The 72,089-nt window shown below is 47.3% G+C and overlaps 1 protein-coding gene across 1 annotated transcript; it reads left to right on the forward strand.

Annotated features, from left to right (window-relative positions):
* Window positions 1-34,395: 34,395 nt before the first annotated feature.
* LOC123132379 (cytochrome P450 734A1) lies at window positions 34,396-37,052 on the forward strand. Its single transcript, XM_044552155.1, has 4 exons — window positions 34,396-35,001; window positions 35,582-35,826; window positions 36,003-36,360; window positions 36,468-37,052. The coding sequence occupies exons 1-4, from the start codon at window positions 34,492-34,494 to the stop codon at window positions 36,882-36,884; spliced, it is 1,530 nt and encodes a 509-aa protein (XP_044408090.1). The 5' UTR covers window positions 34,396-34,491; the 3' UTR covers window positions 36,885-37,052.
* Window positions 37,053-72,089: the final 35,037 nt, after the last annotated feature.

Raw genomic sequence — 72,089 nt, forward strand, 5'->3', positions numbered from 1 at the left:
TATGCATGCGGTTGTGCCGTGCACGTTGCCACATGATGCAGTTACGTGCGGCACGATGGAGTTATGTGCTGCGAATTAGAACTGCCATCAGGGTGTGCCTATATTCCAGGCCGTCCGGCTTCCCCTTTAATTCCCGTGGCCATTATAACCTTAGTCTCTTCAACCTTTCGATCGCGCCCCACAACACAACAAGCACACCCACGACGACACATAGAGAGGGGATGTCTAGCGGCGCTTCAATGGAGTTCGGCGAGCATAAAGTGGAGACCCACGCGAGGAACATTGATCTCTCGGTGGTGTACACCATCGACCCGACCGTGGTGGACGACTAAATCAACACCATTGAGCAGTTGCTTGCTGGAGAAAAGTACAAGGTGGTCGGCATCGACCTCCAGTACATTGTTGGTCTTCTCGCCAAAGATGAGAAGGTTGCCATTGCCCAGTTGTGTGTGCACCATCATTTCCTCATCTACCACTACTACATGGCCACATAGCCTTGCGTCCGTTTCACCAGGTTTGTCAACAACACCGACTACAAGTTTGCTACGGTGGAAACTACCGACGATGTAAAAGCGCTTAGGGTTACGGACTTGGCCGCAAGAACCTTGTCGAAATCCGTGAGCACTACAGGGTCTGGGGCAGCATGAAGAAGGACTCGCTGGTTGAACTTGCTTTGGCCATCATCGACCCCTACTATGAAAAGATGAAGCATGATGCCCAGAGAACAAGTCCTGTATCCTGGCACAGGGCCTAGATGCAGCAACTGGATGAACCTCACCTCAGGTTTGCGGCCAAGAGTGTGTACACATGCTACGAGATGCACAGGCGGATCGTTGACATGAGGAAGTGCCTCGTTACCCAAATCGACGAGCCTAGATCGAGCCACAAGCAGAGCAAGCTTCACAAGAAGTAGATGATGATCAGATGATTGTTTATGCTAGTTAATTATGCATGTAATATATAGTTTACTTTGGTGTGTGGAAATGTCATGTGTGTAGTAACCACCTATGTAATTATGCATGTAATAGTTTACTTTGGTGTGTGCAAATGCCATGGTTGTAGTAGCCACCTATGTAAATGGATGTTTAATTTGGTTATGCAACCATGTCCTTGTAAGTGTGTGTGTGTGTGTGTGTGTGTGTGTATGTTGTTGTTCTGTATGCAATCCCATCGCACAACACACACGTCTTATTAGCAGCAATCGTCAGTGTTATTATCGGCCTTCGCACACATTTCTGATTATAGACCTATTTGTCACATACCAGACACATCCTGTTATATTGAACCGTTTATGTTCTCTGTCTCAAGGCAAACAGTTCATCCGACTGAACCGCATGTCGTATATCGCACACACCTTGATCTGGCTGGCCATTTCTTTTGTGTTGCCTAATCACAAATAGTTCATCCTAGTGAACAGTATGTTGTATATCACACACACCTTCATCTGGATGCCCGTTTCTTTTGTTGCTCCTCATCGCAAACAGTTAATTGGACTGAACCATATGCCCTGCATCACACACGGAACTAAAATTCGACCCGTGTTTGATGCATCCATCATCGCAAAATGTTTGCACCTTTTTTGATGGGTTTTTTACACCACCATTTGCGATTAATGCATCGCACACAGTTTCGTCAAAGGGTCTCTGATCATAGTGTCATGTTAGCAGCATCCTACAGTAGTGTAAACTCTATTGGGGAACGTTGCATAAAATAAAAAAATTCCTACGTTCACCAAGATCAATCTATGAGTTCATCTAGCAACAAGAGAGGGGAGTGCATCTACATACCCTTGTAGATCGCGAGCGAAAGCGTTCAAGAGAACGAGGTTGAGGGAGTCGTACTCGTTGTGATCCAAATCACCGGAGATCCTAGCGCCGAACGGACGGCACCTCCGCGTTCAACACACGTACGGTCAGCGTGACGTCTCCTCCTTCTTGATATAGCAAGGGGGAAGGAGAGGTTGATGAAGATCAAGCAGCACAATGGCGTGGTGGTGGATGCAGCAGGGATCCCGGCAGGGCTTCGCCAAGCGTCTGCGGGAGGGAGAGGTGTAGCAAGGGGGAAGGGAGGCGCCAAGTGCAAGGGTGCGGCTGCCCTCCCTCCCCCCTCTTTATATAGGCCCCCAGGAGGGGCACCGGCACTAGGAGATCCCATCTCCAAGGGGGGGCGGTGGCCAACGGGGTGGCTTGCCCCCCAAGGCAAGTGGAGGCGCCCCCCCCCCTAGGGTTCCAACCCTAGGCGCAGGGGGGGCAAGGGGGGCGCACCAGCCCACCAGGGGCTAGTTCCCCTCCCCACTTCAGCCCACGGGGCCCTCCGGGATAGGTGGCCCCACCCGGTGGACCCCCGGGACCCTTTCGGTGGTCCCGGTACAATACCGGTGACCCCCGAAACTTTCTCGATGGCCGAAACTCGACTTCCCATATATAATTCTTTACCTCCGGACCATTCCGGAACTCCTCGTGACGTCCGGGATCTCATCCGGGACTCCGAACAACTTTCGGTTTGCTGCATACTTATATCTCTACAACCCTAGCGTCACCGAACCTTAACTGTGTAGACCCTACGGGTTCGGGAGACACGTAGACATGACCGAGACGGCTCTCCGGGCAATAACCAACAGCTAGATCTGGATACCCATGTTGGCTCCCACATGCTCCTCGATGATCTCATTGGATGAACCACGATGTCGAGGATTCAAGCAACCCCGTATACAATTCCCTTTGCCAATCGGTATGTTACTTGCCCGAGATTCGATCGTGGGTATCCCAATACCTCGTTCAATCTCGTTACCAGCAAGTCACTTTACTCGTACCGTAATGCATGATCCCATGACCAAACACTTGGTCACTTTGAGCTCATTATGATGATGCATTACCGAGTGGGCCCAGAGATACCTCTCTGTCATACAGAGTGACAAATCCCAGTCTGATCCGTGTCAACCTAACAGACACTTTCGAAGATACCCGTAGTATACCTTTATAGTCACCCAGTTACGTTGTGACGTTTGGTACACCCAAAGCACTCCTACGGTATCCGGGAGTTACACGATCTCATGGTCTAAGGAAAAGATACTTGTCATTGGAAAAGCACTAGCAAACGAACTACACGATCTTGTGCTATGCTTAGGATTGGGTCTTGTCCATCACATCATTCTCCTAATGATGTGATCTCGTTATCAATGACATCCAATGTCCATAGTCAGGAAATCATGACTATCTATTGATTAACGAGCTAGTCAACTAGAGGCTCACTAGGGACATGTTGTGGTCTATGTATTCACATATGTATTACGATTTCCGGATAATACAATTATAGCATGAATAAAAGACAATTATCATGAACAAGGAAATAATAATAATAATCCTTTTATTATTGCCTCTAGGGCATATTTCCAACAGTCTCCCACTTGCACTAGAGTCAATAATCTAGTTACATTGTGATGAATCGAACACCCATAGAGTACTGTTGTTGATCATGTTTTACTCGCGGAAGAGGTTTAGTCAACGGATCTGCGACATTCAGATCCGTATGTACTTTGCAAATATCTATGTCTCCATCTTGAACATTTTCACGGATGGAGTTGAAACGACGCTTGATGTGCCTAGTCTTCTTGTGAAACCTGGGCTCCTTGGCAAGGGCAATAGCTCCAGTGTTGTCACAGAAGAGATTGATCAGCCCCGACGCATTGGGTATGACACCTAGGTTGGTGATGAACTCCTTCATCCATATTGCTTCATGCGCTGCCTCCGAGGCTGCCATGTACTCCGCTTCACATGTAGATCCCGCCACGACACTCTGCTTGCAACTGCACCAGCTTACTGCTCCACGATTCAACATATACATGTATCCGGTTTGTGACTTAGAGTCATCCAGATCTGTGTCGAAACTAGCATCGACGTAACCCTTTACGACGAGCTCTTCATCACCTCCATAGACGAGAAACATGTCCTTTGTCCTTTTCAGGTACTTCAGGATATTCTTGACCGCTGTCCAGTGTTCCTTGCTGGGATTACTTTGGTACCTTCCTACCAAACTTACGGCAAGGTTTACATCAGGTCTGGTACACATCATGGCATACATAATAGAACCTATGGCTGAGGCATAGGGGATGCCACTCATCTCTTCTTTATCTTCTGCCGTGGTCGGGCATTGAGCCGAGCTCAATCTCACACCTTGCAATACAGGTAAGAACCCTTTCTTGGACTGATCCATATTGAACTTCTTCAATATCTTATCAAGGTATGTGCTTTGTGAAAGACCTATGAGGCGTCTTGATCTATCCCTATAGATCTTGATGCCTAATATGTAAGAAGCTTCTCCAAGGTCCTTCATTGAAAAACACTTATTCAAGTAGGCCTTAATGCTGTCCAAAAGTTCTATATCATTTCCCATCAAAAGTATGTCATCTACATATAATATGAGAAATGCTACAGAGCTCCCACTCACTTTCTTGTAAACGCGGGCTTCTCCATAAGTCTGCATAAACCCAAACGCCTTGATCATCTCATCAAAGTGAATGTTCCAACTCCGAGATGCTTGCACCAGCCCATAAATGGATCGCTGGAGCTTGCACACCTTGTTAGCATTCTTAGGATCGACAAAACCTTCTGGCTGCATCATATACAGTTCTTCCTTAAGATGTCCATTAAGGAATGCCGTTTTGACGTCCATCTGCCATATCTCATAATCATAGTATGCGGCAATTGCTAACATGATTCGGACGGACTTTAGCTTCGCTACGGGAGAGAATGTCTCATCGTAGTCAACCCCTTGAACTTGTTGATAACCCTTAGCAACAAGTCGAGCTTTATAGATGGTAACATTACCATCGCGTCCGTCTTCTTCTTAAAGATCCATTTGTTTTCTATCGCTCGCCGATCATCGGGCAAGTCTGTCAAAGTCAATACTTCGTTTTCATACATGGATCCTATCTCGGATTGCATGGCTTCAAGCCATTTGTTGGAATCTGGGCTCGCCATTGCTTCTTCATAGTTCGAAGGTTCACCGTTGTCTAACAACATGATTTCCAGGACAGGGTTGCCATACCACTCTGGTGTGGAACGTGTCCTTGTGGACCTACGAAGTCCAGTAGCAACTTGATCTGAAGTACCTTGATCATCATCATTAATTTCCTCTCCAGTCGGTGTAGGCACCACAGGAACATTTTCCTGATCTGCACTACTTTCCTGTTCAAGAGGTAGTACTTCATCGAGTTCTACTTTCCTCCCACTTACTCCTTTCGAGAGAAACTCTTTTTCCAGAAAGGTTCCATTCTTGGCAACAAAGATCTTGCCTTCGGATCTAAGGTAGAAGGTATACCCAATGGTTTCCTTAGGGTATCCTATGAAGACGCATTTTTCCCGACTTGGGTTCGAGCTTTTCAGGTTGAAGTTTCTTGACATAAGCATCGCATCCCCAAACTTTTAGAAACGACAGCTTAGGTTTCTTCCCAAACCATAATTCATACGGTGTCGTCTCAATGGATTTAGACCGAGCCCTATTTAAAGTGAATGTAGCTGTCTCTAGAGCGTATCCCCAAAATGATAGCGGTAAATCGGTAAGAGACATCATAGATCGCACCATATCCAATAGAGTGCGATTACGACGTTCGAACACACCGTTACGCTGAGGTGTTCCAGGCGGCGTGAGTTGTGAAACGATTCCACATTTCCTTAAGTGTGTACCAAATTCGTGACTTAAATATTCTCCTCCATGATCTGATCGTAAGAACTTTATCTTTCGGTCACGTTGATTCTCTACCTCATTCTGAAATTCCTTGAACTTTTCAAAGGTCTCAGACTTGTGTTTCATCAAGTAGACATACCCATATCTACTCAAGTCATCAGTGAGTGTGAGAACATAACAATATCCTCCGCGAGCCTCAACGCTCATTGGACCGCACACATCGGTATGTATGATTTCCAATAAGTTGGTTGCTCGCTCCATTGTTCCGGAGAACGGAGTCTTGGTCATTTTGCCCATGAGGCATGGTTCGCATGTGTCAAATGATTCATAATCGAGAGACTCTAAAAGTCCATCAGCATGGAGCTTCTTCATGCGCTTGACACCAATGTGACCAAGGCGGCAGTGCCACAAGTATGTGGGACTATCGTTATCAACTTTACATCATATGTGTAACATTACGTTCGATATTCATCAAGAATAAACCATTGACCATCGGGGCATGATCATAAAACATATCTCTCATATAAATAGAACAACCATTATTCTCGGATTTAAATGAGTAGCCATCTCATATTAAATGAGATCCAGATACAATGTTCATGCTCAAACTTGGCACTAAATAACAATTATTAAGGTTTAAAACTAATCCCATAGGTAAATGTAGAGGTAGCATGCCGATGGCGATCACATCGACCTTGGAACCATTCCCGACACGCATCGTCACCTCGTCCTTCGCCAGTCTCCGCTTATTCCGTAGCTCCTGCTTTGAGTTACAAATATGAGCAACGACACCGGTATCAAATACCCAGGAGCTACTACGAGCACTGGTAAGGTACACATCAATTACATGTATATCACATATACCTTTAGTGTTGCCGGCCTTCTTGTCCGCTAAGTATTTGGGGCAGTTCCGCTTCAAGTGACCCTTCCCTTTGCAATAAAAGCACTCAGTTTCAGGCTTGTGTCCATTCTTTGACTTCTTCCCGGCAACTGGCTTACCAGGCGCGGCAACATCCTTGCCGTCCTTTTTGAAGTTCTTTTTACCCTTGCCTTTCTTGAACTTGGTGGTTTTATTGACCATCAACACTTGATGTTCCTTTCTAATTTCTACCTCTGCTGAGTTCAGAATTGAAAATACTTCAGGAATAGTTTTCACCACCCCATGCATATTGTAGTTCATCACAAAGCTCTTGTAGCTCGGTGGGAGCGACTGAAGGATTCTATCAATGACCGCCTCGTCCGAGAGGTTAATGTCCAGCTGGGACAGGCGGTTGTGCAACCCAGACATTTTGAGTATGTGCTCACTGATAGAACTATTTTCCTTCATCTTACAACTATAGAACTTGTCGGAGACTTCATATCTCTCGACCCGGGCGTGAGCCTGGAAAGCCATTTTCAGCTCCTCGAACATCTCATATGCTCCGTGTTGCTCAAAACGCTTTTGGAGCCCCGGTTCTAAGCTGTAAAGCATGTCGCACTGAACGAGGGAGTAATCATCAGCATGTGTCTGCCAAACGTTCAAATCGTCTTGTAGTGCTGGGAGAGCAGGTGGGTCACCTAATGGTGCTTCAAGGACATATGCTTTCTTGGCAGCTATGAGGATGATCCTCAGGTTCCGGACCCAGACCGTATAGTTGCTGCCATCATCTTTCAGCTTGGTTTTCTCTAGGAATGCGTTGAAGTTCATGTTGACATGAGCGTTGGCCATTTGATCTACAAGTCATTTTTGCAAAGATTTTAGACTAAGTTCATGATAATTAAGTTCATCTAATCAAATTATTTAATGAACTCCCACTCAGATTACACATCCCCCTAGTCATCTAAGTGCTACATGATCCGAGTCGACTAGGCCGTGTCCGATCATCACGTGATACGGACTAGTCATCATCGGTGAACATCTCCATGTTGATCGTATCTTTCATACGACTCATGTTCGACCTTTCGGTCTCTTGTGTTCCGAGGCCATATCTGTACATGCTAGGCTCGTCAAGTTAACCTAAGTGTTTTGCATGTGTAAATCTGTCTTACACCCGTTGTATGTGAACGTTAGAATCTATCACTCCCGTCTTCGAAACAACGAACTGTCGCAACGGCGCACAGTTAGGGGGAACACTTTCTTGAAATTATTATGAGGGATCATCTTATTTACTACCGTCGTTCTAAGTAAACAAGATGCAAAAACATGATAAACATCACATGCAATCAAATAGTAGTGACATGATATGGCCAATATCATATAGCTCCTTTGATCTCCATCTTCGGGGCTCCATGATCATCTTCGTCACCGGCATGACACCATGATCTTCATCATCATGATCTCCATCATCGTGTCTCCATGAAGTTGCTCGCCAACTATTACTTATACTACTATAGCTAACGGTTTAGCAATAAAGTAAAGTAATTACATGACGTTAAATCATTGACACGCAGGTCATACAATAATTAAGACAACTCCTATGGCTCCTGCCGGTTGTCATACTCATCGACATGCAAGTCGTGATTCCTATTACAAGAACATGATCTCATACATCACAATATATCATTCATCATTCATCACAACTTTTGGCCATATCACATCACAAAGCAATTGCTGCAAAAACAAATTAGACGTCCTCTAATTGTTGTTGCATCTTTTACGTGGCTGCAATAGGGTTCTAGCAAGAACATTTTCTTACCTATGAAAAAGCCACAACATGATTTTTCAACTTCTATTTACCCTTCATAAGGACCCTTTTGATTGAATCCGCTCCAACTAAAGTGGGAGAGACAGACACCCGCTAGCCACCTTATGCAACTAGTGCATGTCAGTCGGTGGAACCTGTCTCACGTAAGCGTACGTGTAAGGTCGGTCTGGGCCGCTTCATCCCACAATACCGCTGAAGAAAAATAAGACTAGTAGTGGCAAGAAATTTGACAACATCTACGCCCACAACAGATTTGTGTTCTACTCGTGCAAAGAGAACTACGCATAGGCCTAGCTCATGATGCCACTGTTGGGGAACGTTGCATAAAATAAAAAAATTCCTACGTTCACCAAGATCAATCTATGAGTTCATCTAGCAACGAGAGAGGGGAGTGCATCTACATACCCTTGTAGATCGCGAGCGAAAGCGTTCAAGAACGAGGTTGAGGGAGTCGTACTTGTCGTGATCCAAATCACCGGAGATCCTAGCGCCGAACGGACGGCACCTCCACGTTCAACACACCTACGGTCAGCGTGACGTCTCCTCCTTCTTGATCCAGTAAGGGGGAAGGAGAGGTTGATGAAGATCCAGCAGCACGACGGCGTGGTGGTGGATGCAGCAGGGATCCCGGCAGGGCTTCGCCAAGCGTCTGCGGGAGGGAGAGGTGTAGCAAGGGGGAAGGGAGGCGCCAAGTGAAAGGGTGCGGCTGCCCTCCCTCCCCCTCTTTATATAGGCCCCCAGGGGGGGCGCCGGCCGTAGGAGATCCCATCTCCAAGGGGGGGCGGCCAAGGGGGTGGCTTGCCCCCCAAGGCAAGTGGAGGCGCCCCCCCACCCTAGGGTTTCCAACCCTAGGCGCAGGGGGGCCAAGGGGGGGCGCACCAGCCCACCAGGGACTGGTTCCCGTCCCCACTTCAGCCCACGGGGCTGAAGGAAATATGCCCTAGAGGCAATAATAAAGTTATTATTTATTTCCTTATATCATGATAAATGTTTATTATTCATGCTAGAATTGTATTAACCAGAAACATAATACTTGTGTGAATACATAGACAAACAGAGTGTCACTAGTATGCCTCTACTTGACTAGCTCATTGATCAAAGATGGTTATGTTTCCTAGCCATAGACATGAGTTGTCATTTGATTAATGGGATCACATCATTAGGAGAATGATGTGATTGACTTGACCCATTCCGTTAGCCTAGCAGTTGATCGTTTAGTATGTTGCTATTGCTTTCTTCATGACTTATACATGTTCCTGTAACTATGAGATTATGCAACTCCCGTTTATCGGAGGAACACTTTGGGTGCTACCAAACATCACAACATAACTGGGTGATTATAAAGGAGTCCTACAGGTGTCTCCAAAGGAACATGTTGGGTTGGCGTATTTCGAGATTAGGTTTTGTCACTCCGATTGTCGGAGAGGTATCTTTGGGCCCTCTCGGTAATGCACATCACTATAAGCCTTGCAAGCAATGTAGCTAATGAGTTAGTTACGGAATGATGCATTACGTAACGAGTAAAGAGACTTGCCGGTAACGAGATTGAACTAGGTATTAGATACCGACGATCGAATCTCGTGCAAGTAACATGTCGATGACAAAGGGAACAATGTATGTTGTTATGCGGTTTGACCGATAAAGATCTTCGTAGAATATGTGGGAGCCAATATGAGCATCCAGGTTCCGCTATTGGTTATTGACCGAGAATAGTTCTAGGTCATGTCTACATAGTTCTCGAACCCGTAGGGTCCGCAAGCTTAACGTTACGATGACAATTATATTATGAGTTTATAAGTTTTGATGTACCGAAGGAGTTAGGAGTCCCGGATGAGATCGGGGACATGACGAGGAGTCTCGAAATGGTCGAGACATAAAGATCGATATATTGGACGACTATATTCGGAGTTCAGAAAGGTTCTGAGTGATTCGGGTATTTTTCGGAGTACCGGAGAGTTACGGGAATTTGCCGGGGAGTATATGGGCCTTATTGGGCTTTAGGGGAAAGAGAGAGGAGAGGTTGGGCGCCCCTCCCCCCCCCCCCCCAAGGCCTAGTCCGAATTGGACTAGGGGGAGGGGATGCGCCCCCTCCTTCCTTCTCTTCTCTTCCCCCTTTCCTTGACTCCTACTCCTACTACTTGGAAGGGGGGGGGGAATCCTACTCCCGGTGGGAGTAGGACTCCTCCTTGGCGCGCCCTCCTTGGCCGGCCGCCCCCTCCCCCTTGGCTCCTTTATATACGGGGGCAGGGGGCACCCCATGACACAAGTTGATCTACGTGATCGTTCCTTAGCCGTGTGCGGTGCCCCCTCCACCATATTCCACCTCGGTCATATCGTCACGGAGTTTAGGCGAAGCCCTGCGCCGTAGAACATCATCATCGTCACCACGCCGTCGTGCTGACGGAACTCATCCCCAACACTTTGCTGGATCGGAGTCCGGGGATCGTCATCGAGCTGAACGTGTGCTGAACTCGGAGGTGTCGTACGTTCGGTACTTGGATCGGTCGGATCGTTGAAGACGTATGACTACATCAACCGCGTTGTCATAACGCTTCTGCTTATGGTCTACGAGGGTACGTGGACATTACTCTCGCCTCTCGTTGCTATGCATCACCATGATCTTGCGTGTGTGTAGGAATTTTTTTTGAAATTACTACGTTCCCCAACAGTGGCATCCGAGCCTAGGTTTTATGTGTTGATGTTATTTGCACGAATAGAACACAAGTGAGTTGTGGGCGATACAAGTCATACTGCTTACCAGCATGTCATACTTTGGTTCAGCGGTATTGTTGGATGAAGCGGCCCGGACCGACATTACGCATACGCTTACGCGAGACTGGTTTTACCGCCGTGCTTTGCACACAGGTGACTAGCGGGTGTCTGTTTCTCCAACTTTAGTTGAACCGAGTGTGGCTACGCCTGGTCCTTGCGAAGGTTAAAACAGCGCCAACTTGACAAACTATCGTTGTGGTTTTGATGCGTAGGTAAGAACGGTTCTTGCTCAGCCCGTAGCAGCCACGTAAAATTTGCAACAACAAAATAGAGGACGTCTAACTTGTTTTTGCAGGGCATGTTGTGATGTGATATGGTCAAGACGTGATGCTATATTTTATTGTATGAGATGATCATGTTTTGTAACCGAAGTTATCGGCAACTGGCAGGAGCCATATGGTTGTCGCTTTATTGTATGAAATGCAAACGCCCTGTAATTGCTTTACTTTATCACTAAGCGGTAGCGATAGTCGTAGAAGCAATAGATGGCGTAACGACAACGATGCTACGATGGAGATCAAGGTGTCGCGCCGGTGACGATGGTGATCACGACGGTGCTTCGGAGATGGAGATCACAAGCACAAGATGATGATGGCCATATCATATCACTTATATTGATTGCATGTGATGTTTATCCTTTATGCATCTTATCTTGCTTTGATTGACGGTAGCATTTTAAGATGATCTCTCACTAAATTATCAAGAAGTGTTCTCCCTGAGTATGCACCGTTGTGAAAGTTCTTCGTGCTGAGACACCACGTGATGATCGGGTGTGATAGGCTCTACGTTCAAATACAACGGGTGCAAAACAGTTGCACACGCGGAATACTCAGGTTAAACTTGACGAGCCTAGCATATAACAGATATGGCCTCGGAACACGGAGACCGAAAGGTCGAGCGTGAATCATATAGTAGATATGATCAACATATTGATGTTCACCGTTGAAACTACTCCATCTCACGTGACGATCGGACATGGTGTAGTTGATATGGATCACGTAATCACTTAGAGGATTAGAGGGATGTCTATCTAAGTGGGAGTTCTTAAGTAATATGATTAATTGAACTTAAATTTATCATGAACTTAGTCCTGGTAGTATTTTGCAAATTATGTTGTAGATCAATAGCTTGCGTTGTTGCTTTCATATGTTTATTTTGATATGTTCCTAGAGAAAATTGTGTTGAAAGATGTTAGTAGCAATGATGCGGATTGGATCCGTGATCTGAGGTTTATCCTCATTGCTGCACAGAAGAATTATGTCCTTAATGCACCGCTAGGTGACAGACCTATTGCAGGAGCAGATGCAGACGTTATGAACGTTTGGCTAGCTCAATATGATGACTACTTGATAGTTTAGTGCACCATGCTTAACGGCTTAGAATCGGGACTTCAAAGACGTTTTGAACGTCATGGACCATATGAGATGTTCCAGGAGTTGAAGTTAATATTTCAAGCAAATACCCGAGTTGAGAGATATGAAGTCTCCAACAAGTTCTATGGCTAAAAGATGGAGGAGAATCGCTCAACTAGTGAGCATGTGCTCAGATTGTCTGGGTACTACAATCGCTTGAATCAAGTGGGAGTTAATCTTCCAGATAAGATAGTGATTGACAGAGTTCTCTAGTCACCATCACCAAGTTAGTAGAACTTTGTGATGAACTATAGTATGCAAGGGATGACGAAAACGATTCCCGAGCTCTTCGTGATGTTGAAATCGACGAAGGTAGAAATCAAGAAAGAGCATCAAGTGTTGATGGTTGACAAGATCACTAGTTTCAAGTAAAGGGCAAAGGGAAAGAAAGGGAACTTCAAGTAGAATGACAAGCAAGTTGTCACTCCCACGAAGAAGCCCAAAGCTGAACCAAAGCCTGAAACTGAGTGCTTACACTGCAAAGGAAATGGTCACTGGAAACGGAAATACCCTGAATATTTGGTGGGTAAGAAGGATGGCAGAGTGAACAAGGGTATATTTGATATACAGGTTATTGATGTGTACCTTACTAGTGTTTATAGTAGCCCCTGAGTATTTGATACTTGTTCGGTTGCTAAAATTAGTAACTCGAAACAGGAGTTACAGAATAAACAGAGACTAGTTGAGGGTGAAGTGACGATGTGTGTTGGAAGTGGTTCCAAGATTGATATGATCATCATCGCACACTCCCTATACTTTCGGGATTAGTGTTAAACCTAAATAAATGTTATTTGGCGTTTGCGTTGAACATGAATATGATTTGATCATGTTTATTGCGATACAGTTATTCATTTAAAGTCAAAGAATAATTGTTGTTCTGTTTACATGAATAAAACCTTCGATGGTCATACACCCAATGAAAATAGTTTGTTGGATCTCGATCGTAGTGATACACATATTCATAATATTGATGCCAAAAGATGCAAAGTTAATAATGATAGTGCAACTTATTTGTGGCACTGCCGTTTGGGTCATATCGGTGTAAAGCGCATGAAGAAACTCCATAAAGATGGATTTTCGGAATCACTTGGTTATGAATCATTTGATGCTTGCGAACCGTGCCTTTTGGGCAAGATGACTAAAACTCCGTTCTCCGGAACAATGGAACGAGCTACTGACTTATTGGAAATAATACATACCGATGTATGCGATCCGATGAGTGTTAAGGCTCGTGGCAAGTATCGTTATTTTCTAACCTTCACAGATGATTTGAGCAGATATGGGTATATCTACTTGATGAAACATAAGTCTGAAATAGTTGAAAAGTTCAAAGAATTTCAGAGTGAAGTGGAAAAATCATCGTAACAAGAAAAATAAAGTTTCTACGATCTGATCGTGGAGACGAATATTTGAGTTATGAGTTTGGTCTTCATTTGAAACAATGTGAAATAGTTTCGCAACTCACGCCATCTGGAACACCACAATGTAATGGTGTGTCCGAACGTCGTAATCGTACTTTACTAGATATGGTGCGATCTATGATGTCTCTTATCGGTTTACCACTATCGTTTTGGGGTTATGCATTAGAGACAGCTGCATTCACGTTTAATAGGGCACCATCTAAATCCGTTGAGACGACACCGTATGAACTATGGTTTAGCAGTAAACCTAAGCTGTCGTTTCTTAAAGCTTGGAGTTGCGATGCTTATATGAAAAAGGTTTTCAACCTGATAAGCTCGAACCCAAATCGGAGAAGTGCGTCTTCATAGAATACCCAAAGGTAACTATTGGGTACACCTTCTATCACAGATCCGAAGGCAAGTTATTCGTTGCTAAGATGGATCCTTTCTAGAGAAGAAGTTTCTCTCGAAAGAAGTGAGTGGGAGGAAAGTAGAACTTGATGAGGTAATTGTACCTTCTCCCTTATTGGAAAGTAGTTCATCACAGAAATCAGTTCCAGTGATTCCTACACCAATTAGTGAGGAAGTTAATGATGATGATCATGAAACTTCAGATCAAGTTGCTACCAAACCTCGTAGGTCTTCCAGAGTAAGATCCGCACCAGAGTGGTACGGTAATCATGTTCTGGAAGTCATGTTACTAGACCATGATGAACCTACGAACTATGAGGAAGCGATGATGAGCCCAGATTCCACGAAATGGCTTGAGGCCATAAAATCTGAGATATGATCCATGTATGAGAACAAAGTATGGACTTTGATTGACTTGCTCGATGATCAGCAAGCCATGTTAAATAAATGGATCTTCAAGAGGAAGACGGACACTGATAGTAGTGTTACTATCTACTAAGCTCGACTTGTTGCGAAAGGTTTTCAACAAGTTCAAGGTGTTGAATACGATGAGATTTTCTCACTCGTATCGAAGCTTAAGTCTGTCTGAATCATGTTAGCAATTGCCACATTTTATGAAATCTGGCAAATGGATGTCAAAACTGCATTCCTTAATGGATTTATTAAAGAAGAGTTGTATATGATGCAACCAGAAAGTTTTTGTCAATCCTAAAGATGCTAACAAAGTGTGCAAGCTCCAGCAATCCATCAATGGACTGGTGCAAGCATCTCGGAGTTGGAATATACGCTTTGATGAGTTGATCAAAGCATATGGTTTTATACGGACTTTTGGAAAGACCTGTATTTACAAGAAAGTGAGTGGGAGCACTACAACATTTCTGATAAGTATATGTGAATGACATATTATTAATTGGAAATGATGTAGAATTTTCTGGAAAGCATAAAGGAGTGTTTGAAAGAAGTTTTTCAAAGAAAGACCTCGGTGAAGCTGCTTACACATTGAGCATCAAGATCTATATAGATAGATCAAGACGCTTGATAAGTTTTTCAATGAGTACATACCTTGATAAATTTTTGAAGTAGTTCAAAATGGAACAGTCAAAGAAAGAGTTCTTGCCTGTGTTGCAAGGTGTGAAGTTGAGTAAGACTCAAAACCCGACTATGGCAGAAAATAGAAAGAGAATGAAAAGTCATTCCCTATGCCTCAGTCATAGGTTCTATAAAGTATGCTATGCTGTGAACCAGACCTATTGTATACCTTGCTCTGTGTTTGGCAAAGGAATACAATTTTGATCTAATAGTAGATCACTGGACAGCGGTCAAGAATATCCTTAGTGAGGACCAAGGAAATACTTCTCGATTATGGAGGTGATAAAAGAGCCCGTCGTAAAAAGTTACATCGGTGCAAGCTTTTACACCGATCCAGATGACTCTAAGTCTCAATCTGGATACATATTGAAAGTGGGAGCAATTAGCTAGAGTAGCTCCATGCAGAGCATTGTAGACATAGAATATTTGCAAAATACATACGGCTCTGAATGTGACAGACCCGTAGACTAAACTTCTCTCACGAGCAAAACATGATCATACCTTAGTACTCTTTGGGTGTTAATCACATAGCGATGTGAACTAGATTATTGACTCTAGTAAACCCTTTGGGTGTTGATCACATGACGATGTGAACTATGGGTGTTAATCATATACAGATATGAATATTGGTGTTAAATCACATGATGATGTGAACTAGATTATTGACTCTAGTGCAAGTGGGAGACTGAAGGAAATATGCCCTAGAGGCAATAATAAAGTTATTATTTATTTCCTTATATCATGATAAATGTTTATTATTCATGCTAGAATTGTATTAACCGGAAACATAATACATGTGTGAATACATAGACAAACATAGTGTCACTAGTATGCCTCTACTTGACTAGCTCATTATCAAAGATGGTTATGTTTCCTAGCCATAGACAATGAGTTGTCATTTGATTAACGGGATCACATCATTAGGAGAATGATGTGATTGACTTGACCCATTCCGTTAGCCTAGCACTTGATCGTTTAGTATGTTGCTATTGCTTTCTTCATGACTTATACATGTTCCTGTAACTATGAGATTATGCAACTCCCGTTTACCGGAGGAACACTTTGGGTGCTACCAAACGTCACAACGTAACTGGGTGATTATAAAGGAGTACTACAGGTGTCTCCAAAGGTACATGTTGGGTTGGCGTATTTCGAGATTAGGTTTTGTCACTCCGATTGTCGGAGAGGTATCTCTGGGCCCTCTCGGTAATGCACATCACTATAAGCCTTGCAAGCAATGTAGCTAATGAGTTAGTTACGGAATGATGCATTACGTAACGAGTAAAGAGTCTTGCCGGTAACGAGATTGAACTAGGTATTAGATACCGACGATCGAATCTCGGGCAAGTAACATGCCGATGACAAAGGGAACAACGTATGTTGTTATGCGGTTTGACCGATAAAGATCTTCGTAGAATATGTGGGAGCCAATATGAGCATCCAGGTTCCGCTATTGGTTATTGACCGAGAATAGTTCTAGGTCATGTCTACATAGTTCTCGAACCCGTAGGGTCCGCACGCTTAATGTTACGATGACAATTATATTATGAGTTTATAAGTTTTGATGTACCGAAGGAGTTAGGAGTCCCGGATGAGATCGGGGACATGACGAGGAGTCTCGAAATAGTCGAGACGTAAAGATCGATATATTGGACGACTATATTCGGAGTTTAGAAAGGTTCCAGGTGATTCGGGTATTTTTCGGAGTACCGGAGAGTTACGGGAATTCGCCGGGGAGTATATGGGCCTTATTGGGCTTTAGGGAAAGAGAGAGGAGAGGTTGGGCGCCCCCCCCCCAAGGCCTAGTCCGAATTGGACTAGGGGGAGGGGCTGCGCCCCCTCCTTCCTTCTCTTCTCTTCCCCCTTTCCTTGACTCCTACTACTACTACTTGGAAGGGGGGAATCCTACTCCCGGTGGGAGTAGGACTCCTCCTTGGTGCGCCCTCCTTGGCCGGCCGCACCCTCCCCCTTGGCTCCTTTATGTACGGGGGCAGGGGGGCACCCCATGACACAAGTTGATCTACGTGATCGTTCCTTAGCCGTGTGCGGTGCCCCCTCCACCATATTCCACCTCGGTCATATCGTCGCGGAGTTTAGGCGAAGCCCTGCGCCGGTAGAACATCATCATCGTCACCACGCCGTCGTGCTGACGGAACTCATCCCCGACACTTTGCTGGATCGGAGTCCAGGGATCGTCATCGAGCTGAACGTGTGCTGAACTCGGAGGTGCCATACGTTCGGTACTTGGATCGGTCGGATCGTGAAGACGTACGACTACATCAAGCGCGTTGTCATAACGCCTCCGCTTACGGTCTACGAGGGTACGTGGACATTACTCTCCCCTCTCGTTGCTATGCATCACCATGATCTTGCGTGTAAGTATGATTTTTTTTGAAATTACTATGTTCCCCAACAGGGGCCCTCCGGGATAGGTGGCCCCACCTGATGGACCCCCGGGACCCTTCCGGTGGTCCCGGTACAATACCGGTGACCCCCGAAACTTTCTCGATGGCCGAAACTCGACTTCCCATATATAATTCTTTACCTCTGGACCATTCCGGAACTCCTCGTGACGTTCGGGATCTCATCTGGGACTCCGAACAACTTTCGGTTTGTTGCATACTTATATCTCTACAACCCTAGCATCACCGAACCTTAAGTGTGTAGACCCTACGGGTTCGGGAGACACGTAGACATGACCGACACGACTCTCCGGCCAATAACCAACAGCGGGATCTGGATACCCATGTTGGCTCCAACATGCTCCTCGATGATCTCATCGGATGAACCACGATGTCGAGGATTCAAGCAACCCCGTATACAATTCCCTTTGTCAATCGGTATGTTACTTGCCCTAGATTCGATCGTCGGTATCCCAATACCTTGTTCAATCTCGTTACCGGCAAGTCACTTTACTCGTACCGTAATGCATGATCCCGTGACCAGACACTTGGTCACTTTGAGCTCATTATGATGATGCATTACCGAGTGGGCCCAGAGATACCTCTCCGTCATACGGAGTGACAAATCCCAGTCTCGATCCGTGTCAACCCAACAAACACTTTCGGAGATACCCGTAGTATACCTTTATAGTCACCCAGTTACGTTGTGACGTTTGGTACACCCAAAGCACTCCTACGGTATCTGGGAGTTACACGATCTCATGGTCTAAGGAAAAGATACTTGACATTGGAAAAGCTCTAGCAAACAAACTACATGATCTGTGCCCGGGTTGGGCCTTGTCCTCATATTCTCCGAATGAGTGATCTGTTATCAATGACATCATGTCATAGTCGGAAACATACTATTGTGAAACGAGCAGTCACTAGAGGCTCATAGGGACATGTTTGGTCTAGTATCAATGTAACGATTTCCATTACGAGAAATCAATATGCATGTAGACATACATGACAAGGATAATCATTATTGCTCTGGCTATTTCCAACAAACTCTATACAGTTTGTTTTATGCAGTGGACTACATGGGATCACTTTGTGTGTACCGGTCTAGGCTAATGTTGGGGAGCATAGGTCATGACTCAATTTCGGTGGGTGGCGCTTTTATCCGGCGGTATGATTTGGTCCCCTTCCTGCAGTAAACTTCGGGAACGTTGCAGAAAATTAAAATTTTTCCTACGGTTTCACCAAGATCCATCTATGAGTTCATCTAAGCAACGAGTCATGGGAGCGAGATTTCATCTACATACCACTTGTAGATCGCGTGCGGAAGCGTTCAAGGGAACGGTGATGATGGAATCGTACTCGCCGTGATTCAAATCACCGATGACCAAGTGCTGAACGGATAGCACCTCCGCATTCAACACACGTACGGTACGGACGACGTCTCCTCCTTCTTGATCCAACAAGGGGGAAGGAGAGGTTGAGGAAGAAGGCTCCAGCAGCAGCACGACGGTGTGATGATGGTGGAGAGGCAGTACTCCGACAGGGCTTCGCCAAGCGCTCAACGGAGGAGGAGAGGTGTTAAGGAGGGGAGGGGCTGCACCTTGGATCAGGTGTTCAGCCCTCCCCTCGCCCCTCTATTTATAGGGGAAGGGGGAAGGGGGGCGGCCCCCTCTAGATGAGATCTAGAGGGGGGCAGCGGCCAGGGAGGGGGCTTGCCCCCCCAAGGAAGGGGGTGCGCCTCCCTTAGGGTTTCCCCCAACCCTAGGCGCATGGGCCCAAGGGGGGGTGCCCATCCCTCCAGGGGCTGGTTCCCTGCCCCTTGTGGCCCATGTGGCCCTCCGAGAGGGGTGGCCCCTCCCGGTGGACCCCCGGAAACCCTCCGGTGGCCCCGGTACAATACCGATATGCCCCCGAAACTTTCCGGTGTCCGTATGACAACTTCCCATATATAAATCTTCACCTCCGGACCATTACGGAACTCCTCGTGACGTCCGGGTCTCATCCGGGACTCCGAACAACATTCGGTAATCACATACAAGTCTTCCTAATAACCCTAGTGTCACCAAACCTTAAGTGTGTAGACCCTGCGGGTTCGGGAGACACGCAGACATGACCGAGACGGCTCGCCGGTCAATAACCAACAGCGGGATCTGGATACCCATGTTGGCTCCCACATGCTCCTCGATGATGTCATGGGATGAACCACAATGTCGAGGATTCAAGCAATCTCATATACTATTCCCTTTGTTAGTCGGTATGTTACTTGCCCGAGACTCGATCGTCGGTATCCCAATACCTCGTTCAGTCTCGTTACCGGCAAGTCACTTTACTCGTACCGTAATGCAAGATCCCGTGACCAAACACTTGGTCACTTTGAGCTCATTATGATGATGCATTACCGAGTGGGCCCAGAGATACCTCTCCGTCATATGGAGTGACAAATCCCAGTCTCAATCCGTGTCAACCCAGCAGACACTTTCGGAGATACCTGTAGTGCACCTTTATAGTCACCCAGTTATGTTGTGACATTTGGTACACCCAAAGCACTCCTGCGGTATCCGGGAGTTACACGATCTCATGGTCTAAGGAAGAGATACTTGACATTGGAAAAGCTCTAGCAAAACGAACTACACGATCTTGTGCTATGCTTAGGATTGGGTCTTGTCCATCACATCATTCTCCTAATGATGTGATCCCGTTATCAATGACATCCAAATTTCCATAGTCAGGAAACCATGACTATCTGTTGATCAACGAGCTAGTCAACTAGAGGCTTACTAGGGACGTATGGTGGTCTATGTATTCACACGTGTATTACGATTTCCGGATAATACAATTATAGCATGAATAAAAGACAATTATCATGAGCAAGGAAATATAATAATAATCCTTTTATTATTGCCTCTAGGGCATATTTCCAACAGTCTCCCACTTGCACTAGAGTCAATAATCTAGTTACATTGTGATGAATTGAACACCCATAGAGTTCTGGTGTTGATCATGTTTTGCTCGCGAGAGAGGTTTAGTCAACGTATCTGCGACATTCAGATCCGTATGTACTTTGCAAATACCTATGTCTCCATCTTGAACATTTTCACAGATGGAGTTGAAGCGACGCTTGATGTGCCTGGTCTTCTTGTGAAACCTGGGCTCCTTGGCAAGGGCAATAGCTCCAGTGTTGTCACAGAAGAGTTTGATCGGCCCCGACGCATTGGGTATGACTCCTAGGTCGGTGATGAACTCCTTCACCCAAATTGCTTCATGCGCTGCCTCCGAGGCTGCCATGTACTCCGCTTCACATGTAGATCCCGCCACGACGCTCTGCTTGCAGCTGCACCAGCTTACTGCTCCACCATTCAACATATACACGTATCCGGTTTGTGACTTAGAGTCATCCAGATCTGTGTCGAAGCTAGCGTCGACGTAACCCTTTACGACGAGCTCTTCGTCACCTCCATAAACGAGAAACATGTCCTTTGTCCTTTTCAGGTACTTCAGGATATTCTTGACCGCTGTCCAGTGTTCCTTGCCGGGATTACTTTGGTACCTTCCTACCAAACTTACGACAAGGTTTACATCAGGTCTGGTACACAGCATGGCATACATAATAGATCCTATGGCTGAGGCATAGGGGATGACGCTCATCTCTTCTTTATCTTTTGCCATGGTCGGGCATTGAGCCGAGCTCAATCTCACACCTTGCAGTACAGGCAAGAACCCTTTCTTGGACTGATCCATTTTGAACTTCTTCAAAATCTTATCAAGGTATGTGCTTTGTGAAAGACCTATGAGGTGTCTCGATCTATCCCTATAGATCTTGATGCCTAATATATATGCTGCTTCTCCAAGGTCCTTCATTGAAAACACTTATTCAAGTAGGCCTTAATGCTGTCCAAGAATTCTATATCATTTCCCATCAAAAGTATGTCATCTACATATAATATGAGAAATGCTACAGAGCTCCCACTCACTTTCTTGTAAACGCAGGCTTCTCCATAAGTCTTCATAAACCCAAACGCTTTGATCATCTCATCAAAGCGAATGTTCCAACTCCGAGATGCTTGCACCAGCCCATAAATGGATCGCTGGAGCTTGCACACTTTGTTAGCATTCTTAGGATCGAAAAAACCCTCCAGCTGCATCATATACAGTTCTTCCTTAAGATGCCTGTTAAGGAATGCCGTTTTGACGTACATCTGCCATATCTCATAATCATAGTATGCGGCAATTGCTAACATGATTCAGACGGATTTAAGCTTCGCTACGGGAGAGAAAGTCTCATCGTAGTCAATCCCTTGAACTTGCCGATAACCCTTAGCGACAAGTCGAGCTTTATAGATGGTGACATTACCATCCGCGTCCGTCTTCTTCTTAAAGATCCATTTGTTTTCTATCGCTCGCCGATCATCGGGCAAGTCTGTCAAAGTCCATACTTTGTTTTCATACATGGATTCTATCTCGGATTTCATGGCTTCTAGCCATTTGTTGGAATCTGGGCCCGCCATCGCTTCTTGATAGTTCGAAGGTTCACCGTTCTCTAACAACATGATTTCCAGGACAGGATTGCCATACCACTCTGGTGTGGAACGTGTCCTTGTGGACCTCCGAAGTTCAGTAGCAACTTGATCAGAAGTACCTTGATCATCATCATTAATTTCCTCTCCAGTCGGTGTAGGCACCACAGGAACGTTTTCCTGAGCTGCACTACTTTCCGGTTCAAGAGGTAGTACTTCGTCGAGTTCTACTTTCCTCCCACTTACTCCTTTCGAGAGAAACTCTTTTTCCAGAAAGGATCCGTTCTTGGCAACAAAGATCTTGCCCTAGGATCTTAAGTAGAAGGTATACCCAATGGTTTCCTTAGGGTATCCTATGAAGACGCATTTTTCCGACTTGGGTTCAAGCTTTTCAGGTTGAAGTTTCTTGACATAAGCATCGCATCCCCAAACTTTTAGAAACGACAGCTTAGGTTTCTTCCCAAACCATAATTCATACGGTGTCGTCTCAACGGATTTAGACGGTGCCCTATTTAAAGTGAATGTAGCTGTCTCTAGAGCGTATCCCCAAAATGATAGCGGTAAATCGGTAAGAGACATCATAGATCGCACCATATCTAATAGAGTGCGATTACGATGTTCGGACACACCGTTACGCTGAGGTGTTCCAGGCGGCGTGAGTTGTGAAACGATTCCACATTTTCTTAAGTGTGTACCAAATTCGTGACTTAAATATTCTCCTCCACGATCCGATCGTAAGAACTTTATCTTTCGGTCACGTTGATTCTCTACTTCATTCTGAAATTCCTTGAACTTTTCAAAGGTCTCAGACTTGTGTTTCATCAAGTAGACATACCCATATCTACTCAAGTCATCAGTCAGAGTGAGAACATAACGATATCCTCCGCGAGCCTCAACGCACATTGGACCACACACATCAGTATGTATGATTTCCAATAAGTTATTTTCTCGCTCCATTGTTCCGGAGAACGGGGTCTTGGTCATTTTGCCCATGAGGCATGGTTCGCATGTGTCAAATGATTCATAATCTAGAGACTCTAAAAGTCCATCAGCATGGAGCTTCTTCATGCGCTTGACACCAATGTTACCAAGGCGGCAGTGCCACAAGTATGTGGGACTATCGTTATCAACTTCACATATTTTGGTATTCACGCTATGAATATGTGTAACATTACGTTCGAGATTCATTAAGAATAAACCATTGACCATCGGGGCATGACCATAAAACATATCTCTCATATAAATAGAACAACCATTATTCTCGGATTTAAATGAGTAGCCATCTCGTATCAAACGAGATCCAGATAAAATGTTCATGCTCAAACTTGGCACTAAATAACAATTATTGAGGTTTAAAACTAATCCCGTAGGTAAAAGTAGAGGTAGCGTGCCGACGGCGATCACATCGACCTTGGAACCATTCCCGACGCGCATCGTCACCTCGTCCTTCGCCAGTCTCCGCTTATTCCGCAGCTCCTGTTGTGAGTTACAAATGTGAGCAACGGCACCGGTATCAAATACCCAGGAGTTACTACGAGTACTGGTAAGGTACACATCAATTACATGGATATCAAATATACCTTTAGTGTTGCCGGCCTTCTTGTCCGCTAAGTATTTGGGGCAATTCCGCTTCCAGTGACCCTTCCCCTTGCAATAAAAGCCCTCAGTCTCAGGCTTGGGTCCATTCTTTTACTTCTTCCCGGCAACTGGCTTACCGGGCGCGGCAACATCTTTGTCGTCCTTCTAGAAGTTCTTCTTACCCTTGCCCTTCTTGAACTTAGTGGTCTTATTGACCATCAACACTTGATGTTCTTTCTTGATTTCATCCTCTGCTGACTTCAGCATTAAGAATACTTCAGGAATGGTCTTCACCATCCCCTGCATATTTTAGTTCAACACAAAGCTCTTGTAGCTCGGTGGGAGCGACTGAAGGATTCTGTCAATGACCGCCTCTTCCGGGAGATTGATCTCCAACTGGGACAGGCGATTGTGCAACCCAGACATTTTGAGTATGTGCTCACTGACAGAACTGTTTTCCTCCATCTTACAACTATAGAACTTGTCGGAGACTTCATATCTCTCGACCCGGGCATGAGCTTGGAAAACCATTTTCAGCTCCTCGAACATCTCATATGCTCCGTGCTTCTCAAAACGCTTTTGGAGCCCCGGTTCTAAGCTGTAAAGCATGCCGCACTGAACGAGGGAGTAATCATCAGTGCGTGATTGCCAAGTGTTCATAACGTCTTGGTTCTCTGGGATAGGTGCTTCACCTAGCGGTGCATCTAGGACATAATCTTTCTTGGCTGCTATGAGGATGATCCTTAGGTTCCGGACCCAGTCCGAATAGTTGCTGCCATCATCTTTCAGCTTGGTTTTCTCTAGGAACGCGCTGAAGTTCATGTTCACATGAGCGTTGGCCATTTGATCTACAAGACATATTTTGCAAAAGTTTTAGACTAAGTTCATGATAATTAAGTTCATCTAATCAAATTATTTAATGAACTCCCACTCAGATTAGACATCCCTCTAGTCATCTAAGTGCTACACGATCCGAGTCGACTAGGCCGTGTCCGATCATCACGTGAGACGGACTAGTCATCATCGATGAACATCTCCATGTTGATCGTATCTTCCATACGACTCATGTTCGACATTTCGGTCTCTGTGTTTCGAGGCCATGTCTGTACATGCTAGGCTCGTCAAGTTAACCCTAAGTGTTCTGCATGTGTAAATCTGTCTTACACCCGTTGTATGTGAACGTAAGGATCTATCACACCCGATCATCACGTGGTGCTTCGAAACGACGAACTTTAGCAACGGTGCACAGTTAGGGGGAACACTTTCTTGAAATTATTATAAGGGATCATCTTATTTACTACCGCCGTTCTAAGTAAACAAGATGCATAAAACATAATAAACATCACATGCAATTATATAGTAGTGACATGATATGGCCAATATCATATAGCTCCTTCGATCTCCATCTTCGGGGCTCCATGATCATCTTCGTCACCGGCATGACACCATGATCTCCATCATCATGATCTCCATCGTTGTGTCTTCATGAAGTTGTCACGCCAATCGACTACTTCTACTTCTATGGCTAACGCGTTTAGCAATAAAGTAAAGTAATTTACATGGCGTTCTTCAATGACACACATGTCATACAAAAAAATAAAGACAACTCCTATGGCTCCTGCCGATTGTCATACTCATCGACATGCAAGTCGTGATTCCTATTACAAGAACATGATCTCATACATCACAATATATCATTCATCATTCATCACAACTTCTGGCCATATCACATCACATGACAATTGCTGCAAAAACAAGTTAGACGTCCTCTAATTGTTGTTGCATCTTTTACGTGGCTGCAATTGGGTTCTAGCAAGAACGTTTTCTTACCTACGAATAACCACAACGTGATTTTGTCAACTTCTATTTACCCTTCATAAGGACCCTTTTCATCTAATCCGCTCCAACTAAAGTAGGAGAGACAGACACCTGCTAGCCACCTTATGCAACTAGTGCATGTCAGTCGGTGGAACCTGTCTCACGTAAGCGTACGTGTAAGGTCGGTCCGGGCCGCTTCATCCCACAATACCTCTGAAGCAAGAAAAGACTAGTAGCGGCAAGCAAGTTGACAAGATCTACGCCCACAACAAAATTGTGTTCTACTCGTGCAATAGAGAACTACGCATAGACCTAGCTCATGATGCCACTGTTGGGGAACGTTGCAGAAAATTAAATTTTTTCCTATGGTTTCACCAAGATCCATCTATGAGTTCATCTAAGCAACGAGTCATGGGAGCGAGATTGCATCTACATACCACTTGTAGATCGCGTGCGGAAGCGTTCAAGGGAACGGTGATGATGGAGTCGTACTCGCCGTGATTCAAATCACCGATGACCAAGTGCTGAACGGACAGCACCTCCGCGTTCAACACACGTACGGTACGGACGACGTCTCCTCCTTCTTGATCCAGCAAGGGGGAAGGAGAGGTTGAGGAAGAAGGCTCCAGCAGCAGCACGACGGCGTGATGATGGTGGAGAGGCGGTACTCCGACAGGGCTTCGCCAAGCGCTCAACGGAGGAGGAGAGGTGTTAGGGAGGGGAGGGACTGCGCCTTGGATCAGGTGTTCAGCCCTCCCCTCGCCCCTCTATTTATAGGGGAAGGGGGAAGGGGGGCGGCCCCCTCTAGATGAGATCTAGAGGGGGGCGGCGGCCAGGGAGGGGGCTTGCCCCCCCAAGCAAGGGGGTGCGCCCCCCTTAGGGTTCCCCCCCCCAACCCTAGGCGCATGGGCCCAGGGGGGGGCGCGCCCAGCCCTCCAGGGGCTGGTTCCCTACCCCTTGCGGCCCATGTGGCCCTCCGAGAGGGGTGGCCCCTCCCGGTGGACCCCTGGAACCCCTCCGGTGGCCCCGGTACAATACCGATATGCCCCCGAAACTTTCCGGTGTCCGTATGACAACTTCCCGTATATAAATCTTCACCTCTGGACCATTCCGGAACTCCTCGTGACGTCCGGGATCTCATACGGGACTCCGAACAACATTCGGTAATCACATACAAGTCTTCCTAATAACCCTAGCGTCACCGAACCTTAAGTGTGTAGACCCTACGGGTTCGGGAGACACGCAGACATGACCGAGACGGCTCTCCGGTCAATAACCAATAGCGGGATCTGGATACCCATGTTGGCTCCCACATGCTCCTCGATGATGTCATCGGATGAACCACGATGTCGAGGATTCAAGCAATCCCGTATACTATTCCCTTTGTCAGTCGGTATATTACTTGCCCGAGACTCGATCGTCTGTATCCCAATACCTCGTTCAGTCTCGTTACCGGCAAGTCACTTTACTCGTACAGTAATGCATGATCCCGTGACCAAACACTTGGTCACTTTGAGCTCATTATGATGATGCATTACCGAGTGGGCCCAGAGATACCTCTCCGTCATACGAAGTGACAAATCCCAGTCTCGATCCGAGTCAACCCAGCAGACACTTTCGGAGATACCTGTAGTGCACCTTTATTGTCACCCAGTTACGTTGTGACGTTTGGTACACCCAAAGCACTCCTACGGTATCCGGGAGTTACACGATCTCATGGTCTAAGGAAGAGATACTTGACATTGGAAAAACTCTAGCAAAACGAACTACACGATCTTGTGCTATGCTTAGGATTGGGTCTTGTCCATCACATCATTCTCCTAATGATGTGATCGCGTTATCAACGACATCCAAATGTCCATAGTCAGGAAACCATGACTATCTGTTGATCAACGAGCTAGTCAACTAGAGGCTTACTAGGGACGTATGGTGGTCTATGTATTCACACGTGTATTACGTTTTCCGGATAATACAATTATAGCATGAATAAAAGACAATTATCATGAACAAGGAAATATAATAATAATCCTTTTATTATTGCCTCTAGGGCATATTTCCAACAGTGACATGGTAGCTGCCTTGGACACCTGATTGTCTTTAATATGTGGTCGACGGGCATGGATCCTCACCTACCTGCGTATTTTTCTCGTTGTTCATGTTATCCCCTTCTTTGCGGCTGCTCCCGGTGGCTTCCGGCTGCACTCGGGTGGCCTCGGCCTACGATGTTGTGGGCGGTAGTCTTGCTCTACGGCTGCTCTGGGCCAACCCTTTAGCTCTTGGTGAGCACCTCCCATGGCGGAAGAGTTGGGGCCCTCTTCGGCATGTGAGGAGGGTGGTACTGGGTTCCTCGTGTCTAGTGATGAAACTTTGTTCAAAACCCCGATTATGTTAGCAAGCTTCTCCTCGTTGTGCTTCTCTCACTCATTGTCATGGTGTTCGAGTGTTGCGGTCTTTGGCATTTGCTAGCTTGCTCATCTTTTATTTTCCCCCGGTGTTAGTTTATGTGTTGTGTTGTAAGCTATCCAATGTGTTCCCTTATATTGTTTGGCCCATGTGTACTATTTTTATTGTGATACTGCTAGTTAAGTCTTAATTAGTAGGCTTCTAAAAATATAAATTTGATTGGGCTTCTAAAATAAGGTGGGTAGGGGACAGCTTATTCCAGTTTATTCTAGAAGCCAGCAAAAGAACTGGCCCATCGTTACCATAACCCATTTCTCAAACTGAAAAGTTTTTGTAACCGTGAGAAGATTTTCATCTATACATAACCAATGTATCCACTATATACAGTATTTCCAAAAATATATAGAAAATATCATCTAATACACTATACTCTGTAATTTTAGAGCTCTCATTAAATTGAGTATTGCATTGGAATTTGGTTCATGATTTTTGACCGGTAAATGATTTCTCAGAGAACTCTCTAATTCAATTAAGATAATCAATTTTGGATTTGATTCACGATTTTGATTGTGTCAATGAGTTCTTAAATTAATCAACCACTACTCTTCCTAATTTTAGAGCCCTCCCATTCACCTAAGGTATTACAGTTGAATTTGGTTCACAATTTTGACCGGGTCAACGATTTAACAATGAGCTCCTCGGTCAGTTAAGAACGATTTCTCAGAATAATCACAACCAGCCTAAAAACACATCGGTCCCGCACATCTTCTCACCATCTAAAAAGAAGCGTCAGTATGTGATATCATAACACTAATATAATACATGCAGTCATCGGCACAAGAAACTTCTGTGTTGATTAGCAAATAACATGTGATCACACTGGCAAGAAAGCCAAATAACACCGCGTTATAGAAGGAAACACATAGACACCATCTTCCTCACTCGACAAACCAAATAGGAAATGAAAATTATAAAATCTCCACAACACCAACAGCACGACGAAGCGGATTTAACTCTTCTGATTACTTTCCGTTTCTTGATTTAACAAATCCCTACTCCTAATGTCTCAGTTGGTAGGTCGCGTTCTGAGTTTTATTTTCGTCCCACCTCAACTGGTCTTTTTTGGTACTTCTATGGTACTTGCTCCCACCTCCCGCTCAGCCGAGGCGGTTTATTTTCGTACTCCCTCCCACCTCCCAGGTAGTTCCCTCCACGCAAAAAAAAAATCGAACCAACCAATCTCTATTCCTAATGGAGCAGTTGGTAGTCTTCACCGGTCAATTTTCGTCCCACCATTTTTGTCCGGTTTTTTTTCGTAGGTTAACTGTCGTAGATTTTTTTCGTCGCCTCCCCCACTTCATCGGTTTATTTTCTTTCACCCTCTCACACAACGAAAAAATCTCTACTCCTAATGTCTCAGTTGGTAGGTCGCGTTCCGGGTTTTATTTTCGTCCCACCTCAACCGGTCTTTTTTGGTACTTCTTTGGTACTTGCTCCCACCTCCCGCTCAGCCGAGGCGGTTTATTTTCGTACTCCCTCCCACCTCCTAGGTAGTTCCCTCCACGCAAAAAAAATCGAACCAACCAATCTCTACTCCTAATGGAGCAGTTGGTAGTCTTCGCCGGTCAATTTTCGTCCCACCACTTTCGTCCGGTTTTTTTTCATAGGTTAACTGTCGTAGATTTTTTTCGTCGCCTCCCCCACTTCATCGGTTTATTTTCACTTCACCCTCTCACACAACGAAAAAACTGAACGGATCAGAACTTTCCATACTGACGCAAATTATTTAGTAATGTCTTTATGTAAAAGAATCAATCACAATCAATCTCTAAAGATCAAATCTAAATTAATTAATCTTCATAATGTTTGTTTCCTTTCGAATCACGTCCATAACTTTCCTTCCTTGTTTGGGCAGAAACTGTTTGGTAGCAGAGATTAGGAAGCTTCCTATGAGTGTAGTAATAGGAAGTATTCTTTTTCTTGATGATTCGTTTCCATGCATGATGATAGTAAATTATGCCAACATTCACCACTATTTATCAATGTCATCAATCGTATCCATTTCTACCAGTTTTAAGGGAATCTGCTCGCTATGTCTTTTTTTAAGGGGATCCGCTCGCTAAGTCGTCGTCGCATGTTATTTTCACAAACAATCTCTACTCCTAATGGAGCAGTTGGTAGCCTCGTACGGTTTATTTTTGTCCTCCTCCCACCTCCCCTGATTTTTTTCATCCTCTCTCCCACCTCCCAATTTCGTTGGTTTTTTTCGTCGGTTTTTACTCGCCCCCTCCCACCTCCCAATTTCATCCGGTTTTTATTCGTCCCACCTCCCACCACCCCCTCGTACTGGTTCTTTTTCTCTCCACTCTTTCCTTGCAAACCAATAATTTCCTAACATACAAAAGATCACGAATCTATCTTTCCTTACCCGAACCAATCGCGCCCTACATCAGTGCATTTCTTTATTAAGAAAACTAGCACGTAAATCTTAACGCATTGCAAACAAATTCCGTTATGGACCTAATTAATTTATTATGGAATCTACACGTGGACGCATTGGTTCTTTTTTTCTCCACTCTTTCCTTGCAAACCACTAATTTCCTAACATACAAAAGATCACGAATCTATCTTTCCTTATCCGAATCAATCGATCCCTACATCAGTGCATTTCTTTATTAAGAAAACTAACACGTAAATCTTAACGCATTGTAAAGAAATCCCGTTATGGACCTAATTAATTTATTATGGAATCTGTACGTGGTCGCATCTCTCCCCTCGTAAAAAAATCGCATCCATCTCCCGTTAAAAAGGAAAAGAGAACATGAACGATCAATCCCCCACCCTGCATCTCACTAGCAAAAAATCGCCCCCGCCTCTGCTACTGCGCCTCGCCGTGTGCCCGGCTCGACCCATGCCTCGCCTGCATGGCTGGCCGCCGCCGTCTCCACCGCCACGTACAAGAAAATGGTGGGCAGAACCATCCATTCAAATCGCACACCCCCACCCTCCTCCGCAATCCCTAGCCCCGCATCACCCTATCGCTTTCTCGCCTCTTTTTCCCTCCGATGTAGATGGTGCCGAGCGGCGGCCTCGAGCACCGGCAGTGCCGCCCTCTCTATCTTCGCTGCGTCGAGAGATGGGCCGAGGCTATCATCGGTTCGCCGCCCACGATTGGGCCGCCTCCGGTTGTCGCGCACCACCGGCTCCACCTAACGTGCCCGACCCTCTCCACTTTCGACCTTCCGGTGACCACATCACTCCGCGCCTCCATCCATCATCCACAAGGCCACTCCCTGCACCCACCCTCCTAAATTCTCCATACCGGCGGACAATCACCAAAGATCCAAGTTGGCCCGATATCAATTTTCTTACATGCTTTCTTTATAGTTGGTGATGGGAATGGGTTCCAATTTCTCTCTCTGACTGTGGATTCGCAGGCAAGAAGCGCTTCTACATGCATCCTCCTGTCGGTCCCTAAAGTACCAAGGTAAATGGTTGATGTTGCGTTTGTCTAGGATGATATATGTTGGCTCTGTTCCGGTTCATCCGAGCAGTTTGGTGACTAATTTACTGATAATTTAATTATATTAATTAAATGAGTCGGGTGTATCGTCGTGCATTTATCTTGCCAGTAATGTTCTGTGATGCTCTGATGCACTTTGACAATTGGTTATCTTGTCTTCAGTGCAGAACATTTGTTTATTAATGCATGAGAAGAATCCTTGTTACTACCTTGAACCTATTTTATAATCCATATTGTTATGCACTAGCGCGTGTGCGTGTGAAATAGATGGATTATGGTCCCGTACCCAATAAGATGGATATGTGTGTGTGTTAGAGAGAGAGAGAGGGAGAGAGAGAGTGAGGAGGGAGGGAGGGAGAGAGTGTGTGTGAGAATTTGATGGTAAAAAGGTCGTCAATGTCACTTGATATGTATGAGAATATTAAATGTAATATTAACATAATTGATATTGAACTCTTAAAGTTAATGTGGCCCCGTTGCAACGCACGGGTGTTCTTCTAGTCTCTACTAGATGGTGTGATGCCTCAAACATGTGACCATGCTAAATCCGGGGAATCCGGCTCCTCCCCAGTTTGTGGCAGTCACCATCTGGGCTTTCGAGGTCCACAGACCCTAAATTGGTGTTTGTTTGTTAATAACAATGATGGGGCAGATTAAGGCTAACATCATTTCTCAAAAAAAGAAGATTAGGCTAACATGGCCTACGGTTGGTTGCCATCGTGCAACTTGCGGGCAATTCTCAATCGCTCGCTTGTATGGCCTCCCACGTCAAGCTTGGGTGTCACGGCTGTTCGGTAGGGGGGGTCTCCCACGTCAAGCCAAGCGCACGACACCTCGTGATTCCAGGCCGCGAGCGGTGCGTCGGGGCGGCCGGGATTGGGATTGGACACCGCGCCGCGCGACGCGGAACGACACGGGGAGCACGACGTTTCGCTGCCTGTGGGCCGGCGAGTTTAATGGCGTTTAGCCGGCTGGATTATATATCCGCCGCAATGTGGTTTGAATTGGTCGGCACGGTTGGCTAGGGCCTATGGCCGTGGATTTTGTTCCTTCCATACACGACATCCCTTGATCATCTTCACAATTGCATTTGAGCCTTTGACCAATCAGAGTGATTTCGTCACGGAAGGCTGATCATTCAGCAGAATCCCATAATAATGTACTCCCTCCGTTCCAAAATAGATGACTCAACTTTGTAGTAACTTTAGTACAAAGTTGGGTCATCTATTTTGGAACGGAGGGAGTAAATATTTGGATGTTGAATCTTTCTCACGGCTCGATATAGAATTTGTTAAGCCAAAGATTTTTTTTCCCGTCTTGAGTAACCGCCAAACCTAAGTATCCAACCATGTCTGAGAAAGACGAGAGTTATATCATAAATATCTTTTTCAAATAACTAGTACTCCGGTTTTCAGTTCCGTTATATCGGCTTTTTCTCGAGGATAGGAACTCTCATGATCCAGGTCTTGGTGATTAGATTTGGGTGAGATGGTGGAGCATGGGGTTTTTCCTCGAACCAAGGGTTTTGGGTGATGGTGATCTCAGTGACATGCTAAAGCATCTCGATTAGAAGGACCAGGAGTTGGATGACGTGTTTCAGTGCAACGTAGATAAAGCAAAACAAACAGATGACACAATGAATTGCGATTGGGGGCTTGATTATGTAGGACAAGGAGACCTGCTAGGAGTATATGATTTCTCTCTTTATTCATCAAAACTAAGTATTTTAGAGTTTTCATAGAAATCATATTTTTTTTATAGCTTTGATGTGTTTGGCATCAACAAATACCATAAACCTCACAGTACTTTAAAACCTGAAGTACTCATGAACCGAATTCAGAAAACCCTGGTTTCCAAAAATTTGAAGTATACTTTTGGTTCTCTATTACAATGTTCAAACCTAGAAACAGAAAAATCACATACAAGATGATAACAGTCGTAAAAAATCGCCGTCGCTGCATCCGTAGAACATCCTTCACCGTTCATGGTATCAATGACCTCTAAATTGTCGGAGTTAATAATGAGACAATTGCATCCCATCCTCTGCGCAAGGGACAACTCGTATTGGAGTGCCAAGGCTTCCGCCATTAGGACATCTGCGCATGAGTCTATCTTTCCATTTTCTCTTCAATAAAATTTCCTCTATCATCCCTGAGGACCGCGCCGACAATGCCCTGAGCACATCATAAAAAAACTGAAGTATTCATTGCCAAGGCATCGGACTACTTGAGTTTTAACTACAACAGTTTTAAAAATGGCCACCAAACTGGGCCCAAGTGTTTCATCTTCTATACACCACTGAAGCGCATTACTGCGAACCAACGTGTAATTGGATGGTTGAGAGAATAGTGGTATCTTCAATCCATCGTGGTTCAAATTTTAGACTTTACATTGATGCTCATATTATTCTGGATTTGTTTCAGACTTCCGACGATATTCGTTCGGTGGGAGGAGAAGTTTCCGTCGACTGCGAGGTGTTTGTGGTGACTTCCTAAAATCTTAAGATGTTACGTCGGCCGAGTCTCTCGGAGGTGCACACATGGTAGAGCGTACATGCATGCATTCATGGAGGTGAGTGTGTGCTTGCGACTTCGATTGTCCTGTGTTAAAAAAAATACCAAGGGGCGCCACTTGCAAAACAAAAATTGTGTTTTCAGATCCAATAGGAATCATGTGTTTCTTTGGCATTCATTGTGTTTCCTACTCTTGCTACCTGCTACTGTACCAGAGAGTCAACTCCTTTGGTTCTTCTACCTCGGAGGGGAGCCAAACTCCATTCAGAATCGCCAAGCCGTAAGCAATGGGCGCCGTCGCTGCTCTCCTCCTAGCCGGTCTACTCGCCGCGCTCACGTACGTGCTTCGCGCGCTCCACTCCATCGTATGGGTCCCGCACCGCCTGGAGCGCCGTCTGCGCCGTCAGGGCATCCGGGGCCCTCCGCGCAGCCTGCTCTCCGGGAACGCGGCCGAATACGTCGCCATGACCAAAGCCGCCCAGTCCAAGCCGCTCGCCTCCTTCCACCACGCCTTCATCGGCCGCGCCGCGCCGCAGTACCGCGAGTGGGCGGCGCGGTACGGCTGCCCGTTCGTGTTCTGGTTCGGGCCCCGGCCGCGGTTGGTGGTCTCCGGCCCGGAGGTCGCGAAGGCCGTGCTGACCGACTCCACGGGGGCCTTCGAGAAGGGTACCACCGGCAGCGGCAACAACCCGCAAGCTCGGCAGCTCATCGGCGAGGGGCTGGTGGGGCTCACCGGGGAGAAGTGGGCGCACCACCGCCGTGTGACCTCGCCCGCCTTCAACATGGAGAGAGTCAAGGTGAGGAGGCGTTTCCTGAATTCGGATTGAAACATAAAATTGACCACTTGTCTTTACAGAACTAGTACAAATTTCCCCATTGCTTTACAGTTTGTAGACTAAAGTCTTGCTAAAATCTTGGTTGCTACGATACAGGCGTAGGGTGTGACATCTCTTTACAGAACTGGAGTACAATTTTTTCCATTGCTTTGAACTTGGTGCTGTTATTGAATAGGCCAGTATGCACGCTTATTTCAAGCAATTCCTTTTTTCTTAAATGCTACTCTTTCTGCTAACTTTGATTTCAACTTCTAGCAATATGTATATGAATGTTTGGAATGAACTTATCTGGATAGTTTAACAAGCATCAAATGGTTGCCTATTGATTGGTAACATTTGTTACTGAAATTCAACCTTTTTGCATGACTGGTTATTTCCCTCACAGTTCGTAGCTGGCAGGAGCTATCAGAATAGTTCGTGACCTGCGGTGTCCATGTTTCTTCTTTCAATTAAAACATGTTGATGTGCAAAAAGCAGTTGTGATGTACATAATGCACTTAATCAGATATGGTATACCACTAAACTCGTTTGGATTTGGTAGGGTTGGATACCAGAAATATCAGCTATCACTTTATCCATGCTGGATAAATGGGAAGTCCAAGGAGAAACTCGAGCAGAGTTTGAGATCGATGTAAATAAAGAATTCCACACTTTGAGTGCGGATGTCATTTCTTGCGTGGCATTTGGAAGTAGCTACGAGGAAGGAAAGCGAATTTTTCAATTGCAAGATGAACAGATACAACTTGTCATACTTGCTATGAGAACCTTCTACTTTCCTGGCTTCAGGTGAGATTGACTCATAGACTTGAAGTTGGGTCACCATTTATTCTCTATCACTTCAGGCAAGATGAACATATTTCTACATTTTTACATCAGAAAATAAAATGTTTGCATCTCTCTCTTGCTACTCATGCTCTTCATTCACAGCTAGGGAAAAAGAATATGACCTCTTTCTCTCTTAGGTATGTGCCGACAAAGAAGAACCGAAGAAGGCATAGCCTAAACAAGGAAATCCGAAATTCCCTGCGCAGATTGATTGAGATAAATCGAAACAAGTGTGAAGATTCCAAAAATTTGCTTGGCTTAATGCTATCAGCCAGCAAAGCTGACAATGAGTTTAAAATGGGAATCGAAGAAATCATTGATGAGTGCAAGACATTTTACTTTGCCGGCAAGGAAACAACTGCAAATTTGTTGACTTGGGCAACGCTTCTGCTGGCATTGAATCAAGAATGGCAACACAAGGCCCGAGATGAAGTCCTTCAAGTGTGTGGCAAGAACGAGCACCCAAACGCGGAAACTCTGAGCAGTCTGAAAATTGTGAGCCTTATTTACTTGAATCAATACTACAGCTTTTCTTATTCTTGACGATATCACCTTACTGGAACATTGTGAATAACACTCTAGCGATGTTGTCATGATATCAGGTTAATATGGTGTTGAAAGAGACCCTCAGGCTGTATCCTCCAGCTCTGTTCGTCAACAGGACAGTCACTAGGGATGTGAAGCTGGGCAAACTTGACATCCCTGCGGGTACGCAGGTCAATCTTCCTATTGTTGACACTCACCATGATGTCGGCATATGGGGAGTTAATGCGGAGGAGTTCGATCCATCGAGGTTTGCAGATGGCAAGAGCTATCACCTTGGTGCATACTTCCCCTTTGGGATTGGCCCTGCCATCTGTGTTGGCCAGAATCTCGCGATGGTCGAGGCAAAGTTGGTGCTTGCAATAGTGCTCCAGCGGTTTGCGTTTGATGTCTCGCCATCCTATGTTCATGCACCAATGATGGTGATGACCCTCCAACCCCAGTATGGTGCTCAACTTCGTATCCGCAAGATCTGAGCCCTCCGTGGCGTTGTATATGTGCCATGTATTTATACCTCCTGTATCAGTGTGGATTGTGATCAACTTGGAAGAGGAGGCTCTGAACTTGTGTGAACTTTGTAATGAAAGTGTGTATGAGTGTGTACGCACGCCGCGCTGATAAAAGGTATATGTTTTTCTCTTGAACTAGCATATATGCCCGTGCATTGCAAAGGGAAGATAACTTTTTTGCAACAAGCAGTGGGAGAGATAATTGGTGTGTTCATCAAAAACAATCTCCACGATGATGGGCGACAGAGTGAGGAGCTACAGTCTTCTCACGGGTCATGTTCGGCCCGTGAGATCTTGATAGTGGCGTGGTTGGTCGGCGTGGCGGCGACCACCCAACGGGTACCTTTTTTTTCCCTTCCGGGTCCACCTCTGTCTCAGAGTTCTGGTGTGTTCTCATTTGGTTGCTGCGCGCGACCTTCGAGGCACGGTTGCTTCGATCATTTTCTCCCACAACAACGTAATCAGATGGATTGCTAATTGCAGCGCATAAATTATGTTGCATTAGCATAATTAGCGCGTAACCTGAATGTCCCTTCATTATCAGGGTTTATTCTCTTCAATTATTTTCACGCTCATGTGCCCATAAATTTTATTAATTAGAGAAAAACCAATATATTCTATTTTATTAGCATGTGCCCACAATTTCTTTCCATTATAGCCAACCAACATATTGTCTTTTATTGGCACGTGCAAGTTACCTCCAGCAATAATTTGTGGAGTTCCTCGTTCTGCTCATAATTCTCGAGGCAACTTCCTTATTCTCACACAATCTCCTTATTTCCAGACAACTTAGAGACATATAAAAACTGGTGTGATTTACTATAAAATTCCAAGATGGGATTGTTCCTATCATAATTGCAAGCTAGCTGAGTTGGTTTTATCCATCGACACAATAGGGAAGGTCCATAGTTCAATCCCCTCGTGCCCTTTATTTTTTGCTGCTCGTCCGTCCGACAGAAAAAGAAATACGTGATAGGTCCAGTTTGGCCCACCCAAGGGATAACCGAAAAAACTGGGGAGCTACGTGTGGAATGGGCGGAACAAAATCTAAACGTATATGTTTTCTTTTCTTAGGGCAACTGCGTGGGAGCTACTATATGACGCTGGTTGCATCAAATAGCGCATGAGACGCACAACAGTGCGCGTCTGGGCACCCCCACTGGCATGCACCGAAATCCTGTCTTTGCAAGGCACAAGTAATAATCCAAAAAATGACGTGTCGAACGATCGAACACAAGACCTTAAAAACCCGACCACGTGCCGCTAGCCACGGCAACAAACGCCTACTGCTAACCGATGACCAGCGCGAATATTTAAAAACATAATGCACCATCGGATTTAAAATATTTTTTAACTATTTAAAAAAATATGAATTACCAAATATTCTTGAACACATGAACATTTTTTGAAATTACGAACATTGTTTTTAATATTCCGTTCATTTTGGAAAGAACATGAACAAAATTTGAAACAACATCATTTTTTAAAGACATGAAACTTTTATCAATAACCAAACAATTTTTGAATTTGTGACCGACTTTTGAAAACGGAACATGTTTTGAACATTCAGAACAATTATATAAAATGTGTTTTTAACCGTGGACACTATTTTGAATCTGTGAACATTTTACTAAAACAGGAATACATTACAAAATTCTAATAATTTTTAAATACATGTTTTTTAAATGGCAACAATTTTGGAATATTTTAGAATTTAAAAAAATCAAAACGAGAAAATAGATTAATGTTCCAAACATTTTTGAAGAGGAGAAGACAATATTGTAACTCAAACATTTTTCGAAAATTTGACAAAAATTAAAATTCTGAACTTTAAAAAAATTGAATTATGAAATAAGGTAAAAAATAAATATAAAATTGGATGAAAAGTAAAACGGGTCGGCCCAGTCTTGGGCGCCATGTGCGAGCTCTGACTGTTTACCGCAGTGAGCGAGATATAGGATTTTTGCCGCTACATGAACAGGCAAATGAGTGGGCTGGCTTCGCTGGGCCACAATGTGTGCGGGCCGAGTACAAACTTCTGTATTACTAAAAAATCAGTCGGACACACCAAAATTTAGTACCACCTCGGATAGAAAAATAAATTCCGACAATGAAAAAAATCAAGAAACGCACCTTGCTTTATTAGTAGGTGTAGATTTTTGTTTGTTTCTAGGATATGTTAGGTTATAAATTTGCACACATTGAGCATAATTGGTTCGATGCCAAAAGTTGGCATGCCAAATTTTGGCAACTGCCAAATATTGGTTGCTTGCCAATTCTCGTTGCCAATATCACAAAAAGTTGCCAAATGTTGGCAACTTTTAACTTTGCCAAATGTTGGCTTGCCAAATATTGGCAATGCCAAATGTTGGTAGCAAACCAATTATGCTCATTGTTGTTACTGAAGTCCCTCTTAGAGCATCTCCAACAGATAATGCAAAATAGGGCACCTAAAAAAAGTTTTAGGGCAGAAGAGAGAAGGTTTAGGTCACCAGAACATGATGTAATATAGGGCACCCAAATATGTCCTTCTCCACAATTTCGTACATATTGAAACAATACATGAGCTATGGATAGAATTTAAACTTTACAGGATCACCACGCATAACCAACAACATATCAAATTGAACTTTAAATCCACATATCAAATTAAAATTCAAACCATAAGCATAGTGCAACACAAACAAAAGCATAGTGCATTTCAAACACAAATACATCACAACCATAAGCGTAGGACATAAATCATAGCCACTCAAATATCATTGCCTCCATTGCCATCACGTGTGCTTGCATGATCTCCATGGTTTGCTTCCATGCCTCCTCCCATGGCACCCATGAATCCTCCCATTGCACCCTCCCATGGCACCGATGTAAAATAGACCATCGATGGCCGACCGAAGCTTGTGATCGGTCATCGCCACTAATATTATGTGCATCGAAGAACTCTTTGATACACTTCCAATAAGTGTTCATTGGTTCTTGGCACCGATGACCGCATCAAGACCAATTTCCTTTCATCATAATAACTTGTCTTCGTCGACATGCCAGTTTCCCGTTTTTCCCTTTGGAGTTGCATAAAAAAACCTTCCTCGTCCATGTCAAGATGGGGCTCCTTATATTGTGTTTCAATGGGCCTTAATGATGGCGCCCGACAAGCAATGCTGCACAGACCAGTGCAATTGGGAGCTTGGCAACTCGTCATTTGGAGAACGGAGTCCACGAGTTCTCCTCGCTAAGTGCTTCACGGGGCGTCAAACCCCGACAAGCATTTCCCAAATCCGCCCAGGAAGCACTGCACCCTACGGCTTCCTTCTCCGTGAAGGAAGCAGAGAATCTCCATGTAAGAGACATTAAATGCGCACCATCCCAACACTGCGACTATCGTCAGCCGCATGGATGAGACGCAGCAGGCCCGTCCTTTGGACTTTGGGCGCCGATGAGGCGCGCCATCCCCAAAGACCGTCAACAGTGGCAGCTGAAGATTCACCTACCCGGTGTGCTTCTATAGGGGCGTCCTATAGCTACCAACTCGGTACGCCCCGTCGTGTCGGGTCGGTATAGGCGACCCTCACTTCTTCCCTTTGTTTATACTGAACCTATGGCAACTCCTCGTTGTGATAAGGGGAGGACCAAAGTAGTATAAATAGAAAAAGACTACAGCCTAGTAGGTCGACTCATTTGTTGGAAATATGCCCTAGAGGCAATAATAAAATGGTTATTATTATATTTCTTTGTTCATAATAATTGTCTGTTATTCATGCTATAATTGTGTTATCCGGAAATCATAATACACGTGTGAATACATAGACCACAACGTGTCCCTAGTGAGCCTCTAGTTGACTAGCTCGTTGATCAACAGATAGTCATGGTTTCCTGACTATGGGCATAGGATGTCATTGATAACGGGATCACATCATTAGGAGAATGATGTGATGGACAAGACCCAATCCTAAGCATAGCTCAAAGATCGTGTAGTTCGTTTAGCTAGAGCTTTTCCAAATGTCAAGTATCATTTCCTTAGACCATAAGATTGTGCAACTCCCGGATACCGTAGGAGTGCTTTGGGTGTGCCAAACGTCACAACATAACTAGGTGACTATAAAGGTACTCTACGGGTATCTCCGAAAGTGTCTGTTGGGTTGGCACGAATCGAGGCTGGGATTTGTCACTCCGTATGACGGAGAGGTATCTCTGGGCCCACTCGGTAATGCATCATCATAATGAGCTCAATGTGACCAAGTGTCTGGCCACGGGATCATGCATTACGGTACGAGTAAAGTGACTTGCTAGTAACAAGATTAAACGAGGTATTGGGATACCGACGATCGAATCTCGGGCATGTAACGTATCGATTGACAAAGGGAATTGTATACGGGATTGCTTGAGTCCTAGACATCGTGGTTCATCCGATGAGATCATTGAGGAGCATGTGGGAGCCAACATGGGTATCCAGATCCCGTTGTTGGTTATTGACCAGAGAGGTGTCTCAGTCATGTTTGCATGTCTCCCGAACCCGTAGGGTCTACACACTTAAGGTTTGGTGACGCTAGGGTTGTAGAGATATGAGTATGCAGTAAACCGAAAGTTGTTCGGAGTCCCGGATGAGATCCCGGAAGTCACGAGGAGTTCCGGAATGGTCCGGAGGTAAAGAATTATATATAGGAAGTCAGGTTTCGGCCATCGGGAAAGTTTCGAGGGTCACTGGTATTGTACCGGGACCACTGGAAGGGTCTCGGGGGTCCACCGGGTGGGGCCACCTATCCCGGAGGGCCCCATGGGCTGAAGTGGGAGGGGAACCAGCCCCTGGTGGGCTGGTGCGCCCCCCTTGGGCCCCATCCTGCGCCCAGGGTTGGAAACCCTAGGGGTGGGGGGCGCCTCCACTTGCCTTGGGGGGCAAGCCACCCCCATGGCCGCCGCCCCCCTAGGAGATTGCATCTCCTAGGGCCGGCGCCTCCCCAGGCGCCCTATATAAAGAGGGGGGAGGGAGGGCAGCCGCACCCATGCTCTTGGCGCCTCCCTTTCCCCTTGCTACACCTCTTCCTCTCGCAGACGCTTGACGAAGCCCTGCCGAGATCGCTGCTGCATCCACCACCACGCCGTCGTGCTGCTGTATCTTCATCAACCTCTCCTTCCCCCTTGCTGGATCAAGAAGGAGGAGACGTCTCCCTGACCGTACGTGTGTTGAACGCGGAGGTGCCGTCTGTTCGGCGCTAGGATCTCTGGTGATTTGGATCACGACGAGTACGACTCCCTCAACCCCATTCTCTTGAACGCTTCCGCTCGATCTACAAGGGTATGTAGATGCACTCCTCACTCTCGTTGCTAGATGAACTCATAGATTGATCTTTGTGAAACCGTAGGAAATTTTTTATTTTCTGCAACGTTCCCCAACAGTGGCATCATGAGCTAGGTCTATGCGTAGTTCTCTTTGCACAAGTAGAACACAAATTTGTTGTGGGCGTAGATGTTGTCAACTTTGTTGCCACTACTAGTCTTATTTTGCTTCAGCGGTATTGTGGGATGAAGCGGCCCGGACCGACCTTACACGTACGCTTACGTGAGACAGGTTCCACCAATGGACATGCACTAGTTGCATAAGGTGGCTAGCGGGTGTGTGTCTCTCCCACTTTAGTTGGAGCGGATTCGATGAAAAGGGTCCTTACGAAGGGTAAATAGAAGTTGGCAAATCACGTTGTGGCTTTACCGTAGGTAAGAAAACGTTCTTGCTAGAACCCTATTGTAGCCACGTAAAACATGCAACAACAATTAGAGGATGTCTAACTTGTTTTTGCAGCATATGATTTGTGATGTGATATGGCCAAAAGTTGTGATGAATGATGAATGATATATATGTGATGTATGAGATCATGTTCTTGTGATAGGAATCACGACTTGCATGTCGATGAGTATTATAACCGGCAGGAGCCATAGGAGTTGTCTTAATTATTGTATGACCTGCGTGTCAATGATTTAACGTCATGTAATTACTTTACTTTATTGCTAAACCGTTAGCCATAGTAGTAGAAGTAATAGTTGGCGAGCAACTTCATGGAGATACGATGATGGAGATCATGGTGTCTTGCCGGTGACGAAGATGATCATGGAGCCCCGAAGATGGAGATCAAAGGAGCAATATGATATTGGCCATATCATGTCACTGTTTGATTGCATGTGATGTTTATCATGTTTTTGCATCTTATTTACTTAGAACGATGGTAGTAAATAAGATGATCCCTCATAATAATTCAAGAAAGTGTTCCCCCTAACTGTGTGCCGTTGCGAAAGTTCGTTGTTTCGAAGCACCACGTGATGATCGGGTGTGATAGATTCTAACGTTCACATACAACGGGTGTAAGACAGATTTACACATGCATAAACACTTAGGTTAACTTGACGAGCCTAGCATGTACAGACATGGCCTCGGAACACAAGAGACCGAAAGGTCGAACATGAGTCGTATGGAAGATACGATCAACATGGAGATGTTCACCGATGATGACTAGTCCGTCTCACGTGATGATCGGACACGGCCTAGTCGACTCGGATCACGTATCACTTAGATGAATAGAGGGATGTCTAATCTGAGTGGGAGTTCATTAAATAATTTGATTAGATGAACTTAATTATCATGAACTTAGTCTAAAATCTTTACAATATGTCTTGTAGATCAAATGGCCCACGTTACCCTCAACTTCAACGCGTTCCTAGAGAAAACCAAGCTGAAAGATGATGGCAGCAACTATACGGACTGGGTCCGGAACCTGAGGATCATCCTCATAGCTGCCAAGAAAGATTATGTCCTAGAAGCACCGCTAGGTGAAGCACCCATCCCAGAGAACCAAGACGTTATGAACGCTTGGCAGTCTCGTGCTGATGATTACTCCCTCGTTCAGTGCGGCATGCTTTACAGCTTAGAACCGGGGCTCCAAAAGCGTTTTGAGCAACACGGAGCATATGAGATGTTCGAAGAGCTGAAAATGGTTTTCCAAGCTCATGCCCGGGTCGAGAGATATGAAGTCTCCGACAAGTTCTTCAACTGTAAGATGGAGGAAAATAGTTATGTTAGTGAGCACATACTCAAGATGTCTGGGTTGCAAAACCGCTTGACTAAGCTGGGAGTTAATCTCCCGGATGACGCGGTTATTGACAGAATCCTCCAGTCGCTTCCACCGAGCTACAAGAGCTTTGTGATGAACTTCAGTATGCAGGGGATGGAAAAGACCATTCCTGAGGTATATTCAATGCTAAAATCAGCGGAGGTAGAGATCAAGAAAGAACATCAAGTGTTGATGGTGAATAAAACCACTAAGTTCAAGAAAGGCAAGGGTAAGAAGAACTTCAAGAAGGACAGCAAGGGAGTTGCCGCGCCAGGTAAGCCAGTTGCCGGGAAGATGTCAAAGAATGGACCCAAGCCTGAAACAAAGTGCTTTTATTGCAAGGGAAGTGGTCACTGGAAGCGAAACTACCCCAAGTACTTAGCGGACAAGAAGGCTAGCAACACTAAAGGTATATGTGATATACATGTAATTGATGTGTACCTTACCAATACTCGTAGTAGCTCCTGGGTATTTGATACCGGTGCGGTTGCTCATATTTGTAACTCAAAGCAGGAAATGCGGAATAAACGGAGACTGGCGAAGGACGAGGTGACGATGCACGTCGGGAATGGTTCCAAGGTCGATGTGATCGCCGTCGGCACGCTACCTCTACATTTACCTACGGGATTAGTTTTAAACCTCAACAATTGTTATTTAGTGCCAAGTTTGAGCATGAACATTGTATCTGGATCTTGTTTAATACGAGATGGCTAGTCATTTAAATCCGAGAATAATGGTTGTTCTATTTATATGAGAGATATGTTTTATGGTCATGCCCCGATGGTCAATGGTTTATTCTTAATGAATCTCGAACGTGATGTTACACATATTCATAGTGTGAATACCAAAAGATGTGAAGTTGATAACGATAGTCCCACATACTTGTGGCACTTCCGCCTTGGTCACATTGGTGTCAAGCGCATGAAGAAGCTCCATGCTGATGGACTTCTAGAGTCTCTCGATTATGAATCATTTGACACATGCGAACCATGCCTCATGGGCAAAATGACCAAGACTCCGTTCTCCGGAACAATGGAGCGAGCAACCAACTTATTGGAAATCATACATACTGATGTGTGCGGTCCAATGAGCGTTGAGGCTCGCGGAGGATATCGTTATGTTCTCACTCTCACTGACGACTTGAGTAGATATGGGTATGTCTACTTGATGAAACACAAGTCTGAGACCTTTGAAAAGTTCAAGGAATTTCAGAATGAGGTAGAGAATCAACGTGACCGAAAGATAAAGTTCCTACGATCAGATCGTGGAGGAGAATATTTAAGTCACGAATTTGGTACGCACTTAAGGAAATGTGGAATCGTTTCACAACTCACGCCGCCTGGAACACCTCAGCGTAACGGTGTGTCCGAACGTCGTAATCGCACTTTATTGGATATGGTGCGATCTATGATGTCTCTTACCGATTTACCGCTATCTTTTGGGGATACGCTCTAGAGACAGCTACATTCACTTTAAATAGGGCACCGTCTAAATCCGTTGAGACGACACCGTATGAATTATGGTTTGGGAAGAAACCTAAGCTGTCGTTTCTAAAAGTTTGGGGATGCGATGCTTATGTCAAGAAACTTCAACCTGAAAAGCTCGAACCCAAGTCGGAAAAATGCGTCTTCATAGGATACCCTAAGGAAACCATTGGGTATACCTTCTACCTCAGATCCGAAGGCAAGATCTTTGTTGCCAAGAACGGGTCCTTTCTGGAGAAAGAGTTTCTCTCGAGAGAAGTAAGTGGGAGGAAAGTGGAACTTGATGAAGTACTACCTCTTGAACCGGTGAGTAGCGCAGCTCAGGAAGATGTTCCTGTGGTGCCAGCACCAACTGAAGAGGAAGTTAATGATGATGATCAAGGTACTTCGGATCAAGTTACTACTGAACTTCGTAGGTCCACGAGGACACGTTCCACACCAGAGTGGTATGGCAACCCTGTCCTGGAAATCATGTTGTTAGACAACGGTGAACCTTCGAACTATGAAGAAGCGATGGCGGGCCCAGATTCCAACAAATGGCTTGAAGCCATGCAATCCGAGATAGGATCCATGTATGAAAACGAAGTATGGACTTTGACAGACTTGCCCGATGATCGGCGAGCGATAGAAAACAAATGGATCTTTAAGAAGAAGACGGACGCGGATGGTAATGTTACCATCTATAAAGCTCGACTTGTCGCTAAGGGTTATCAGCAAGTTCAAGGGGTTGACTACGATGAGACATTCTCTCCCGTAGCGAAGCTAAAGTCCGTCCGAATCATGTTAGCAATTGCCGCATACTATGATTATGAGATATGGCAAATGGACGTCAAAACGGCATTCCTTAACGGTCATCTTAAGGAAGAACTGTATATGATGCAGCCGGAAGGTTTTGTCGACCCTGAGAATGCTAACAAGGTATGCAAGCTCCAGCGATCCATTTATGGGCTGGTGCAAGCATCTCGGAGTTGGAACATTTGCTTTGATGAGATGATCAAAGCGTTTGGGTTTGTGCAGACTTATGGAGAAGCCTGCGTTTACAAGAAAGTGAGTGGGAGCTCTGTAGCATTTCTCATATTATATGTAGATGACATGCTTTTGATGGGAAATGATATAGAACTCTTGGACAGCATTAAGGCCTACTTGAATAAGTGTTTTTCAATGAAGGACCTTGGAGAAGCAGCATATATATTAGGCATCAAGATCTATAGGGATAGATCGAGACACCTCATAGGTCTTTCACAAAGCACGTACCTTGATAAGATTTTGAAGAAGTTCAATATGGATCAGTCTAAGAAGGGGTTCTTGCCTATGTTACAAGGTGTGAAATTGAGCTCAGCTCAATGCCCGACCACGGCAGAAGATAGAGAAAAGATGAGTGTCATCCCCTATGCCTCAGCTATAGGGTCTATTATGTATGCCATGTTGTGTACCAGACCTGATGTAAACCTTGCCGTAAGTTTGGTAGGAAGGTACCAAAGTAATCCCGGCATGGAACACTGGACAGCGGTCAAGAACATCCTAAAGCACCTAAAAAGGACTAAGGATATGTTTCTCGTTTATGGAGGTGACGAAGAGCTCGTCGTAAAGGGTTACGTCGATGCTAGCTTCGACACAGATCTGGATGACTCTAAGTCACAAACCGGATACATATATATTTTGAACGGTGGGGCAGTAAGCTGGTGCAGTTGCAAGCAAAGCGTCGTGGTGGGATCTACATGTGAAGCAGAGTACATGGCAGCCTCGGAGGCAGCGCATGAAGCAATCTGGGCGAAGGAGTTCATCACCGACGAGTCATACCCAATGCATCGGGGCCAATCACACTCTTCTATGACAACACTGGAGCTTTTGCACTTGCCAAGGAGCCCAGGTTTCACAAGAAGACCAGGCACATCAAGCGTCGCTTCAACTCCATTCATGAAAATGTTCAAGATGGAGACATAGATATTTGTAAAGTACATACGGACCTGAATGTAGCAGATCCGTTGACTAAACCTCTCCCTAGGGCAAAACATGATCAACACCAGAATTCCATGGGTGTTCGATTCATCACAATGTAACTAGATGATTGACTCTCGTGCAAGTGGGAGACTGTTGGAAATATGCCCTAGAGGCAATAATAAAATGGTTATTATTATATTTCTTTGTTCATAATAATTGTCTGTTATTCATGCTATAATTGTGTTATCCGGAAATCGTAATACACGTGTGAATACATAGACCACAACGTGTCCCTAGTGAGCCTCTAGTTGACTAGCTCATTGATCAACAGATAATCATGGTTTCCTGACTATGGGCATAGGATGTCATTGATAACAGGATCACATCATTAGGAGAATGATGTGATGGACAAGACCCAATCCTAAGCATAGCTCAAAGATTGTGTAGTTCATTTAGCTAGAGCTTTTCCAAATGTCAAGTATCATTTTCTTAGACCATGAGATTGTGCAACTCCCGGATACCGTAGGAGTGCTTTGGGTGTGCCAAACGTCACAACGTAACTGGGTGACTATAAAGGTACACTACGGGTATCTCCGAAAGTGTCTGTTGGGTTGGCACGAATCGAGACTGGGATTTGTCACTCCGTATGACGGAGAGGTATCTCTGGGCCCACTCGGTAATGCATCATCATAATGAGCTCAATGTGACCAAGTGTCTGGTCATGGGATCATGCATTACGGTACGAGTAAAGTGACTTGCCGGTAACGAGATTAAACGAGGTATTGGGATACCGACGATCGAATCTCGGGCATGTAACGTACCGATTGACAAAGGGAATTGTATACGAGATTGCTTGAGTCCTCGACATTGTGGTTCATCCGATGAGATCATCGAGGAGCATGTGGGAGCCAACATGGGTATCCAGATCCCGCTGTTGGTTATTGACCAGAGAGGTGTCTCGGTCATGTTTGCATGTCTCCCGAACCCGTAGGGTCGACACACTTAAGGTTCGGTGACGCTAGGGTTGTAGAGATATGAGTATGCAGTAAACCGAAACTTGTTCGGAGTCCGGATGAGATCTCGGATGTCACGAGGAGTTCCGGAATGGTCTGGAGGTAAAGAATTATATATAGGAAGCGAGGTTTCGGCCATCGGGAAAGTTTTGGGGGTCACCGGTATTATACCGGGACCACCGGAAGGGTCCCGGGGTCCACTGGGTGGGTCCACCTACCCCGGAGGGCCCCATGGGCTGAAGTGGGAGGGGAACCAGCCCCTGGTGGGCTGGTGCGCCCCCCCTTGGGCCCCCCTGCGCCCAGGGTTGGAAACCCTAGGGGTGGGGGGTGCCTCCACTTGCCTTGGGGGGCAAGCTACCCCCTTGGCCGCCGCCCCCCTAGGAGATTGCATCTCCTAGGGCTGGAGCCCACCCCTAGGGGCCCTATATAAAGAGGGGGGAGGGAGGGCAGCCACACCCATGTTCTTGGCGCCTCCCTCTCCCCTTGCTACACCTCTCCCTCTCGCAGACGCTTGGCGAAGCCCTGCCGAGATCGCTGCTGCATCCACCACCACGCTGTTGTGCTGCTGGATCTTCATCAACCTCTCCTTCCCCTTTGCTGGATCAAGAAGGAGGAGACGTCTCCTTGACCGTATGTGTGTTGAACGCGGAGGTGCCGTCCGTTCGGCGCTAGGATCTCCTGTGATTTGGATCACGACGACTACGACTCTCTCAACCCCGTTCTCTTGAACTCTTCCGCTCGATCTACAAGGGTATGTAGATGCACTCCTCACTCTCGTTGCTAGATGAACTCATAGATTGATCTTGGTGAAACGTAGGAAATTTTTTATTTTCTGCAACGTTCCCCAACATCATTCTCAACATAACACACATTGTAACTAGTTCGTAGTGAACACAACAATATCATCCTTGGGCAGTAGTAGGGTATTACACCTCTACGGTGGACTGAACCTGGGTTTCTCCGGTGTGCTGTACCTTCTGCCATCTCTTCTCCAGCAAACAATGCCCTTGTTCACGTAGCGTGTTCAGCCCTCGAACGAACTCACAGAGGGTTCTTGCAACAACCCAATGTCTGGTTCCTAGATGTCGACAGGTGTATATAGACACATTTTTTTCAAATTTATGATTTTTTTTAAAATCCAAGAACCTTTCCGTGTGGGAAACTTTTTCAAATTCATGAACCTTTTCAACTTCATGAACTTATTGTTCAAATTCTTGTTTTTTTAATTCACAAACTTTCTTCAAATTGGTGAACATTTTTTAATTATTGCAAGTTTTTCAAACTTTCAAACTTTTCATAATTCGTGAACTTTTTTGGAGTTAATGAACTTTGTAAATTAGTAGAAAAATCGTAATCAAAATTTTAAACCAGTAGTGTTTTTTCATAGTACATTTTTTTGAGAATCTTTTTCATAGTACATGCTCACAAGGAAAAAAAACACTAGCGAGCATCCTTGGTTGGTCAATAGAGAGAGCAATATATCGGCCACGGCCCGCTAGGGGCCTATGTGACCGCCAACTAAGTAGGGCCTCGTTGGCGTCTTATGAGCCAGTTTTAGTTATTTTCACGGGGTCCTCATGGAGTCCTCCTCTCGACGCTTGATTCGGGCCGACAAAGGGGTGATCTCAGTATCACCGCCCGGCCTTGGTTAGGATGACTCAGGAGTGGACGTCGGTCTACGGTTCCTTGCAACACCCGGTTTTTTATCAATCGGGCTAGGGTTCAAGATGATGGCAGAAATAGCTGGTGGATTGGCTTCGGCCGGTGGTGCAGCGTTTGCTAGCAAAGTTGAGAGATTGATGGCAGAGCTTGGACTCCGTGAGGAGGATCTAGAGGATGTGGTATTCGACAAGAAATCAGCGCCAACAAGGGCTACACGTTGGATGTGGCTGGCCAGGTTGTATATTGAAAAACTATACAGTCAAGTTTGTTTTTTCAAAGCAGGAGGAGATTGGGAAAACATGAACACTGGACATGACGCGTTTGGGGATGGGGCCCTGGCTGCTGCATCAGCTGATACTGAGTTGGATGATTCAAATAGTGAAGGAAATATGCCCTAGAGGCAATAATAAAGTTATTATTTGTTTCCTTATTTCATGATAATTGTTTATTATTCATGCTAAAATTGTATTAACTGGAAACTTAGTACATGTGTGAATACATAGACAAAACGGAGTGTACCTAGTATGACTCTACTTGACTAGCTCGTTAATCAAAGATGGTTATGTTTCCTGACCATAGACATGTGTTGTCATTTGATAAACGGGATCACATCATTAGGAGAATGATGTGATGGACAAGACTCATTCGTTAGCTTAGCATTATGATCGTTACAGTTTCATTGCTACTACTTTCTTCATGACATATACATGTTCCTCAGACTATGAGATTATGCAACTCCCGAATACCGGAGGAACACCTTGTGTGCTATCAAACGTCACAACGTAACTGGGTGATTATAAAGATGCTCTACAGGTGTCTCCTAAGGTGTTTGTTGGGTTGGCATAGATCGAGATTAGGATTTGTCACTCCGTGTTTCGGAGAGGTATCTCTGGGCCCTCTCGATAATACTCATGACTATAAGCCTTGCAAGCATTGTGACTAATGAGTTAGTTGCGGGATGAAGTATTATGGAACAAGTAAAGAGACTTGCCAGTAACGAGATTGAACTAGGTATGATGATACCAACGATCGAATCTCGTGCAAGTAACATACCGATGACAAAGGGAACAATGTATGTTGTTATGCGGTTTAATGGGTAAAAATCTTCGTAGAATATGTGGGAGCCAATATGAGCATCCAGGTTCCCCTATTGGTTATTGACCGGTCATGTCTACATAGTTCTCGAACCCGTAGGGTCCGCACGCTTAACCTTCGATGACGATTTGTATTATGAGTTTATGTGATTTGATGACCGAAGCTTGTTCGGAGTCCCGGATGAGATCACGGACGTGACGAGGAGTCTCGAAATGGTCGATACATAAAGATCGATATATTGGAAGGCTATATTCGGACATCTGAAAGGTGCCGAGTGATTCGGGTATTTTTCGGAGTACCGGAGAGTTACGAGAATTCGCCGGGGGAAGTAGTGGGCCTTAATGGGCCATACAGGAAAGGAGAGAAGGGCCTCAAGGGGTGGGTGCCCCCCCATGGGCTGGTCTGAATTGGACTAGGAGGGGGCAGCGCCCCCTCCTTCCTTCTCCTAGTTGGAATAGGAAAGGGGGGGGGGCGAATCCTACTCGGATCGGGAGTCCAAGTAGGACTCCCCTCTTTGGCGCGCCCCCTCTAGACCGGCCTCCTCTTCCTCCCTCCTTTATATACGTGGGCAGGGGGCACCCCAAAGGCACTTCAAGATTTGTCTTAGCCGTGTGCGGTGCCCCCTTCCATAGTTACACACCTCGGTCATATCGTCGTAGTGCTTAGGCGAAGCCCTACGCCGGTAATTTCATCATCACCGTCGCCACGCTGTCGTGCTGACAAAACTCTCCCTCGGCCTCAACTGGATCTAAAGTACGAGGGACGTCATCGAGCTGAACGTGTGCTGAACGTGGAGGTGTCATATATATGTTCGGTACTTGGATCGGTTGGATCGCGAAGACGTTCGACTACATCAACCGCGTTATTTAAACGCTTCCGCTTTCGGTCTACGAGGGTATGTAGACACACTCTCCCCTCTTGTTGCTATGCATCACCTAGATAGATCTTGCATGATCGTAGGATTTTTTTTGAAATTACTGCGTTCCCCAACAGTGGCATCCGAGCCAGGTTTATGCGTAGATTTTATATGCACAAGTAGAACACAAAGAGTCGTGGGCGATAATAGTCATACTGCTTACCAGCATGTCATACTTTGATTCGGCAGTACTGTTGGATGAAGCGGCCCAGACCGACATTACGCGTACGCTTACGTGAGACTGGTTCTACCGACGTGCTTCGCACATTGGTGGCTAGGGGGTCTTTGTTTCTCCAACTTTAGTTGAATCGAGTGTGGCTACGCCTGGTCCTTGTTGAAGGTTAAAACATCACATACTTGACAAAAAATCGTTGTGGTTTTGATGCGTAGGTAAGAACAATTCTTGCTAAAGCCCTTATCAGCCACGTAAAACTTGCAACAACAAAGTAGAGGACGTCTAACTTGTTTTTGCAGGGCATGTTGTGATGTGATATGGTCAAGACGTGATGAGATATAATTTGTTGTATGAGATTATCATATTTTGTTGAAGTTATTGGCAACTAGCAGGAGCCTTTTGGTTATACCTTTATTGCATAAGATGCAACTGTCATATAATTGTTTTACTTTATCGCTATGCGATAGCAATAGTTGGTGAGACGACCATGTGATGACACGTTGATAAAGATCAAGATGATGGAGATCATGGTGTCATGCCTGTAACGATGGAGATCATGATGGTACTTTGGAGATGGAGATCATAGGCACAAGATGATTATGGCCATATCATGTCACATATTTTGATTACATGTGATGTTTATCTTTTATGCTTCTTATTTTGCTTAGTTCGGCAGTAGCATTATAAGATGTTCCCTTACTAAAATTTGAAGGTATAAGTGTTCTCCCTGAGTATGCACCATTGCGACAGTTCTTCATGCTGAGACACCACGTGATGATCGGGTGTGATAGGCTGTACGTTCACATACAACGGGTGCAAGCCCGTTTTGCACACGCAGAATACTCGGGTTAAACTTGACAACCCTAGCATATGCAGACATGGCCTCAAAACACTGGAGACCGAAAGGTCGAGCGTGAATCATATAGTAGATATGATCAACATAGTGATGTTCACCATTGAAAACTACTCCATCTCACGTGATGATCAGACATGGTTTAGTTGATTTGGATCACGTGATCATTTAGATGACTAGAGGGATGTCTATCCAAGTGGGAGTTCTTAAGTAATATGATTAATTGAACTTTAATTTATCATGAACTTAGTCCTGATAGTATTTTGCAAATTATGTTATAGATCAATAGCTTGCCTTGTAGCTTCCCTTTATTTTTTATATGTTCCTAGAGAAAAATAAGTTGAAAGATAATAGTAGCAATGATGCGGACTGAGTCCGTGATCTGAGGTTTATCCTCATTGCTGCACAGAAGAATTATGCCTTGATGCACCGCTAGGTGATAGACCTATTGCAGGAGCAGATGCAGACGTTATGAATGTTTGGCTAGCTCAATATGATGACTACTTGATAGTTTAGTGCACCATGCTTTACGGCTTAGAACCGAGACTTCAAAAACGTTTTTGAAACGTCACAAAGCATATGAGATGTTACAAGAGCTGAAATTGGTATTTCAGACTCATGCCTGTGTCAAGAGGTATGAGACATCTGACAAGTACTTTGCCTAAAAGATGGAGGAGAATTGCTCAAGCATCGAGCATGTGCTCAGATTGTCTGGGTACTACAATCACTTGAATCAAGTGGGAGTTAATCTTCCAGATAAGATAGTGATTGACAGAGTTCTCTAGTCACCATCACCAAGTTACTGGAACTTCATGATGAACTATAGTATGCAAGGGATGACGAAAACGATTCTCGAGCTCTTCGTGATGCTGAAATCAATGAAGGTAGAAATCAAGAAAGAGCGTCAAGTGTTGATGATTAAACAAGACCATTAGTTTCAAGAAAAGGGCGAAGGGAAAGAAAGGGAACTTCAAGAAGAATGGCAAGCAAGTTGTCACTCACGTGAAGAAGCCCAAAGCTGGACCTAAGCCTGAAACTAAGTACTTCTACTACAAAGGAAATGGTCACTGGAAGTGGAACTGCCCTAAATATTTGGTTGATAAGAAGGATGGCAAAGTGAACAAAGGTATATTTGATATATAGGTTATAGATGTGTACCTTACTAGTGTTCATAGTAGCCCCTGGGTATTTGATACTTGTTCGGTTGCTAAGATTAGTAACCCAAAATAGGAGTTACAGAATAAATAGAGACTAGTTAAGGGTGAAGTGATGATGTGTGTTGGAAGTAGTTCCAAGATTGATATGATCATCATCGCACACCCATATACTTTTGGGATTAGTGCTGAACCTAAATAAATGTTATTTGGTGTTTGCGTTGAGCATGAATATGATTAGATCATGTTTATTGCAATACGGTTATTCATTTAAGACAGAGGACAATTGTTATTCTGTTTACATGAATAAAACCTTCTATGGTCATACACCCAATGTTGATGGTTTATTGAATCTCGATCGTAATGATACACATAATATTGATGCCAAAAGATGCAAAGTTGATAATGATAGTGCAACTTATTTGTGGCACTGCCGTTTGGGTCATATCTGTGTAAAGCGCATGAAGAAACTCCATAAAGATGGACTTTTGGAATCACTTGATTATGAATCATTTGATACTTGCGAACCGTGCCTTATGGGCAAGATGACTAAAACTCCGTTCTCCGGAACAATGGAACGAGATAGTGACTTATTGGAAATAGCACATACCGATGTGTGCGGTCCAATGAGTATTGATGCTCGTGGCAGGTATCGTTATTTTCTGACCTTCAGAGATGATTTGAGCAGATATGGGTATATCTACTTAATGAAACATAAGTCTGAAACATTTGAAAAGTTCAAAGAATTTCAGAGTGAAGTCGAGAATCATCGTAACAAGAAAATAAAGTTTCTACGATCTGATCGTGGAGGAGAATATTTGATTTACAAGTTTGGCCTTCATTTAAAACAATGTGGAATAGTTTCACATCTCACGCCACATGGAACACCACAGCGTAATGGTGTGTCCGAACATCGTAACCGCACTTTATTGGATATGGTGCGATATATTATGTCTCTTACCAATTTATCACTATCATTTTGGGGTTATGCATTAGAGATAGCTACATTCACGTTAAAAAGGGCACCATCAAAATCCGTTGAGACGACGCCTTATGAACTGTGGTTTGGCAAGAAACCAAAGTTGTCATTTCTTAAAGTTTGGGGTTGCGATGCTTATGTGAAAAAGCTTCAACCTGATAAGCTTGAACCCAAATCAGAGAAGTGCGTCTTCATAGGATACCCAAAGGAAACTGTTGGGTACACCTTCCATCACAGATCCAAAGGCAAAATATTTGTTGCTAAGAATGGATCCTTTCTAGAGAAGGAGTTTCTCTCGAAAGAAGTGAGTGGGAGGAAAGTAGAACTTGATGAGGTAATTGTACCTTCTCCCTTATTGGAAAGTAGTTCATCACAGAAATCAGTTCCATTGATTCCTACACCAATTAGTGAGGAAGCTAATGATGATGATCATGAAACTTCAGATCAAGTTACTATCAAACCTCGTAGGTCTTTAGAGTATGGTCCGCACCAGAGTGGTATCGTAATCCTGTTCTGGAAGTCATGTTACTAGACCATGATGAACCTACGAACTATGAGGAAGCGATGATGAGCCCAGATTCTGCGAAATGGCTTGAGGCCATGAAATCTGAGATGGGATCCATGTATGAGAACAAAGTGTGGACTTTGGTGGACTTGCCCGATGATCGGCAAGCCATAGAAAATAAATGGATCTTCAAGAGGAAGACGAACGATGATAGTAGTGTTACTATCTACAAAAGCTCGACTTGTCACAAAAAGGTTTTCGACAAGTTCAAGGGGTTGACTACAATGAGATTTTCTCAACTGTAGCGATGCTTAAATCCGTCTAAATCATGTTAGCAATTGCCATATTTTATGAAATCTGGCAAATGGATGTCAAAAACTGCATTCCTTAAATGGACATTTCTTAAAGAGGAGTTGTATATGATGCAACCAGAAGGTCTTGTCGATCCTAAAAGTACTAACAAGGTGTGCGAGTTCCAGTGATCCATCTATGGACTGGTGCAAGCATCTTGGAGTTGGAATATACGCTTTGATGAGTTGATCAAAGCATATAGTTTTATAGAGACTCGCGGTGAAACCTGTATTTACAAGAAAGTGAGTGGGAGCTCCATAGCATTTCTAATATTATATGTGGATGACATATTGTTGATTGGAAATGATATAGAGTTTCTGGATAGCATAAAGGGATACTTGAATAAGAGTTTTTCAATGAAAGACCTCGGTGAAGCTGCTTACATATTGGGCATCAAGATTTATAGAGATAGATCAAGACGCTTGATAAGATTTTTCAATGAGTAAATACCTTGAAAAGTTTTTGAAAGAGTTCAAAATGGATCAGTCAAATAAGGAGTTCTTGCATGTATTACAAGGTGTAAAGTTGAGTAAGACTCAAAGGCCAACCATGGCAGAAGATAGAAAGAGAATGAAAGTCATTCCCTATGCCACAGTCATAGGTTCTATAAAGTATGTCCTGCTATGTACCAGACCTATTGTATACCCTGCCCTGAGTTTGGCAAGGGAGTACAATAGTGATCTAGGAGTAGATCACTGGACATCGGTCAAAATTATCCTTAGTGACGACCAAGGAAATGTTTCTCAGTGATGGGGGTGATAAAGAGTTCATCGTAAAGAGTTACATTGATGCAAGATTTTACACCGATCCAGATGACTCTAAGTCTCAATCTGGATACATATTGAAAGCGGGAGCAACTAGATAGAGTAGCTTGCTACGTCTTGAGCTTGCGTTGGTTTTCCTTGAAGAGGAAAGGGTGATGCAGCAAAGTAGCGTAAGTATTTCCCTCAGTTTTTGAGAACCAAGGTATCAATCCAGTAGGAGGCTCCTCAAAAGTCCCACTCACCTACACAAACAAACAAGAACTTCGCAACCAACGCAATAAAGGGGTTGTCAATCCCTTCACGGCCACTTGCGAAAGTGAGATCCGATAGAGATAATATGATAAGATAAATATTTTTGGTATTTTTATGATATAGATAGGAAAAGTAAAGATGCAAATAAAAGTAGATGGAAAACTTATATGATAAAAGATAGACCCGGGGGCCATAGGTTTCACTAGTGGCTTCTCTCAAGATAGCATAAGTATTACAGTGGGTGAACAAATTACTGTCGAGCAATTGATAGAAGAGCTCATAGTTATGAGATTATCTAGGCATGATCATGTATATAGGCATCACGTCCGTGACAAATAGACCGACTCCTTCCTGCATCTACTACTATTACTCCACACATCGACCGACTCCTGCCTGCATCTAGAGTATTAAGTTCATAAAGAACAGAGTAACACATTAAGAAAGATGACATGATGTAGAGGGATAAACTCATGCAATATGATATAAACCCCATCTTTTTATCCTCGATGGCAACAATACAATACGTGCCTTGCTGCCCCTGCTGTCACTGGGAAAGGACACCGCAAGATTGAACCCAAAGCTAAGCACTTCTCCCATTGCAAGAAAGATCAATCTATTAGGCCAAACCAAACTGATAATTCAAAGGGACTTGCAAAGATAACTTAATTACACATAAAAGAATTCAGAGGAGATTCAATTATTTCTCATAGATAAACTTTATCATAAACCCACAATTCATCGGATCTCGACAAACACACCGCAAAAAGAGTTACATCGAATAGATCTCCAAGAAGATCAAGGAGAACTTTGTATTGAGATTCAAAGAGAGAGAATAAGCCATCTAGCTAATAACTATGGACCCGAAGGTCTGTGGTAAACTACTCACAACTCAATGGAAGGGCCTTGGAGATGATGTAGAGGCCCTCCATGTTTGATTCCCCCTCCGACGGAGCACCGACGAAGGCTCCAAGATGGGATCTTGCGGATACAGAAGGTTGCGGTGGTGGAAATAGTTTTTCGTGGTCTCCTGGAAGGTTTCAGGGTATGTGGATATATATAGGGGGAAGAAGTAGGTCGGAGGATGCTCGAGGGGCCCACGAGGGTGGGGGGCGCGCCCAGCCCTAGGGGGCGCGTCGAGAACCCTCATGGCCGCCTCCTCTGTTGCTTGACGTCCACTCCAAGTCCCCTGGATCACATTTGTTCCAAAAAGATCGCTCCCGAAGGTTTCATTCCGTTTGGACTCTGTTTGATATTCCTTTCCTTCGAAATACTGAAATAGGCAAAAAAACAACAATTCGGGATGGGCCTCCGGTTAGTAGGTTAGTCCCAAAAATGATATAGAAGTGTAAAGTAAAGCCCATAAACATCCAAAACGGGTAATATAATAGCATGGAACAATCAAAAATTATAGATACGTTGGAGATGTATCAAGCATCCCCAAGCTTAATTCCTGCTCGTCCTCGAGTAGGTAAATGATAAAAACAGAATTTTTGATGTGGAATGCTACCTAGAATAATTCTCAATGTAATTTTCTTTACTGTGGCATGAATGTTCAGATCCAAATGATTCAAAATAAAAGTTCATATTGACATAAGAAATAGTAATACTTCAAGCATACTAACTAAGCAATCATGTCTTCTCAAAATAACATGGCTAAAAAAAGTTCATCCCTACAAAATCATATAGTTTGGTTATGCCCCATTTTCGTCACACCAGAATGCTCTCATCCTGCACACCCCCGATGACAAGCCAAGCAATTGTTTCATACTTTAGCAATCTCAAACTTTTTTCAATTTTCACGCAATACATGAGCGTGAGCCATGGATATAGCACTATGCGTGGAATAGAATATGATGATGGAGGTTGTGTGGAGAAGACAAAAAGGAAGAAAGTCTCATGTTAACGAGGCTAATCAATGGGCTATGGAGATGCCCATCAATTGATGTGAACATGAGGAGTAGGGATTGCCATGTAATGGATGCACTAGAGCTATAAATGTATGAAAGCTCAACAAAAGAAACTAAGTGGATGTGCATCCAACTTGCTTGCTCACGAATACCTAGGGCACTTTGAGGAAGCCCATCGTAGGAATATACCAGCAAAGTTCTATAATGAAAAATTCCCACTAGTATATGAAAGTGACAACATAGAAGACTTTCTATATGAAGAACATGGTGCTACTTTGAAGCACAAGTGTGGAGAACGATAGTAACATTGCCCCCTTTTTATTTTCTTTTTTTTATTTTTTTTATTTTTGGGCCTTTCTTTTTTTCTTTTGGTCTTTCTTTTTTTCCCTTTTTTTTCTTTGGCCTTTCTTTTTTTTCTTTTTGGCCTTTCTTTTTTTTATTTGGGGATAATGCTCTAATAATGATGATCATCACACTTCTATTTATTTACAACTCATGAATTACAACTCAAAACTAGAAGAAGAATGACTCTATATGAATGCCTCCAGCGGTGTACTGGGATGGGCAATGAATCAAGAGTGACATTGTCGGAGTAAATGACCATGGGTAGCCTAACCGGCTCCCTTTGGCCCTCAGAAAAAACAATGGGCCGACGGAGCCTTGAGGCGCCCAAGAGACGGGACCACCTTCTTCCGGACGGCTATCGCTTAGGCCGACTAGTGGAAGGCGGCCCGACCGTAAACAATCTTCGGGGGACGCCACAACAGGGCCGACTCCAAGAAAGCCGGCCCCTGAAGGGCCGGCTCCAAGAAAGCCGGCCCATGAAGGACCGGCTCCAAGAAAGCCGGCCCATGAAGGACCAACTCCAAGAAAGCCGGCCCATGAAGGACCAGCTCCGAGAAAGTCGGCCCATGGCAGGCGGCCATGGGCCGTACCCTATAGTCAACCCCCCATAATAGTGACGAGATGGGGAGTGGCTACAGTGGACCCTGCCACCCCCGAATCTCGGAGCAAGCATGGCTACAGTACGCCGTACAGGGCGGACATCTCCTGTCCGGCGAGGCACTGCTGCCATGCGAATCATGACGCCATCCACGACGGGCCACTGGTACGGCCCAGAAGCGGCGGGCCCCTTCGGTCAGAGAGACATTCGAAGGTGGCCTGGCCTCCCCTAGCCGGCCTAAGGCCAGGCCGGCTTCCTGCAGCCGGCTTGCTCCCCTCCCCGAGGCGCACGCACCATCAAGCAGACAAGACGAGGTAAGGCTACAGTGAGCGCCCGCAAGGCGGTGGCACTGTATCCATGCTTACCTCGACAAAGCCCTCGTCATCAGAGGCGAGGCGACAGTAACCAGTCCCCGACAAGACCCCCCAAGCGGTGGGGTCGGTAGCCGGCGGGACCCACCAGTCGGCGGGCCCCAGAAGCCGGCGGACGTAGACGCTGACAGCCTGGGCCCATGCCCTGGCCAGATTACCATTGTACCCCCGGGGGGTAGGCCTATATAAACCCCCCGGGACACCCATGCAAAGGGTTGATCTCAGAGAGTTTTAGACACTAGCATAGGGAGAGAAGAGAGCTAGCCTTGCCCTTCTTCCTCCTTCCACTGAACAGCTCAAGGAGCCTCTTGTAACTTCTTATCGATGTAGTGATCATGCGGAGACCCCGCAAAGTAGGAGTAGGGGTATTATCTCTGCGGAGAGCCCCCAACCTAGGTAAGATCCACCGGCGTGCATATCTTCGCCTTATGCCGTTTCCAGGCACCGGCGATGTCTTACTGGCTCCCACAATGATAAGCCATTCGTTGGCATATGTCGTACCTACCACCCGACATTTGGCGCCCACCGTGGGGCTAGGCGCACCGTCGTCCAGAGACCTACTCTGGACGGGAACCCTCTTCCTCCCCAGTGAGCATAGCCAGCCCGGCATGCCCGATGGCGCTTGCCCTGACGCGCTGCAAAGCATCGACGACGCCTGCGCAGCGAGCTGCCTCGCCGATCTTCTTGGTGAGGCTCGCATCTCCGACGAGCCCGCATCCGACGCGGGCACAGGCTGCCCCGAGAGCCGCCTCATCAGCCTCCTCAACCAACTCCACGTCTCCGGCGAGCCCACCGCGGACTTGGAGTTGGTCGGCTCCACTGACTCGATGCTTGTCGATTCCGACACGGCGTCGCTCGATGCCTTCCCCTCCGATGTGATCGTCTTTGATGACCCTCTCCCTCGAGCCGATAGTGGCGGCAGCACCGTCACCGAAGTGCTTGTCATCAGCCACGACGCCGCCTCCGACGAGAACGCCCGCGATGCCCCACAGGCCGCTTTGCACGACTTGTCTGCCCCCATCCCGGCGGATGCTGATGCTGAGGCGCTGGAGGCGCGCCGCCTTGCCCTCCTTGCGGAGGGCCAGAAGATAGCCACCATGAGACGCCTCACGGAAGCCCACGAGCGCGAAGTTGACCGCGCCGCCTTCGGCACGCCGCCTCCAGAAGGGCCAAGCCGAGTCGGCGTCGTCAAGAAACGCGGCGCGGCCATCGCCAGCATGCTGGGAGCGGACCGCCCAGTCTACGCCACGCCCCTCGAGAATCTGTGCGCCGCCCAGTCGATCATTGATGAGCTAAACGGACTGGGGGCCGACGAGCTCCCATACATTACCAGACGCATCCAGCAGCTGATCGATGCAGCCGCAACACGGCATGAAGCCGACGTCCGAGCTGGAAGCCCCCCTCGCCGAGAGCACGGCGCGACCTCGCATACGCCGACTGCGGATGGCGCCCGAACAAGACAAGAGAAGGAGCCGGCTGCTAGCCGCAGCCGGACTCGCATTACCATCGAGCGCGACGCAGAAGGCCGCCCCCGAGGGGTGGAACGACGAGGCGACCTGTCTCCTCCTCCGCCTCGCGGGGAAAGATATCCCACCCCGCCGCCTGTCGAGCATCCGACTCTCAGCGGCCGACTTGGTCGCCGCGAAGGAGTCGGCGAGAATGATGCTCGCCATCGGATCGACCGCCTAGCGCGATCCCTGGCCCTGGAAGAAGAAGATGATGTCGGCCCGCCTTGTTTCGGCCCCCGCATCCGCGACGAGCCCTCTCCCAAAGGGTTCTCGCTCCCAAGAGACACGCCCAAGTACAACGGCTCCGTGAAGCCGGAAGACTGGTTGATCGACTACTCCACCGCCGTTCGCATAGCGAATGGCAATCGACGCATTGCCGTGAATTATGTCCCCCTGATGCTTCAAGGCACGGCGCACACCTGGCTCAACAGCCTCAAGCCTTACAGCATCAACAACTGGCTAGACTTCACCGAAGCCTTTGTATGTGCAAGGGCCCGACAGCTCTCAAGCCCCGACAAGCGGGCTCCCAAGCCCCGACAGCTCTCCTTGTGCGTGCAAGGGCCCAGCGAATCTACCCGCGACTACCTCATGCGTTGGGCCGAGCTCCGCAACTCCTGCGAAGGGGTGCACGAGGTCCAGGCCATAGAGTATTTCACCGCTGGGTGCCGCGAGGGCACTCTCCTCCAGCACCGACTCCTCTGCGAAGAGCCGGCAACCCTTGATGAGCTACTGATCATCGCGGACAAGTATGCCACGGCCGACTCCTCAATGAAGACCGAGCTCCGGGTAGACGCCTCCGGAAAAGTGCTGACGCCAGCTCCCAAGACGCCGGCTGGAGAATCAAGCCGGCGCCCGTATCAAAACGACCACAAGGGCAAGGCCCCTATGCCGCCTTCCACTAGTCAATAGGTGGCCACGATCGAAGAAGAGCAGCCTGAGGGACGGCCGGCTCCGAAGAAGCAGAAGGGTGGTAGGCCGGCTTGGCAGCCGGCTTTCTCCTACGAGCAAACCCTCGACGCCCCCTACAAGTTCCACAGCGGCGCGAAGCCTTCCAACCATACAACATGGAAGTGTCACTGGCTCACCAGAATCTCCAAGGGCGAGGGGCTATTGCCGCCTCCGCCTGCAGGCCAGCCGCCTCCTGCCCCGCAGTAGCCGGCCGCTCGACCTGTAGTCGGAGCCATCCAAGACGAGTTCCCCGATGAGCAAGCCGCCTACGTCGTGTTCACCAGCTAGACAGAAGATCGGCGCAGCCGGCGCCGACAACAGCAAGAAGTCAACACAGTTGCCTCCAGTAACCCTGAGTTCATGCATTGGTCAGAGAAGCCCATCAGCTGGAGCCGGGATGACCACCCAGAGGTGATGCCGTCTCCTGGCTCCTATGCCCTGGTTCTGGATGCCACCTTGGCAACGGAGAGGCATGCCGCCCGATTCTCCCGCGTGCTGATAGACGGCGGGAGCAGTATCAACATATTGTACCGAGATACAATGGAGAAGCTCAACATCAAGCCGAAGCAACTCATGCCAAGCCGGACTGTGTTCCACGGCATCATACCCGGCCTGCCCTGCTCACCAATCGGCAAGATCAAGATGGATGTCCTCTTTGGAGACAAGGATCATTTTCGCTGAGAGGCAATATGGTTCGAGGTAGTGGATTTGGAGAGCACGTACCACGCATTGCTTGGCCGACCAGCGTTGGCCAAGTTTATGGCTGTGCCCCACTACGCCTACCTCAAGATGAAGATGCTGAGTTCCAAGGGCATTATCACCATAGCCGGAGACTATAAGAAGTCCTCTGAGTGTGCAGCAGCCAGCAGTCGGCTGGCCGAGTCCCTCGTGATCGCCGAAGAGAAGAAGATGCTGGATCGAATTGTGACCTTGGGTGGCAAGCAGCCGGCCTTCTCCCCTGACCCCAAAGAATGTGAAGCTCAAGGTTCTTTCCAACCGGCCAAGGAGACAAAGAAGTTACCTCTGGACCCAGAGCACCCGGAGAGGCACGTGTCATAGGCACAGGCCTTGACAGCAAATAGGAAGGCGAGCTCGTCGATTTCCTCCGTGAGAATCGGGACGTCTTTGCATGGTCCTCTAAAGACATGCCGGGTGTCCCGACGGATTTCGCCGAGCACAAGCTACACGTCCGATCTGATGCAAAGCCGATCAGGCAGCCCTTGTGCCGCCTGTCGGAAGAGAAGAGAAGAGTAGTCGGAGAAGAAATAGCCCGGCTTCTGGCAGACGACTTCATTATGGAAGTGTTCTTTCCAGAAGGTCTTTCCAACCCGGTCCTCGTGTTGAAAAAGAACAAGCAGTGGCGCATGTGCATCGACTACACTAGCCTCAACAAAGCCTGCCCTAGAGATCCGTTCGCCCTGCCAAGGATCGACTAAGTGATAGACTCCACAGCCGGATGCGAGCTGTTGAGTTTCTTGGATGCTTATTCAGGCTACCACCAGATAAAGTTGAACCCGACTGATCGCTTGAAGACCGCCTTCATCACCCCATTCGGAGCTTTTTGCTACCTGACTATGACATTCGGCTTGAGAAATGCCGGTGCCACCTTTCAGCGTTGCATGCAGAAATGCCTCCTCAAGCAACTCGGCAGAAATGCCCACGTCTACGTAGACGATGTCGTGGTGAAGACGGAGAAGCGCGGCACCCTGCTGGAAGACCTCAAGGAGACCTTTGAGAATCTGCGCCGGTTTCAGATCAAGCTCAACCCGGAGAAATGCGTGTTCGGGGTACCAGCCGGCCAGCTTCTGGGCTTTCTGGTCTCCGAACGCGGCATCGAGTGCAACCCAGTGAAGATCAAGGCTATAGAGAGAATGAAGGTCCCTACCAAGCTGCGAGACGTCCAAAAGTTCACCGGATGCTTGGCGTCTTTGAACCGCTTCATGAGCCGGCTCGGAGAGAAGTCTCTCCCCCTCTATCGACTCATGAAGAAGTCCACTCACTTTGAGTGGAATGACCAGGCGGACCAAGCTTTCCATGAGTTGAAGAAGATGTTGTCCACACCACTTGTCTTGGCAGCCCCAACTGAGAAGGAGCCCATGCTCCTCTACATCGCCGCTACCAGCCGGGTGGTCAGCACGATCATCGTAGTCCAGCATCCTGAAGAAGGCCGAGCTCAGCCAGTCCAGAGGCCGGTATATTTTTTGAGCGAAGTACTGTCCGCCTCAAAGCAGAACTACCCGCACTATCAAAAAATGTGCTATGGTGTGTACTTCGCCTCCAAGAAACTCAAGCCCTACTTTCAAGAACATCCCATCACGGTCGTATGCACTGCCCTGCTTGCCGAGATCATAGGCAGCCGGGATGCATCCGGCCGAGTGGCTAAATGGGCCATCGCGCTGGCTCCTTACACAGTCTACTATCAGCCCCGCACCGCCATCAAGTCCCAAGCATTGGCCGACTTCCTCGTCGACTGGGCCGAGACCCAGTACCTGCCACCGGCCCCCGACTCCACTCATTGGCGGATGCACTTTGACGGATCCAAGATGCGCACCGGCTTGGGAGCCGACATCGTCCTCACCTCTCCCAAGGGCGACAAGCTCAGATACACACTGCAAATCCACTTTTCCGCCTCCAACAATGTGGCCGAGTACGAGGCGCTCATACATGGGCTCCGGCTAGCCAAGGAACTCGGCATCCGCCGGATCCTGTGTTATGGCGACTCGGACTTAGTGGTTCAGCAATCATCCGGCGACTGGGATGCCAAGGACGCGAACATGGCAAGCTACCGTTTCCTCGTCCATCAGCTCAGCGGATATTTCGAGGGGTGCGAGTTCCTTCATGTGCCATGGGCCGACAATGAGCAAGCAGATGCCCTAGAACGAATAGGCTCCACCCGGCAAGCTATACCAACTGGCGTCACCCTCCAATGCCTCCTCAAGCCATCTGTTAAGCCGCCTCCAGAATCCAGTTCCATCTTCGTGCCGCTTGACCCCGACGCAGTCGGATCCGACTTCGGGGACCCGGGAGGCGGCCCGGGGACTTCGGCAACCGGCTCGGGGACTGCCATAGTCGAACCCGGCCTGGGGACTGCAGCAACACAGCAGGCGGAGGCCGACTCCAACTCCTCACAACCCAGCCCGCCCACCCTGGTTGCAGTAGCCGTTTTGGCAGTCGAAGAAATCACAGCTCCATCATGGGCCCAGCCCATCCTCCGTTTCCTGGTAAATGGAGAGCTACCGACTGACGAGATCTCGGCAAGACAAGTCTAACGCCGAGCCGGAGCTTACACAATAATGAACCAAGAGCTAGTCAGGCGCAGTGCTACCGGAGTCTTCCAGCGCTGCGTAGAGCCAGAGAAAGGCATAGCAATCCTCGAAGACATCCACCAAGGTGAATGCGGCCACCATGCCGCCTCCAGGGCGCTCGTCGCCAAAGCATTCTGCCATGGATTCTTCTGGCCGACTGCTTTGGAGGATGCCAAGGAACTAGTCAAACATTGCAAAGGGTGCCAAGTCTTCGGCTCCAAGCAACACCTGCCGGCTTCGGCACTTAAGACCATCCCCATCACTTGGCCCTTTGCCGTCTGGGGACTGGACATGATCGGCCCATTCAAGACGGCGCGCGGCGGCAAGACACATCTGCTTGTCGCCGTGGACAAATTTACCAAGTGGATTGAAGCAAAGCTGATCAAGAAACTCAATGGGCCGACTGCCGTAACATTCATTGCGGATATTACAACTCGGTATGGCGTGCCACACAGCATCATCACCGACAACGGCACAAATTTTGCCAAGGGAGCACTATCATGTTTCTGCGCGACACAGGGCATGCGACTGGACTTAGCGTCCATTGCCCACCCGCAGTCAAACAGTCAAGTCGAGTGAGCAAACGACCTCATCCTCTCCGGCATCAAGCCCCGACTGGTCGTGCCGCTGGAGCATTCGGCCGGCTGCTGGCTCGACGAGCTACCGGCCGTCCTCTGGAGTCTGCGCACTACCCCAAACAAGTCAACCGGCTTCACACCTTTCTTCCTTGTATATGGTGCCGAGGCTGTCATCCCAACTGACATTGAATTCGACTCACCTCGGGTCACCATGTACACGGAGGCGGAGGCTAAAGAAGCAAGAGAAGACAACGTCGACTTGCTGGAAGAAAGCCGGCTGTTAGCCCTCAGCCGGTCTGCCATCTACCAGCAAGGTCTGCACCGTTACCACAGCCGGAGGGTGAAGCCAAGATCCTTCCAAGAGGGAGACCTTGTGCTCCGGCTGATAAAGCGAACAGCCAGCCAGCACAAGCTCTCAGCACCTTCGGAAGGCCCCTTCATCATCAGCCGGGCTCTGGGAAATGATTCCTATTACTTAATCGACGCACAGAAGCCGAAGGCACGCAAGAGAGATGACTCTGGAAAGGAGTCGGAGCGCCCATGGAACGCTAATCTTCTTCGAAGATTTTACAGTTGAAATGAAGTATGTATCACGCTACCTTTTGTATTAAGTATCAGACAACGGGCCCCCCGAGGAGTTCTCGGGGACTACCCTATTTTATCTATGTATGCCGGGTATCATACCCATGGTTACCCCACCACATTTATTTTCTCCGTCCGGCACTGGGTCCGACTAGTCGGCCCGGGGACTTGCCGCCTTGAGTTATGTCCAAGTTCTACCTGCAGTCAGACAAGTAATGTGCCGACACCCAAGCCCTCTCTTGCGAAAGGCACAACTCAAAGAATCGACTGCCGACTAGCAAGAGTTGAAGGCGGAAAGGATGCCCACATGAAAAACGGCTAAGGACTAACAAACTTACATAACACAAGCCGGCTTCCCCCTCGCCAACCGGCTGTTGAAGCAGCCGACTGGCCGACTTCCTTTCCTACTCTGCTACAATCTAAGAAAGCTTGAGTACTTTCCTTCCCAAACGGCTGAACTCCTTACCCGGCCACAGACTGCAGAGCAGCTGTCTGGCTGGGAAGGCGGCACCCAAAGGAAGGCGGCAAAGGAAAAAAGCCGAGAGATAAAAAGCAAGTAGGAATGGAAGCCAAGCTCATGCATAATAATATTTACACAAAAGGCCTTTGAGAGGCCGGCATTCAACGAAGTTTGAATACACCCCCAGTGGGTGGAATTGCGCAAAGATAACAAATCTGTTCAAAGAGTGTCAAGCAGGAAAATAAAAACAGTGAATCAAGCCAAGGGAGCGCCCAGAGCGTCAGGAAGATTGGTTGAGACGACGGTGTCGGCTGGAGGAGTGGCCGGCTGGCGAGTCTCGGCCTGGTCATCACAGGCAGCAGGCGGGGTATTCGCGCGCGCCTCGTTGCTGGAGGCACGGTCAGGCTGAGGCTGGCTGGCTGATCCAACATCTGGCACATCGTCTTTGCCAATCTTCCTCCTCCTTCTCCTCTTCGCCATCCTCATTCACCTCAGGAGCAAAAGCACTGGTGTCGGTGAAGTCGGCGATCGCCGAGGCGCGCTGGATGATAGCCGGCCGCACCGCCTCCAGCTCCTCGTCAGCCTCCTACTGCCAGGTGCGCAGTTGGTCCAAGTTCAGCCCAGGGTACCAAGCCCGGACGAACTCTAGCGCTCGGCGGGCGCTGGATCGAGCTGCTGAAGCCTTCCAGGCCTCAAGGCGGCCGATGGCTACCTCCAGCCAGTCGGCAGTACGGCCGGGGGTGCGAGGAATTACTTTGCCAGGCCAGAGGGCGGCCAGCACCTGTGCTTCGGCACGCTGAAGCCGGCGGAGCATGCGGTAGGCCGGCTGAAGGCGGGCCTGGATCACCACAAGCTGCTCCTCAAGCGACCGGTTGGCACCCGGCGCGATCTCAACCCCAGCCTGCCGCCGGGCCTCGCGATGAGCTTCGATGGCTTGGTTGGCAGCGACAGAATAGCCAGGAAAGTAATCTTCACAAAGAAGAAAGAAACAGAGCAAGTCAGGAGACAAACTGGCCTACAAGGAACAAGCAAAAAGTGAAGAAGAAGGCGGCCTACCGTCAACCAAATCCTCGACTCGGCCGTAGCCTTCGCTCAGAGCTTGCCTTGCCTTGGCCCAGCTCGCTGCCTCGGTCTCGTATTCGGCTTTGAGGGCGGCCTCACTGTCCCGCGCCGCCTTCAGGGCCGCCCTGTGGCTTTCCTGCTGGTCGGCCAGTCTCTTGGCCAGGCGGTCACGCTCCAGAGCGAGAGCACTGAGCTCGCCCTCCTTGGTGCGAAGGGCGGTCTGGGCCACACCCAGCTGTTACCTCGAGTCGGCGTTGGCTCCTGCCAATATGGAAAGAAGAAGTTAAGAAAGAAGTCAGCAAGAAAGATCCGACCCGACTGCTCATCAGTCGGCCCGAATCTCGGGGACTACACCCAGTGGGTGCGCTGACGCGCCCCCACATGAGATAAAGAGACAAAGACACTCACGCCGGCTCTCCGTTAGATTGGCGGCGCTTTGATTTGCCTCCCGGACCTGGGAGTTGAAGGTAGCAGCGTGGAGGTTGTGATAATCCTACGAAGGCAAAAGCAAATCAGTAAGGCAAACTCTTCGAAGAAGTTCCAAGCCGCCTGCTTAGCAGCCGGCTCGGAACTCGGGGACTACACCCAGTGGGTGCGCTGACGCGCCCCCACGGAAAAAATCATGAGCAAGAAAACTCACCCGAACAACCGCCCGGGATGCAAGAAACTCTCGGGTACATTGCTGCAGCGCGGTGGCTTGAGCCTGAAGCCGGCTGCGAACATCTTGCGCCGCCAGGTTCAGCGCGGCCGTCCCACCGCCCGGCGTCCACCCCGGCGAGCTAGCTATGGCCGACTCCAGATCATGCGACAACGAGCTGGAGCCGGCCGCCCTCTGCGGATCCGGCTCTGAAGCCGCCCTGCCCCCGCGCCGGCGAGTCGGCGACAGGACTACAAGGTCCGCTGTTCCGGTCGGCTCTCCTCCCGCCGGCTGCTCAGGTGGCACCTTGGGCTGGCCGCCTTGGCCAGTCCCGGCTGACGGAGGCGGCACCACTTCTCCCTCCGGGACGACTACGTCGCCCCGCTCCCTCTCCATCACCGGCAGGTCGTGGCCGATTTCCTCCGTCGGGGGCACCGGGACGCCCGGGAGCACGGAGTGGAGGGGGATGACAAGTTGCGGAGGCTGGCCATGCAGGGCCTCCGCCGCCCTCTCTGCGGCCTCGGCTTCCGCCCGGGCCCTGGTTGCAGCGTCGGAGTGCGCCTCGGCCGACTCCGCCGTCGTCCCCTGGGCCGACTCGGCGGCGGCTGCCCTTCGCTTCTCCACCTCCCTCTCCTCCCGCGCCTCCCGCGTGTTCCGCTCCGTCGCCGCCTGAAGCTCGGCGCGGGGGTCTATGAGACGGGAGCCCGCAGATCCTCCTGCTCCGCCGACTATGAGGCGGCGGTAGTCCGCTCAAGAGAAAGCGGGGCCCTGGTTGGCAAAACGGAGAAAGGGCTTAGAAGAACATCGACTAAAGAAAGAAAGGAAGAAAGTGCGTAAGGACTAGAACTTACGCCGAGACCGCCTGCGGCTGCTTCACCATTTGCGGAAGCGGGCCGCCTTCATGGCCGCCTCGTCCCGGTTGGTCGGAGCCGCGGATCCCTTGGGCTTCTTCGGCCGGCCTCCGACGAGAGTCGGCGCCGCACGGCGCTTCTGTGCGCCGCCTCGCGCGGTCAGCCCGCTGGATGGGTCGGCACCTAGGGGATCGGTAGCCGGCTGGTGGCACGGAATGGGATCGGCCTCGTCATCATCGGGCCAGTCGTCAAAGCCAAAGCCGGAGCTGCTTGTCTCGCCGCCCGCGGCGTCGTCATCCAAGGCGGTCGCCCCGAAGTCGACGTCCTCGGAGTCGTCCGCCTCGCGGTCGGGGGCGAACTCGCGCTCCGGCCCCGTAGTCCCAGCCGAAGGATGAAGGAGAGGATTCTGATTGAAGACAAACCGACTAGTCAAGAGTCGGCCAGAAAAGAAAATTGGGCAACAAGGAAAGAAAGAAAATTTACCTAGGGTGGTTGATTGGCGTGAGAGTACGGCGCCTTGCCATACTACCAGCCCTCGGTGAGCTTGCAGTTGGCGATGTAGTTCACCATGTACGACACCTCGTCGTGAGGCATCTCCCTGGTGCTGAGCCGGCTTGGGTCGAAGCGGCCGCTCATCTGATAGATCAGATGAGGGCGGCCCTAAAGCGGAAGAACCCGGCGCTCGACGAAGGAGGCGATCAAGTCGGGCCCGGTCAGGCGCTCTGACTGGACCAGCACCCGAAGCCGAGCGACGGCACCAGCTCCAGCCGGTGTTAGTGACCTGGCCCAGTTGGACCATGAAGCCGGCCTCGCAGCCGGCGGGCCGGCCACGTAAGCTGGCAAATTGACATAATCGCCGTTCGGGGCAATATTCTTCATGTAAAAGTAAGAACGTTGCCAGAGCTTCACCGACTGGATCAGCGCGATAGGAGGGAAGGGGTTGTCGGTGGTGGACCTCCTTATGGCGATGAAGGCGCTGCACGGAGCCGACATGCCCGTGACGACCGTGCCAAGCTTAGATTGGAAGAGCTCCCCCCAGAGCTCGATGGTGGGGAGGACGCCGAGGAAACCATCGCACAGCGAGACGAAGGCCGACAGTAGCACCACCTTGTTGGGGGTGAGGTGGTGTGGCTGAAGCTGGTAGAAATCAAGAAATGCGCGGAAGAAGCCGCTCGTGGGGAGGCCGATGCTGCGCAGGCAGTGCGAGTAGAAGATTACTCACTCGCCTTCCTCCGGCGCCAGTGAAACCTCCCTCGCTAGCGCAAGATGGACTCGCACAAGATGCTCGCTGGGCAGCCGCCGCGTCTTGTGGAGGAAATCGATGTGGTCGTCTCGGATGGTGGAGCCGTCCTAAGAGCTTGACGTCGGAGCCATGGCGGCAAGCGTGGCGGCAGAGAGCGCTCAGCACGGAGGTAGCAGGCATGCGACACGCTGGGAAGAAGAAAAGAATGGCAGAGCGGGAGCACAACGAAGGGCTACCGCGTGAGGAAGAAAAGGGAGGAGGCGGGGCGAGGGCGAGCATGCGAACAACTACTGCTCCCCCTCCCCGCCCCTATTTATAGCCTCGCGCGGCGAAGCCGAGGAGGCGAGGCACGGGGGGGGGGGGTGGGATTAACTGCGCCCACTCCCCCATGACCCACGATTATCGCGCCTTGATGGTGAGTGGGAACCGCCGCCGGAAGACGTGCGGTCGGGTTCGGGCCGCAAAAGATCCGCGCACGGGCCGAGGCGCGGAAGAGGTGGGCCCTGGCCTGCAGCAGCGTCCCGTCGCGCGTGTGG

The sequence above is a fragment of the Triticum aestivum genome, chromosome 1B, assembly GCF_018294505.1.
Source record: "Triticum aestivum cultivar Chinese Spring chromosome 1B, IWGSC CS RefSeq v2.1, whole genome shotgun sequence".
In the NCBI taxonomy this organism is placed as follows: domain Eukaryota; kingdom Viridiplantae; phylum Streptophyta; class Magnoliopsida; order Poales; family Poaceae; genus Triticum; species Triticum aestivum.

Bases quoted from the DNA above. Each gene is read 5' to 3' on its own strand.
- LOC123132379 (XM_044552155.1), top strand. From the start codon at position 34,492: ATGGGCGCCGTCGCTGCTCTCCTCCTAGCCGGTCTACTCGCCGCGCTC. The intron at 35,002-35,581 runs GTGAGGAGGCGT...TGGATTTGGTAG, and splicing joins TCAACATGGAGAGAGTCAAG to GGTTGGATACCAGAAATATC. The intron at 35,827-36,002 runs GTGAGATTGACT...TTTCTCTCTTAG, and splicing joins TTCTACTTTCCTGGCTTCAG to GTATGTGCCGACAAAGAAGA.